The following is a 72,089-nucleotide window of genomic DNA, read 5'->3' as shown; positions in this document are numbered from 1 at the left end:
TTGTCTTTAAAATTGAGTTTTGAGTCCTGAGTAGGAAATATAGAATGCACTTGAATAAAGTGCAAACAGAAGTGAGTTGTCTTAAAGAGGGGAAAAGCTCTTTTCAAATGAAGTGGCAGAGGACTTTGTTATATTAAACTGGATGGGAACAGAACCTTCACTACAGTAATGTCGTTTATCCTTTCCAGGAATAGAATGGGCTTCAGAAACAACTGAGCAATAAAAGAAAGTAATCTAAAACCCCTTCTCCTTTTCCATGTAAATCCACCAGCTATCAGTTCAGTTCAGTTCAGTCATTCAGTCATGTCTGACTCCTTGTGACCCTGTGAACCACAGCACACCAGGCCTCCCTGTCCATCACCAACTCCCAGAGTCCACTCAAACCTGTGTCCATTGAGTCGGTGATGTCATCCAACCATCTCATCCTCTGTTGTCCCCTTCTCCTCCTGCCCTCAATCTTTCCCAGCATCTGGGCCTTTTCAAATGAGTCAGCTCTTCACATCAGGTGGCCAAAGTATTGTAGTTTCAGCTTCAGCCACCTGCTATAGATAACAACAAATGAATAAATGAAAATCTGGGGGTCCCTTCTGGTATGAAGGCCAAACACATGATGTGAAAAAAGGTCAAACACATGATGGAAAAGAAGATCAAATTCACTCAATAGCTGTTATGGTTGAGAATGCTTTTATGAATAAAAAATTAAAATGTATTCAACACTCAACACCAATGCACCAAAGAACATAACCTAGATGATCTAATCTGCAAAACTGGAGTAAAAATGAACTAATTCTGTTAGGGGATTATAGGCAAACTATGGCAGAGGATCCAGTACAACTGAGAGAAGGAGGGAAAAAGCCGTCCAGCTGCTAAAAATAAGGTAAGGTAAGGTGAAGTGGCTCAGTCGTGTCCGACTCTTCGCAACCTTCGTAACCTACTAGGCTCCTCAGTCCATGGGATTCTCTGGGCAAGAATACTGGAGTGGGTTGCCATTTCCTTCTCCAGGGGATCTTCCCAACCCAGAGATCGAACCCAGGTCTCCCGCATTCCAGGCAGACGCTTTAACCTCTGAGCCACCAGGGAAGCCAAGAAGCAACAAATTTGCAAAATGCATTACCTGTTTCAGCAACTAGGAGGATAGTGCAGGAATACTGGCTAGATTGACAATACAACTGTACTTTCTGGGGTATGTCTTTCTTCCTTTTTTCCTTTCTTTCCTTGGGGGGTCAATGAGTGTAGATAGAGGCATGGAGGATGGAGGATTTTTCTCATTCTCCATGCAGTTGACTTACAAATGCTATCTCCATCATGATAAAGAGGCGTTTGTAATGTTATTAAGGCTGGCAGTCAAACTGACAACACATTTTATATATTACCTAAAATGTTGAAGAAGAAAATTTCTTAATATTCATTCAATAACCTAATATTCATTTGTAAAAAAAAAACATGAAGTTGGCCTCATGAGCTAAGAAATTGAATTTGCGAGCTGTTAAATGTCAGAGAGGACCCCTGGGAGTTTTTGAGGTGGGATGATGTGGTGAAGAGCAGGCTTCAGGTCATGTTTTATACAAGAAGTTTAATTGTTCTGGCTAGGAATTAGAAGTGACTCATTGAGTTGAAGTGGTCTCTATCTCCCAACATAGATTTCAAATGGAGGAGGATAGTGTAGCAATAATATCTTAAAAAGAACTGGACTTTAGTCTTTTAACTACTTCCATACAGATTCATTTGTTTTGGACACAAAAGTTGATAGCAAGCCAATGATAGCAAAAAACAGTGTCTTTGTCACCCCTTCTGAACCCATACAAACCTTTTCACTGTGTTTAAAGCAGGCTTTTTATTTTGCCAAAGAAAACTGCATGCTATTCAGCCTTTTCAGAACTTTTATTGAAGAACCTTAAATGGTGTATATTTATAAAGAATTATAAAGGCATTATGACACCAAGTTTGTGGTATGGTATTTTCTAGTCTTATTTTGATTATTCTTTCAGAAATTTTCATCCCACTCAGGTATGAGTATTTTTGATTTGATGTCAGAAGATCATTCATGGTAATTTCATTGCCATATGATTTAGATGCTGAGTTTCTCACATGGCTTTGAAAGGCTATGACCAGCTGGGGCTTTATAGTCACACCATTCACTAATTACCTGCCTACTCTTCAATCACTGTTTTTTAAACCCTGATACTTATAAATCTGAAGTGTAAGATATCTCCTGATTGTTCATTGAAACTTATTTCTCTAAAGAAAGATATACTGCTAGAAGAATGTTATCATAACTTAACAGTAACCAAAGTCTCTTCAGTCCTCACCCTTGACAGAGTAATTAGAGTATTAAAAAGATACAGAGAGATAGGCATTCTCAAGGTAGGGAAATATCCATCTCTAGGAGAAGCCATCTTTGGAGAAGGAAATGGCAACCCACTCCAGTGTTCTTGCCTGGAGAATCCCAGGGACGGGGGAGCCTGGTGGGCTGCCATCTACGGGGTTGCACAGAGTCGGACACGACTGAAGCGACTTAGCAGCAGCAGCAGCAGGAGAACCTGTGTCAACAAAAAACCAAACAAAGCATAGCACAGGAACACACAAACAAAAACATCGGACTAAGACAATTGAGGTACACTCTGAAGGAAAACTGGAAGTCAACTAGGGAAACAGAGATTAAGTGTTATACCCAATACAGTGGAGACAGACATTCTGTTAAGAGAAGTATCACAAAACATAAGACGAGAAAATTATACTAGGGTGAAATCCTAAAGGATCTCAATTTGTCAAGTTAAGTTTGAATTTTATTCTACTCATAATGGCAAAGTAATCAAAACATGATAGATATTTTTAGAATAGTCTGGAACTTTAGGAGGCCATTTTGATTGCCCAGATCTAAGGCAGAATGATAGAAATGGAAAGAAAGAAGTCAAAGTTTCCAGAAATCATGAAGGCAAAATTAATAGGGATTGGTAATGGATTAAAGTAGGGAGTAATGTGGGAGTTGAAAAAGTCAAATGTCTGTTAATCTTTTGCAGTGGAAAAGTAAAATAATAGGTTCTATTTTGGTCAAGATGAATTTGAAGCTCCCCTGGTTCACTTATGTGGAACCCTGCCGAGGGAAGTTGAAATATCAAATTAGAAATTCTGGAGAGGTCAAGGCCAACGGACTGGAATCTGGAGCTAATATTGTGAATGTAATCAAGGAAGTCTGGGAAAAGTGTGGGTTCAAAACCCAGAAACAGTAGAAGGTTTTTTTGTTTGTTTTGTTTTTTAATATTGAAATATAATACAGATTAAAAAAAAAACCCCTCAAGTCATGAGTTTGCAGTTACAACAAAGGAAAAACTAATCCAACCATCACTCAGGTTAAAAAATAATAAAGCATTAACAGCATCTGAGAAGCTCCTGCATTTTCTCTTCCAACTACGATAGTCACACTCTTTCCAGAGTTGCCATGATCTTCACAATTGGTGCATTACTGCAAGTTCCAATTGTTTTTTTAGCACCCAATTCTTAAATGTAAATGGATGGCCAAAGATTATTAAACATTTGAGAAAACATTTAACCCAAAAAACTATATGTACCTATTATTTTTATATTATTTAGGTTATTATTTTTTTTTAATTTTAAAATCTTTAATTCTTTCATGCGTTCCCAAACATGAACCCCCCTCCCTGCGTCCTGTGTCTTCTGCACTGCAGGTGGATTCTTTACCCACTGAGCCATCGTATATGCATTTGTGTATGTATAAAATATTTAGGTTATATACAAATGCATATACGATGGCTCAGCGGGTAAAGACTCCACCTGCAGTGCAGAAGACACAGGACGCAGGTTTACTCCCTGGATCTGGAAGATCCCCTGGAGAAGGATCTCCGGTATTCTTGCCTGAAAAATCCCCTGGATAGCAGAGCCTAACAGGCTACAGTCCAAAGGGTCGTAACAAGTTCAACACAACTGAGTGACTACACACACACACACACACACACACACACAAGCATATAGTTTTTGTGCAACTGTGAAGCAAGAACAGGTTGCAATAGAAAGGAACATTTGGAGAATTAAAAAGGAGCCCTTGGAAAATAAAAATACAGTAGGATAAATAAAAATTGTTAAAAAAGAAGATATATAAATTAAACTAAAAGAAATCTAAGAAGGGAAAATGACAGATGACAAATATGAAAGACAAAAGAAGAAAGCCAGGGTATGACTAACTCAAATTTAAGAAATATTCAAAAACTAAGCAAAAATAAGTCAAGAAAATTTTCTAAAACTGAAGAACATGAATAGATTTATCTGTTTATGTATATATGTATTTTGGCCATACTTTGCAGTAGGCAGGATCTTAGTTCCCAGACCAGGAATTGAACCCATGCTGCCTGCAAAGCAAGCATGGATTCTCAACCGCTGGACAGCCAGAGAAGCCCCTGAAGTTCTAGATTTAAAAATATCTGACCAAATGCTCAAAATACCAAAGAAAAAAATTCACAGTAAGGCACACGCCATTGCAAAATTTATCAGCACTGTACACAAAGAAACTTTAATGTATCTAGAGAAAAAAAATTTTGAAGTCTTCATTAAGAATTTTAGGATCAGGATGGGTTTAGTTTTCTCAAAAACAACAAACATTAGAAACCATGGAGAAACACTTTCCAAAACCTGAGGGAAAATGTTTTCCAACTTGAAATTCCCTACCCCACTAAAACATCATATCGAGTGGGATGGGAGAATGAAGTTTTCAGTATGATGGTTTTAAAAAGTCCCTCCAGCATACAAAGTAGTTACAAGAAACTACTAGAGAATATGCTCCATCAATAATAATAATAAGCAATAACCAATCTTGTGCAGGTCAATTTTTCCATATAGTTTTCTCTATGCTTTATATATACTTTATTTATTTATCATAACATGTCTATTATGATAGAAAATATAATTATCCCCATTTTATAGAGGAGGGAATTTGAGACTAGAGAAACTGAGAAATATCCCCAAGATCAAACACCTATCAAGTGAAAATAGTAGGACTCAAGCCCAAGAAATCTATTTCTGCAATGAGAGACTAAGCAGACTAAGCAGCAAGAAGAATCAGGAAGCTGGAATTCAGGATAGCAGAAAGATGAGGAGAATTCCCATTTACAGAATTAACAGGGTAATGGCTATACAGCAGTGTGGATCAAAGAGACCCTGAATGGCTGATCAAACTCAGAGGAAAGGCAACGCTACCTAGCAACAAGCATTAGTAAGGATTGGCAAGGAACACCAAGAAGGGACTCACAGGGTTTATCATATCACTATCTGGGAGCCCCAAATTTTTGAGACTCAAATTCCTGTACTCCCTTTCCATTTTGGTTTTAGAGTAACAAGGACCCTGTGAACACAGGCAAGCTGCCAAGTCTTAGGGTCTCTCAGTTTATAAACCTTGTTTATCACAAAGTCATATTTTGATTACATGATTACATTAATTTTCATTCCTCCACGCAGCTGTATCCCATTAATCAATGAATTGCAGGTTTATTTACAGTAAGAATGCTAGGTGTATCCTGTGAAAGCATTCCTAGATTGATAATATGGTGGTTCTTGAAGAACACTCATATATCTTTTAGCTACATTTATAGTTCAGGCATTATTTCAAGGTCTTTCTAACAAAAGTCAGGCTTGCCTCAGGTGGCCCTGAGGGGAGAAATGAAAGTTATAGACTGGCTGTTAACACTTGCCTTCCCAGGCAGCCTAGAAAACAAACCAGAAGATTTAAATTTCTGGCAGGCAGGAAGTTTGGTATTAAATTAGTAAGTAGAACATGGCAGAGTAAGCAAGCCAAAAAGAGTCAATTATTAATTTTTTTAAAAAAGATACATTGCTAAGTGTATATAATTAGAATAAATCTCTTGAATCAGTTGTAAGTAATATTTAGGTACTCGATGTAAACACAAGTATTTATATAATAAATTTTGTCATTGTTTTGTAAATTGTCAATAAAATCTGTAATTGTTAGGAAGATAAGTGAAGGAATATGAGTGTGCATGGATAAGAGAATAATGTCTCATTTTTCACCATGGATATCCAACAGATGATAGCAAAGAGTTTAAATAAATTAAATGGCCATATAAACAAATATTGCATACTTTGGAAAGTGAAGTGAAAGTCGCTCTGTTGTGCCTGAATCTTTGAGACCCCATGGGCTATACAGTCCAGCGAATTCTCCAGGCTTGGAGAGTACTGGAGTGGGTGGCCTTTCTGTTCTGCAGCGGATCTTCCCAACCCAGAGATCGAACCCAGGTCTCCTGCATTGCAGGTGGATTATTTACCAGCTGAGGCACAAAGGAAGCCCAGGAATACTGGAGTGGGTAGACTAGCCTTTCTCCAGGGGATCTTCCGCTAACCCCCTAGGACTCAAACCGGGGTCTCCTGTATTGCAGGTGGATTCTTTACCAATTGAGCTATCAGGGAAGCCCCACAGGGAAGCCCTTCAGGGAAACCCATCAGGGAAGCCCGTTGAAATAGTGAAATGGGTAGCTCTTCCCTTCTCCAGGGGATCTTCCCAACCCAGGGATGGAACCCAGGTCTCCTGCATTGCAGATTCTTTACCAGTTGAGCCACCGGGGAAGACCTACTTTGCAAATACTTTCGAAAGATAAAGAAAAATGCCAAACAAAACATCTAAACTTAATATAAGTGATTGCTTCTGATGAGCAGTAAATTTCCAGGATCTGGAGGGACAGAGAAAAACACTGTTTTATAATATTAGACTTATGAAACTATTTTTATTTTCTTAACCTATGTATAAATATAACTGATAAAATATTACAAATTTTTGATTTTTTTAAGAGTTAATGCCATGAATTTTCATTTAATAAATTACAAAAAAGCTGAAGGAGAAAGAATTGAAGAAAGAACATTAATCAACATGAAAGAGGGAGAAGAAATTTTTTGCAAAACTGAGACTTGAACCAAGGAATGGTTCAAGGAATGGAATCTACATCAGCAGAGTTTGAGAAGTCGATAGGAGATGTGAACATTTGGGAATAAAGAGCTGGGCACCTATGTATTCAATTACTGTTTATTTTTATAAAAAAAAAATAAGACACATGGGAGGAGAGAATGTCTCAATGGCAGAATGTAAGATTTAAGAGAATTTTTTTAATGATCTGGAAGATTATATTATTTGTGGAAAAAAATTAAAAATACACAAAAAAGGAAATTGTGTATCTATCAAGGTAACAACTAGTGGTTTCATAGCATGCAGATAAAACCTAGCCTTTCATTCATTCAGCAATATGATACCATTGCTGTGTGTGAAGAGGAGACGGAAGGGGACTGTAAAACACAGATAAGGATAAAAAGCCATCTCTGATGTTTACTTGCTCACAAAATATACCTATAGCTTTCTTGAGGGAGAAAGCAAAGTGTAAATTTTCCATCTTTGCATTTAGGAGGCAATTACTAGACTGGAATATTGGATCATTGGTACTTGAGAAGGCAATGGCACTCCACTCCAGTACTCTTGCCTGGAAAATCCCATGGGCGGAGGAGCCTGGAAGGCTGCAGTCCATGGGGTTGCTGAGGGTCAGACACGACTGAGCGACTTCACTTTCATTTTTCACTTTAATGCATTGGAGAAGGAAATGGCAACCCACTCCAGTGTTCTTGCCTGGAGAATCCCAGGGACCGTGGAGCCTGGTGGGCTGCTGTCTATGGGGTTGCACAGAGTTGGACACGACTGAAGAGACTTGGCAGCAGCAGTAGCAGTACTTGAGAATACTGCATTATCAGGCCACTGCTTTCCTGGCCTTTATTTCAATGCTAGCAATGATGGAAAGACAGCATCAAAGATCAAAAATGGATGCAGAATAGACTTAAACTTTCCTTTTTCTGTCTCTCCTTCACTTCTTCTATCCAGATTCCACGTATATGTGTTAATGTACTATACATTTGATTTTCCCCTTGTGGCTTACTTTATTCTGTATGGAGTCTCCAGACACAGATGTAAAGAACAGACATATGAACACCAAGAAGGAAAGAGGGGAGGTGTGGGAGGAATTGGGAGATGAAGATTAACATATATACACTCAGTTCAGCTCATTTCAGTCGCTCAGTCATGTCCGACTCTTTGCGACCCCATGAATCGCAGCGCACCAGGCCTCTCTGTCCATCACCAACTCCCAGAGTTCACTCAGACTAACGTCCATCGAGTCAGTGATGCCATCCAGCCATCTCATCCTCTGTCGTCCCCTTCTCCTCCTGCCCCCAATCCCTCCCAGCATCAGAGTCTTTTCCGATGAGTCAACTGTTCGCATGAGGTGGCCAAAGTATTGGAGTTTCAGCTTTAGCATCAGTCCTTCCAATGAACACCCAGGGCTGATCTCCTTTAGGATGGACTGGTTGGATATCCTTGCAGTCCAAGGGACCCTCAAGAGTCTTCTCCAACACCACAGTTCAAAAGCATCAATTCTTCGGCACTCAGCTTTCTTTATAGTCCAACTCTCACATCCATACATGACTACTGGAAAAGCCATAGCCTTGACTAGACAGACCTTTGTTGCCAACGTAATATCTCTGCTTTTTAGTATGCTATCTAGGTTGGTCATAACTTTCCTTCCAAGGAGTAAGCGTCTTTTAATTTCATGGCTGCAGTCACCATTTGTAGTGATTTTGGAGCCCCCCAAAATAAAGTCTGACACTGTTTCCACTGTTTCCCCATCTATTTCCCATGAAGTGATGGGACCAGATGCCATGATCTTCGTTTTCTGAATGTTGAACTTTAAGCCAACTTTTTCACTCTCCTCTTTTCACTTTCATCAAGAGGCTTTTTAGTTCCTCTTCACTTTCTTCCATAAGGGTGGTGTCGTCTGCATATCTGAGGTGATTGATATTTCTCCCGGCAATTTTGATTCCAGCTTGTGCTTCTTCCAGTCCAGCGTTTCTCATGATGTACTCTGCCTATAATTTAAATAAGCAGGGTGACAATATACAGCCTTGACGTACTCCTGTATAAGATAGATAAGTAATGAGAAGCAACTGTATAGCACAGGGAACTCTACTCAGTGTTTTGTAGTGAGTTAAATGGAAAGGAAATCCAAAAGACAGGGGTTATATGCATATGTGCACATCATAGTTTTGCTGTACAGCAGAAACTAACATAACATTGTAAAGCAACTATACTCCAAGAAAAAATTAATTTTAAAAAAAGATATGATAAAGGATACAGATGAACAACCAGATGAATCAGATTCACAGGGCAAGGTACATAGGAAGGGTCAGGGGTTCCACACCCCCTCAAAGTACACCACCCTCCCAGCACCTCCACACGTTCACCAACCTGGAATGTTCCCTGCTTGTGAGCATTTGCTGGAGGCTTCCTCATGCAGGCATGAGTGATCATGAATTCCATTTCCAGGCCCTCTTCTCAGCCCTGGGGTTCAGGGTTGAAAGTTCCAAGCTTCTAATAATGGCTTGGTCTTTCTGGTGGCTAATCCCCATCCAGGTTCATACTGTGGATCACCTCATTAGAACAAAAGACACTCCCATCATCCAGAAAATCCCAAAGGATTTAAGGACTCTGTGTCAGACACCCAAGGTCAAAGACCAGATATTACAACCAAAGTTGCTCCTAGTGTTCTCATCACTTAACAGATTACACACATTTTAGGAGTTCTGTGCCAGAAACCAGGGGCTCTGAGTGTACACTCAGTTGTATCTGATGCTTTGTGACCACATGGGCTGTAGCCCACTAGGCTCCTCTGTCCATGGGATTTCCCAGGCAAGCATACTGGAGTGGGTTGCCATTTCCTCCTGCAAGGGATCTTCTGGTCCAGGGATTGAACTCACATCTCCTGCATCACCTGCATCGACAGGCAGATTCTTTACCACTGAGCCAATATATCTTCTATTATTTCATAGGATCATTTATATTCTGTTACTGTGCATTTTCCCCTAATCATTCCCTACATATTTTAAATTAACTTTTTAATTTTAAAATTGTTTTAGGTTTACAGAAAACAATGAAAATATCAAGAGTTCTCATAAAGCCCACACACCCAGGTTCACTTATTACTAGAATCTAAGATTAGCATTTTCCAAGCTAGGCTTCATCAGTACATGAGCCAACAACTTTCAGATGTTCAACCTAGATTTAGAAAAGGCAGAGGAACCAGAGATCAAATTGCCAACATCCATTGGATCATAGAAAAAGCAAAAGAATCCCAGAAAAAACATCTACTTCTGCTTCATTGACTATGCTAAAGCCTTTGTGTGTATCAGAACAGTGGAAAATTCTTAAAAGGATGGGAATACCAAACCACCTTACCTGCCTCCTGAGAAACCTGTATACAGATCAAGAAGCAACAGTTAGAACTGTACATGGAACAACAGACTGGTTTCAAATTGGGAAAGGAGTACATCAAGTCTGTATATTGTCACCCTGCTTATTTAACTTATATGAAGAGTACATTATACAAAATGCTGGGCTGGATGAAGCACAAGTTGAAATCAAGATTGCCAGAAGAAATAGCAATAACCTCAGATATGCACATGACACCATCCTTATGGGACAAAGTGAAGAGGAACTAAAGAGCCTCTTGATGAAAGTGACAGAGGAGAGTGAAAAAGTTGCCCTAAAACTCAATATTCAAAAAACTAAGATCATGGGATCCAGTACCATCACTTCATGGCAAATAGATGGGGAGACAATGGAAACAGTGACAGACTTTATTTTCTTGGGCTCCAAAATCACTGCAGCCATGAAATTAAAAGACACTTGCTCCTTGAAAGAAAAGCTATGAAAAAGTTGCTGCTGCTGCTGCTGCTGCTGCTGCTGCTGCTGCTGCTGCTGCTGCTGCTGCTAAGTTGCTTCAGTCGTGTCCGACTCTGTGCGACCCCGTAGATGGCAGCCCACCAGGCTCCCCTGTCCCTGGGATTCTCCAGGCAAGAACACTGGAGTGGGTTGCCATTTCCTTCTCCAATGCATGAAAGTGAAAAGTGAAAGTGAGGTCGCTCAGTCATGTCCAACTCTTAGCAACCCCATTGACCGCAGCCCACCAGGCTCCTCCATCCATGGGATTTTCCAGGCAAGAGTACTGGAGTGGGGTGCCATGACAAACCTAGATGGTGTATTAAAAAGCAGAGACATTACTTTGCAGACAAGGGCATGTCTAGTCAAAGCTATGGTTTTTCCAATGGTCATGTATGGATGTGAGAGTTGGACCATAAAGAAAGCTGAGCACCAAAGAATTGATGCTTTTGAACTGTGGTGTTGGAGAAGACTCTTGAGAGAGTCCCTTGTACTGCAAGGAGATCCAACCAGTCCATCCTAAAGGAAATCAGTTCTGAATATTCATTGGAAGGACTGATGCTGAAGCTGAAACTCCAATACTTTGGCCATCTGATGCAAAGAGCTGACTCATTAGAAAAGGCCCTGATGCTGGGCCTTTTGAAGGTTGAAGGCAAGAAGAGAAGGGGACGACAGAGGATGAGATGATTGGATGCATCACTGTCTCAATGGACATGAGTTTGAGCAAGCTTCGGGAGATGGTGAAGGACAGGGATGCCTGGCGTGCTGCAGTCCATGGGATCACAGAGAATCGGACGTGACTGGATGACTGAACAACAGCAACAGCAACATTTCCATGGTCCATCTGTCACAACTAATGAATTGTGAGTGCCCCATTATTCTTAACCAAAGTCCGTATTTGATTCGGAATTCCTTAGTTTTTACCCAGTGTCCTCTTGCTGTTTCAGCGTCCCATCCAGGGCACCACATTACTTTCAGTCATCACGTCTCCTTAGGCTCCTCTTAGCTGTGATGGTTTGTCTGACTTGTTTTTGATGAACTTGACAGTTTGGAGAAGTGCTGGCCAGGGGTTTTATAGAACGTCCCCAGCTGGGATTTGTCTGTTATTTTTCTCATGATTAGACTGGGGTTAAGACTGGAAAGGAAAAGTTCCAGTTTCATCACATCATATCAAGAACACATCCTATCGACATGACTTCACACTGTTGATATCGCTTGAGCACCTGGCTGAGGTAGTGTTTGTCAGATTTCTTCTAGTGAAATTATTTTCCCCTTTTTCTCATACTGTCTTCTTTGGGAGGAAGTCACTATGTGCAGCCCACTATTAAACAGTAGAGATTTATGATCCAAGTCCTTGATAGCCAAGTATCTGTATAAATTATTTGTAATTATTTTGCATGAGATTTTTCTATGTGTGCTATTTATTTTTTTCAAGAATTTATACCAGTATAGACTCATGAATCTTTTTTAGGTTATGACTATGCTTTTTATAAAATTTAATTTTTATTTGTGTATAGTCGATTTACAATGTTGTGTTTGTTTTTGCTGCACAGGAAAGTAGATCAGTTATACACATACATATATCCACTCTTTTTACATATAGGTCATCACAGCATATCGAGTAGAGTTCCCTGTGATATACAGAAGGTCATTGTTAATTGTCTCATATATATATAGCAGTGTTATTTATGTCAATCCCAATTTCCTAATTTCTCTGCCCCCTCTTTCCCCCTTGGTGACCATATGTTTGTTTTCTGCATTTTTTACTCTATTTCTGTTTTGTAAGTAAGTTCATTTGTATCAATTTTTTTAGATTCCACATATAAGTGATATTATATGGTATTTGTCTTTCTCTTTCTGACTTATTTTGCTTTGTATGATAATCTCTAGGTCTCTCTATGTCACTGCAAACAGCATTATTTCACTCTTTTTTATGTCTGGGTAGTATTCCATTGGATACATGTACCACGTCTTCTTTATCCACTCATCCATCAGAGAACATTTGGGTTGCCATGCATTCTGAATCAAGCTAGCTGTTCTGTCCTTAAGTCTTAAACATCATTCAGGTTGAAGACAGATTTTCTTTATAGAAAATCACAACTTACATATGACTCTAGGAGGAAAACTTGAGCAGTTCATAAAGCAGCATGTTAACCTAAAGGCAAGTGCAGTTGTGGAGGGCAGCTGAAGTATAAGGACTTGTCATTTATGTGGATTCCTGACCCATAAAATTGTTATTTACACCTTGGATTTTGTTGCCTCCACTATAAAAGCAATTACTGTGTATTCTAATTTTGCCATTTCTTTTAAGTGATTGGATTTTTAGAAAGTTCACTATTTTCTTTAATGATTTGTATGCCTATATTTTCCCAAGAGAGTATATTCCCCCACTCTATAAAGAAAATTCATTTCTTAGAAGAGTGAGATATATCAGCATTAAAAAGCACATTCATAGATATGATAAAAGTAATAATCATACCCACATACCCACAAATATTTTGAATTTTTGTGCATGTATAAGAAATAAGCTAGGAAGAGACTTATTTAGACTTCCAGTGGTGTATGTTTAGAGTCATATTATCCTTAAAATAAAAGATACTCTTTGGTGTTTATTCTCAAGTATATCACATTGTGTTAATGTATGTGGCTATCTATCAGGCTGTTAAAAAAAAGTGCAGAGTTAAGTTAATACCATTGTAACTGTTGAATTTATAACTGTGAATTTATTTATTTAATGCTTGTAGGGTATCTAGGTTAATTAGGACCAACTGGTAGCTCAGATGGTAGAGAATCTGCCTGCATTGCAGGAAACTTGGGTTCCATCCCTGAGTTGGTTACATCCTCTGGAGAAGGGAATGGCTACCCATTCCAGTATTTTTTGCCTGGAGAATTCCATGGACAGAGGAGCCTGACAGGCTACAGTGCATAGCATCACAAAGTACTGGACATGACTGAGCAACTAACACTTTCACCTTTCAAACCTTAATTCTGGTAGAAGAGCTACCTGGAACTATACCAGGGAAGTGGGCATATCATTAGAAGACAGTAGGGTAACGGAGGGAGCCATGCCTGCTGCTCCTGTCTTTTTCTCTTGACCCTCTGGATGCTCAAGTGTATCATTTTGTCTTTTCTCTCCATTCATTATATGTTCTCATCTCTGAAACTGAGCCCTTGGCTACTATGTTGGCAATTCCTCCATTTCTTTACAAAGTAACATCTTTAAGAACTACTATGAGAGTGGAGACTGGGGATCCTATACTGGCCTGGCTCTCAGGATCAACCAGGCAGCATCTTCCTTCACGGCCCCCACATCCCAACCTGTCTAAGCCTTCTTGGTTTAATCAACTCTCAAGTTCCTTCTGAACCTAAGTATTACTGTCCATACTAATGAACCAGATGTTGGCCCTTCATATCTTTTCTTCATCATGATGGTACCTGCAAAAAAAAAAAAAAAGATTTCTGGGAACAACTCCTGCCACAAGCTTTATGAGATGATCCAACTTCAGATTTTTCTCTGTTTCTCTATTTCATTTACTCTTGTTTTGTAGACTAGCCTCCAATCACACACACACACACACACACACACACACACACACACACACACACATTCTTTCTTGGTTCACTAGGATGTGATTTTCAATAACGACATTGCCATAAGTGGAAAAAATGGAAAGAAATAGAGGGAGCATGCACATGTGCTCATTCTTCTCATCACTCAGCCTGGAGACTGGTTTCTCAGGTAACCTCTGATCTTGGGCCCATTTCTCCCAATGCATTTCTTTGAAACTTAAGCTCAATCTTCCTTTACTCTTCACACACTAAAAGCCTCCCCCTAAAACAAAATACAAACATTTATCTTTCCCTACCAGATTTCAAAAAATGAAAGTAGAGAGGGAAGAGGAACAGAGGATACACACTTTTTAAAAACTCTATCAAGGAAACAACAAAAACTTTCAAAGAGTTGAATATAATAGACCTTTATAAAGCATCTATGTGTAGCAGAGAGAGCTCAGCTTGGTGCTCTGTGATGATCTAGATGGGTGGAATGGGGGGTGGTGGAAGGGAGGTTCAAGAGAGAGAGGAGATATATATATATACCTATAGTACACTTTTGACCACTCAGAAGTGCACTGGCCGTAATGGACTGCGCAGAAGTGCTGCCGAGAGGAGCTACCCCCGGCTCAAGGTCAGGGGCAGCGACCAAGAGTGCCAGGCTGCATTGGCACAGGAGCGGCTGTGAGGAGCTACCTCACATGTGAGGGCAGGGGAGGCGGCAGAGAGGAGCTACCCAACGTCCGAGGTCAGGGGGGTGGCCGAAAGGAGCAACCCCACGTCCAAGGAGTGGTGGCTGCATGGGCACAGGAGAGGCTAGAGGAGCTATCCCACGCTGAAGGTCAGAAAGGGTGGTGATGAGGAGATACCCCTCATCCAAGGTAAGAGAAACCCAAGTAAGACAGTAAGTGTTGTGAGAGAGCATCAGAGGGCAGACACACTGAAACCATAATCACAGAAAACTAGCCAATCTGATCACACAGACCACAGCCTTGTCTAACTCAATGAAACTAAGCCATGCCATGAGGGGCCACCCAAGATGGGAGGGTCATGGTGGAGAGGTCTGACAGAATGTAGTCCACTAAAGAAGGGAATGGCAAACCACTTCCGTATTCTTGCCTTGAGAAACCCATGAACAGTATGAAAAGGCAAAATGATAGGATATTGAAAGGGGAACTCCCTGGGTTGGTAGGTACCCAATATGCTATTGGAGATCAGTGGAGAAATAACTCCAGAGAGAATGAAGGGATGGAGCCAAAGCAAAAATGATACCCAGCTGTGGATGTGACTGGTGATAGAAGCAATGTCCGATGCTGTAAAGAGCAATATTGCATAGGAACCTGGAATGTCAGGTCCATGAATCAAGGCAAATTGGAAGCAGTCAAACAGGTGATGGCAAGCATGAACGTCGACATTCTAGGAATCAGTGAACTAAAGTGGACTGGAATGGGTGAATTTAACCAGATGACCATTATATCTACTACTGCGGGCAGGAATCCCTTAGAAGAAATGGAGTAGCCATCATGGTCAACAGAAGAGTCCAAAATGCAGTACTTGGATGCAGTCTCATAAATGACAGAATGATCTCTGTTTGTTTCCAAGGCAAACCATTCAATATCATAGTAATCCAAGCCTATGCCCCAACCAGTAACACTGAAGAAGCTGAAGTTAAATGGTTCTATGAAGACCTACAAGACCTTTTAGAACTAACACCCAAAAAAGATGTCCTTTTCATTACAGGGGACTGGAATGCAAAAGTAGGAAGTAACGCCTGGAGTAACAGGCAAATTTGGCCTTGAAGTACAGAATGAAGCAGGACAAATGCTAATAGAGTTTTGCCAAGAGAACATACTAGTCATAGCAAACACCCTCTTCCAACAACACAAGAGAATACTCTACACATGGACATCACCAGATGGTCAACACTGAAATCAGACTGATTATATTCTTTGCAGCCAAAGATGGAGAAGCTCTATACAGTCAGCAAAAACTAGACCGGGGACTGACTGTGGCTCAGACCATGAACTCCTTATTGCCAAATTCAGACTTAAATTGAAGAAAGTGGGGGAAACCACTAGACCATTCCACTATGACCTAAATCAAATCCCTTATGATTATACAGTGGAAGTGAAAAATAGATTTAAGGGCCTAGATCTGATACAGTGCCTGATGAACTATGCACAGAGGTTCATGACATTGTACAGGAGGCAGGGATCAAGACCATCCCCATGGAAAAGAAATGCAAAAAAGCAAAATGGCTGTCTGAGGAGGCCTTACAAATAACTGTGAAAAGAAGAGAGGCAAAAAGCAAAGGAGAAAAGGAAAGATATAAGCATCTGAATGCAGAGTTCCAAAGAATAGCAAGGAGAGATAAGACAGCCTTCTTCAGCGATCAATGCAAAGAAATAGAGGGAAACAATAGAATGGGAAAGACTACAGATCTCTTCAAGAAAATTAGAGATACCAAGGGAATATTTCATGTAAAGATGGGCTCAATAAAGGACAGAAATGGTATGGACCTAACAGGAGCAGAAGATATTAAGAAGAGGTGGCAAGAATACACAGAAGAACTGTACAAAAAAGGGCTTCATGACCCAGATAATCATGATGGTGTGATCACTCATCTAGAGCCAGACATCCTGGAATGTGAAGTCAACTGGGCCTTAGAAAGCATCACTAAGAACAAAGCTAGTGGAGGTGACAGAATTCCAGTTGAGCTATTTCAAATCCTGAAAGATGATGCTGTGAAAGTGCTGCACTCAATACGCCAGCAAATTTGGAACACTCAGCAATGGCCATAGGACTGGAAAAGGTCGGTTTTCAGTCCAATCCCAAAGAAACGCAATGCCAAAGAAGGCTCAAACTACCACACAATTGCACTCATCTCACATGCTAGTAAAGTAACGCTCAAAATTCTCCAAGCCAGGCTTCAGCAATACGTGAACCGTGAACTTCCAGATGTTCAAGCTGGTTTTAGAAAAGGCAGAGGAACCAGAGATCAAATTGCCAACATCTGCTGGATCATCGAAAAAGCAAGAGAGTTCCAGAAAAACATCTATTTCTGCTTTATTGACTATGCCAAAGCCTTTGACTCTGTGGATCACAATAAACTGTGGAAAATTCTGAAAGAAATGGGAATACCAGACCACCTGACCTGTCTCTTGGGAAACGTGTATGCAGGTCAGGAAGCAACAGTTAGAACTGGACATGGAACAACAGACTGGTTCCAAATAGGAAAAGGAGTACATTAAGGCTGTATATCATCACTCTGCTTATTTAACCTCTATGCAGAGTACATTATGAGAAATGCTGGGCTGGAAGAAGCACAAGCTGGAATCAAGATTGCCAGGAGAAATATCAATAACCTCAGATATGCAGATGACACCAGCCTTATGGAAGAAAGTGAAGAGGAACTAAAAAGCCTCTTGATGAAAGTGAAAGAGGAGAGTGAAAAAGTTGGCTGAAAGCTCAACATTCAGAAAACGAAGATCATGGCATCTGGTCCCATCACTTCATGGGAAATAGATGGGGAAACAGTGGAAACAGTGTCAGACTTTGTTTTTTTGGGCTCCAAAATCACTGCAGATGGTGACTGCAGCCATGAAATTAAAAGACGCTTACTCCTTGGAGGGAAAGTTATGACCAACCTAGATAGCATATTCAAAAGCAGAGACATTACTTTGCCAACAAAGGTCCATCTAGTCAAGGCTATGATTTCTCCAGTGGTCATGTATGGATGTGAGAGTTGGACTGTGAAGAAAGCTGAGTGCCGAAGAATGGATGCTTTTGAACTGTGGTGTTGGGGGAGACTCTTGAGGGTCCCTTGGACTGCAAGGAGATCTAACCTATCCATCCTAAAAGAGATCAGTCCTGGTTGTTCATTGGAAGGACTGATGTTGAAGCTGAAACTCCAATAATTTGGCCACCTGATATGAAGACTTGACTCACTGGAAAAGACCCTGATGCTGGGAGGGTTTGGGGGCAGGAGGAGAAGGGGACGACAGAGGATGAGATGGCTGAATGGCATCACTGAGTCAATGGATATGAGTTTAAGTGAACCCCGGGAGTTGGCGATAGACAGGGAGGCTTGGCATGCTGCAATTCATGGGGTCGCAAAGAGTCTTACACAACTGAATGACTAAACTGATAGTACACTTCATTGTACAGCAGAAACTAGCACAATATGGTAAATCAATAGTACCTCCAATAAAAATATCAAAACAGAAAAACACCTATATGTGACTGGCAATGTTTGTCATGGAGTTCGTGAAGATAACCAAAACATAGAATTTACTTTGAAGGTGCTCTACTGGGAGAGATGGGCTCATAAAACATAATTAATCATAGTAAGGGGTGCAGCTTGAAGAATATATGTGATTCTATATGAATTCATGGATCTGAAGCAAAAAGAAGTTCTTTGTCCAACTGCCAGGGCTGTGTGTATGTGTTTTTTTTTCAGGAAAAAGAAACCACAAAGTATCATGGAAAAAAATTGGGGTTTTGGTTTGAATCTTGGCTTTGCTATAATCTGAGTAACTGTGGGAAAGTTATTTAAATTTTCTGAACTTCCATTTTCTCATATGTAAAATAAGGGTAACAATATCCCGCTTACATCTTACACAGTTATTATGAAGATTAAATTAGAACATATAAACAAATCATTTAAAACCATTTCTGAAACAAAGTTGGAACTTCATACACATTTGTTCAATGTAAAGGGACCACTTAAGTTAGTGCTCAAAATGAATTTTCTCATAGAAATATTGACATATTTTGTGGTTGTTTAAAAAGGACAATTGTTATGGCAAATGTATGCCCATTGCCTATATCTTATATAGACCTGTTGAATGGATTAAGCTATCTTTAATATTTCAGATGGTTGGTATGTGTCCAATTTCTAAACACACAACTTAGAAATAAGCTTTTTAAAAATAAAATATCTCTGACTTGCATATATTTTTTAAGATTTTTTAAGATTGCCTTAACGTGTGATGGAGAGGGAAATGGCATCCTACTCCAGTATTCTTACCTAGCAAATCCCATGGACAGAGGAACTTGGTAGGCTACAGTCCGTGCATGGGCTTGCAAAGAGTTGGACACGACTGAGTGACTTCACTTTAAAATGTGATGTCTTCCTTTATGGCAATATTATCTCATTCAAAAATTTGAAATTGGCAAGACTTCCCTGGTGGTCCAGTGGTTAAGAATCCACCTTCCAATGGAGGGAATATGGGTTTGATCTCTGGTTGAAGGTGAAGTCGCTCAGTCGTGTCCAACTCTTTGCAACCCCATGGACTGTAACCAACCAGGCTTCTCCATCCATGGGATTCTCCAGGCAAGAATACTGGAGTGGATTGCCATTTCCTTCTCCAGGGGATCTTCCCAACCCAGGGATCAAACCCGGGTCTCCCGCATTGGAGGCAGATACTTTAACCTCTGAGCAAGATCCCACAAGCCATCAGGCAACTAAGCCTGCATGCTACAACTAGAGAGAAGTCCATGCACTGCAATGAGGGAAAGATCCTATGTGCCACAGCTAAGACCCACATAGCCAACTAAATAAGTAAAGCAAAATAAAGAAATTGACTCTACATTTTATAAGATGTACAGTCCATAGAAAAATAGAAAAAAAAATCTATAAAATTACAGAGGATTTTGTAATTAGTGATTAAATCCTCACTATTCAGTTCAGTTCAGTTCAGTTCAGTCGCTCAGTCATGTCCGACTCTTTGCAACCCCATGACTCTCAGCACACCAGGCCTCCCTGTCCATCACCAACTCCTGGAGTTCACTCAAACTCATGTGCATCGAGTTGGTGATGCCATCCAGCCATCTCATCATCCGTTGTCCCCTGCTCCTCCTGCCCCTAATCCCTCCCAGCATCAGAGTCTTTTCCAATGAGTCAACTCTTCTCATGAGATGGCTGGAGTATCAGAGTTTCAGCTTCAGCATCAGTCCTTCCAATGAACACCTAGACTGATCTCCTTTAGAATAGACTGATTGGATCTCCTTGCAGTCAGTCTTCAAATTAGAAACATATACCATTTAATTTTTATAATTAATTTTTCCTTCTATAATCCTTTTGCCTGAATAATTTCTCAATTTAGATGTGAAAGTGGTTCTGTTATCATTCCAATTTTATAGATGAGAAAACTGAGACACATAGAGTTTAACTTGCCCTAAGCATCAATTCTGTTTAGTAAAAGACTTGAGATGCTAAACTCAAGCATACTATCAGAGTTTATGTTGTTCATCACTACAGAGAGTAGCCCAGAAGATGGAAAGTTTGAATTATAGCTGCTGCTTTCATTATTTTCTGGAACCTTGTACATACAACAAAAAAACAAGGTGGGACAAAACATATTGTTTCTCCGTGTTTATAATTTTGTTAGCTTTATCAAACAAATAATTGGATAGATGCTTCCACCAAGAACTGTGTTTAGAAAATTGTCTGTCAATATGAGCAAAATATGTAGTTTATATTTAGCTTTTCAGCCTGCAAGTTCATCCCCTTGTTGGTATGCTACACGCAGTGGTTAGACTGGTTGATCATTTTCTGTGCAAGGAGCATTTCTTTCCACCAGAGAACCTCCCTGGATCCTAAATGAAAGACAAGAATATATTCCCTACTCACACAGCTTAACATTTTGATAAGAAAACAGAATACCTACATAACCTTCTGAACAACTCTAACAAGAAACCCATTTACAGAATAATTTAAAGATGTAGAAATTAGATTATCTTGGTGAGTTCTCAGAAATTCCTGCCAGGAATGAAAGGCAAGTAAAGGAAGAAGTAAAGCTGTCTTTATTTGCACACTGCTCCATTGTCTATGTCTGATGTAATCTACAAAAAACTACTTTACCTGATAAGTAAAATATTAAACGTATTTCTATTGCCAAAAAGAAAGAAGTAAACTTATGTTTATTCACAAACAATATGCTCTTGTATATAGACAACCTGATGTAAACTACAGAAAAAGCAATTAGAACTAATGAATTAGTATACTAAGTTTTCTAAATGCAAGATCAATGTGTTTGTATACACTAGAAACAAACAATTGGAAATCGAAGATCGGGGAAAAAAATTAAACAGTTTTGTACCTTGATCATGAGTCAGAAGACTTACTACTAAGATAACAGTTCTCCCCACAGTAGTCTTTGAGTGAGTGAGTGAAAGTCTTTAGATTCAATAAAAGTCCCATCAAATGGTCAGCAGGAGTTTTTCTTTGGTAGAAATTAATTAGATCATTATAAAATTCACGTGAAAATGCAAAGACCTAGAAGAGCCAAAATAGAGTTGGGGCAAAGAATAGATAGAGGAGGAACACTGCCTGATTTCAAGATTTTTATAAGGCTGTTGTAATAAAGAGAGTGTGGCCTAGGTGTTGAAATAGAGCAAAGAGGATGAGTTCAAAGGCACAGAACAGACTCTTGCAATAAATATAGAGAGACAAGAGATATTTGACAAAGGCAATTCAGAGGAGAACAAGTGGTCTTCTAAAAAAAACCAAGCTTGATAATAAGTCTTGGATATACATACATGGGCAAAAAAATAATAATAACTTCCATTCACACCATACACCATACATAAAATCTAACTCAAAATGGCTAAAATAGATCTAAATGTAAAGCCTAAATTTGTTAAACTTCTAGATAAAAACATTAAAAAAAAAAAACTCTTCATGATCTTGGGATACAGCATATTTTTAGACATGACAGCTAAAGTAAAATCCATAAAATTAAAAAAAATGATAATTGGTCTTGATCAAAATTTAAAGCTTCTGCTCTTTGAAAGACACTTTCCTAAAAATGAAGAGACAATTGGCAGAGAAGACATTTGCAAAGCATACATCTGATAAAGGACTTGTATCTAGAAGATACAATGAACTCTGAAAACTCAATAAGAAAATCAAAAGCTTAATTTTTCAAGTGGACAAACAACTTGAACAGACCCTCCCCAAAGAGGATATACAGATGGCAAATAGGCCCATGAAAATATGCTCAACAGCATTAGTCATTATGGGGATGCAAATTAAAACCATAATGAGTAATCATTAATACTACTATCTAGAAAGGCTAAAATTGGAAAAACTGCCCTCACACACCACATGTTGGTGACAGTGTGAAGAAACCAGATTTTTCACACATTGCTGGTGAGAATTTAAACTGGTATGAGTGTGTTAGTCGCTCAGTTGTGTGCGACTCTTTGTGACCTCATGGATTGGGGCCTGCCAGGCTCCTCTGTCCATGGGATTTCCCAGGCAAGAATACTGGAGTGGTAGCCATTCCCTTCTCCAAGGGATCTTCCTGACCTAGGGATCGAACCCAGGTCTCCCACATTGCAGGCAGACTCTTTACCATCTGAGCCACTAGGGAAGACTAAATGAAATTGTATATTCATACAAAGACTTATACACAAATGCTTATTTTTAACAGTCAAACCAGAAAACAACCCAAATGTCCTTCAAAAGGTGAGTTTATAAACAGCTTATGGTGTATCCAGAAAGCTGAATATGGCTCAACAATAAAAATAAGTTAATTATTGATGCATACAGCTACATGATGACTCTACAAATAAGTATTCTGAGTAAAAGAATCTGAGGGGGTAAGGTACACATTGTATGATTCCATATATACAAATATCTAGAAAATGTGAACATTTTAAATATATGTGGTTTTACTGTATGTCCATGATATTTCATTAAACTGCTTTTTTTTTTCTATAAGAGTAAAGACTATCTCTTCATACTACTACAGAGTGAGCTCCAGAGAGTACTTTGTTAAATTTTTAGTAATGAAGGTTGGAGAACATATGCTAACATTTTAAAAGAGAGATAAGAAGAGGGGCATAAATATTACATATATGTATATAGTTTAGAAAAAGGTATGGAGGGATTAACCATTAAAAAGTTGATGGTTAACTATGGAGGGAGTGTTATCTGAGAAAAATAAATATTGCTTAACATTTCTGCACCTGTAATTTTTTTTAATTTATTTTTTAACAGGGGTATAAGTGCTTTACAATGTTGTGTTAGTTTCTGCTATAGTACAACTATGTGAATCAGCTGTCAATACAAGAATGCCCTCTCTCATGAGTCTGCCTATCATTCCCCCCATCTCACCCCTCCAGGTCATCACAGAGCACCGAGGTGAGCTCCCTGTGCCACACAGCAGCTTCCCACTAGCCATCTGTTTGGCACATGGTGTATATACGTCAGTGCCACTCTCTCAGTTTGACCCACCCTCTCCTCCCCACTCACACATCCACAAGTCCATTGTCTGCCTCTGCATCTCTCTTCCTTCCCAGCAAATAGGTTCATCAATATCATTGTTTAGGTTCCATTTATATGCGTTAATATATGATAGCTGCATTTCTCTTTCTAACTTCACTCTGTATAACAGACTGTAATTCATCCACATCTGTAAAACTGACCCAATTCCACTCCTTTTTATGGCTAAGTAATATTCCACTGTGTTTACATACCACATCTTCTTTATCCATTCATCTGTAGATGTACCTTTAGGTTGCTTTGGGTATTGTAAATAGCACTGCAGTGAAAGTTGAGGTACATGTATCTTTTTGAATTACAGTTTTCTCAGGGTATATGCCCAGAAGAAGGATTCCTGGCTCATATGGCAATTTTATTCCTAGTTTCTTAAGGAGCCTCTGTACTATTCCCCATAGTGATTGTGGCAATTTACATTCCCACCATCAGTGTAGAAAGGGTCCCTCTTTCTACGTCCTCTCCAGAATTTACTGTTTGTAGAGTTTTTGATGATAGCCACTCTGACTGGTGTGAGGTGATAGCTCATTGCAATTTTGATTTGCATTTCTCTCATGATGACTGATGCTGAGAATCTTTTCATGCATTTGTTGGCCATCTATATATCTTCTTTGGAGAAATGTCGTTTAAGTCTTCCACTCATTTTTTGATTGGGTTGTTTGCTTTTTTATATTGAGCTGCTTGTATCTTTTGGAGATTAATCCTTTGTCAGCTGCTTCATTTGCAAATATTTTCTTGCATTCTGAGGATTGTCTTTTCATCTTGTTTATGGTTTCCTTTGCTGTGCAAAAGCTTTTAAATTTAATTAGGTCTCATTTGTTTATTTTTATTTATATTTTCATTATTCTAGGAAGTGGGTCAGAAAGATCTTGCTGTGGTTTATGTCAGAGAATGTCTTTCCTATTTTCCGCTGAAGAATTTTACATTTTAAGAGTAAACATAGAAATAAATATGTGACTAATAAGGTAGAGAAAACTGATTATGTAGAAGAAAAGAAAGTAATCTTCACCAGTCTTTATGCCAACAGATATGGGAGCAATACTTGCAAATTTATAAAGGAAAGAAAATGTGCCCCAGAAATTTTACATCAAGTCAAATTTTCTTCAAAAGAGAGATTCTCAGACATGCAGGAACTCAGTGAATGCTGAGCATGCCTTGATAAACATACTTGAAGATAAATTCCTGCTCTCAAAGGTTAATCAACATAAGGAATTCAGGTTTGGAGAAGCCCTAACAAAAATATTGCTAGTGAGCTTTTTAAATTGGACCTAAGTTAATGTGGGAAGTATAGATTCAGAATTGGATATCAATTCGTTTTAAGTTTTACTGTGGAAAATATCATGGTCTAGTTAAATGAACATGGGTGTTGGAAATCTGAGAGCATGAATTTTCTCTTTTTCATTCATAAGAGATTAACAAATATCATGTAAGGTTGAAATACGTAAACATAATGGCCATAGCCTTTTAAACTTTTTCAAGCAGTTTAAAAAATCTGAGTAATCTTTTAGAAACTCTTATTCCTGATGTGAAGAAACAACATTCCAAATTTCATTGAATTACATATTTTTATGTTTCTTTTTAAAATTAAGTTTGAGTTATAGCAAATTTAGAATTTTCAATGAAAATACATGCGTGTGCTTTCTTATAGATCTGCTTATCTATTTTTTAAAATCTATCCATCCAATGATCTACCTACTTACCCACAGTTCAGTTCAGTTCAGTTCAGTCACTCAGTCGTGTCTGACTCTTTGCGACCCCATGAATCGCAGCACACCAGGCCTCCCTGTCCATCACCAACTCCCGGAGTTCACTCAGACTCAGGTCCATCAAGTCAGTGATGCCATCCAGCCATCTCATCCTCTGTCGTCCCCTTCTCCTCCTGCCCCCAATCCCTCCCAGCATCAGAGTCTTTTCCAATGAGTCAACTCTTCACATGAGGTGACCAAAGTTCTGGAGTTTCAGCTTTAGCATCATTCCTTCCAAAGAAATCCCAGGGCTGATCTCCTTCAGAATGGACTGTTTGGATCTTCTTGCAGTCCAAGGGACTCTCAAGAGTCTTCTCCAACACCACAGTTCAAAAGCATCAATTCTTTGGCACTCAGCCTTCTTCACAGTCCAACTCTCACATCCATACATGACCACTGGTAAAACCATAGCCTTGACTAGATGGAACTTAGTTGGCAAAGTAATGTCTCTGCTTTTGAATATGCTATCTAGGTAGCTCATAACTTTTCTCCCAAGGAGTAAGCGTCTTTTAATTTCATGGCTGCAGTCACCATCTGCAGTGATTTTGGAGCCCCAAAAACCAAAGTCTGACACTATTTCCACTGTTTCCCCATCTATTTCCCATGGATTGATGGGACCAGATGCCATGATCTTCGTTTTCTGAATGTTGAGCTTTAAGCCAACTTTTTCACTCTCCTCCTTCACTTTCATCAAGAGGCTTTTTAGTTCCTCCTCACTTTCTGCCATAAGGGTGGTGTCATCTTCATATCTGAGGTGATTGATATTTCTCCCGGCAATCTTGATTCCAGCTTGTGTTTCTTCCAGTCCAGCGTTTCTCATGATGTACTCTGCATAGAAGTTAAATAAGCAGGGTGACAATATACAACCTTGATGTACTCCTTTTCCTTTTTGGAACCACACACCTGTCCTTCTGTCTATTTGCATATATCTGTCTATGATGACATTTACCAGAGATTACCAGTGATTATTTGGGCACAGAAGTATTTGGTTTATCGTATGTCCCTTCTATTTATTGTATTTTTGTGTTATATATTTGTATGATAAATGGGAACCATTTTTATAAAAAGTAAGATTTTGAAAATGGTAGTCAAATTGATCAAAAAACAAACAAGATGTTCCAACCAGTAGAGAAAGTGGTGAGTATTATGAACTGAATTGTGTTCTCCAAGATTCATAGGTTGAAGCCCTAACTCCCAATGTGACTGTATTTTGATGCAGGGAGTTCAAGAAGATAATTACAGTCAAATAAGGTCATAAGTGTGGGGTCCTAATCCAACAGGATTATTGTCCTTATATGATGAGGAAGAGATACTGAGAATGTGAGTGCACAGATGAAAGGCTAGGTGAGGATATGATGAGGGGTCTTATTAGACACCAACCCTGCCAGGCCCTTGATCTTGGACTGAGAATGAAGCAACTGACAAAGAATTGGTATCAGACACAACTGGAGCAACTGAGCATGATATGTAAGTAGAAAAAGTAAATAAATATTATACAATGTACATAAACACAAATACCTAGAAAATGTCTGTGATACATTAATAAGAGAAAAAAGTAAATTTCAGGGTAATACATGCATCAGTTCAGTTCAGTTCAGCTGCTCAGTCGTGTCCGACTCTTTGCGACCCCATGGAGCGCAGCACACCAGGCCTCCCTGTCCATCACCAACTCCCGGAGTTCACTCAGACTCACGTCCATCAAGTCAGTGATGCCATCCAGCCGTCTCATCCTCTGTCATCCCCTTCTCCTCCTGACCCCAATCCCTCCCAGAATCAGAGTCTTTTCCGGTGAGTCAACTCTTCGCATGAGGTGGCCAAAGTACTGGAGTTTCAGCTTTAGCATCATTCCTTCCAAAGAAATCCCAGGGCTGATCTCCTTCAGAATGGACTGGTTGGATCTCCTTGCAGTATGATTCAATTTCTGTTTTAAAGAAAAAGCAAAACAAATTCTGTCTGTACATGTTTTTATATGTTGGAATAAAGTAATACATACTAGACTATTGACATTGATTTCCTTGAGTATGGAACTACTAGGGAAAAGAGCCATCAATTTTTAAAATTTATACATTTCTATATTGCTTGAACTGTTACAATAATTATGCATACTTTGGTAATCAAGAAAAAATAGGATGAATAAAAGCTCATATGTTGAAAAATAATGCAAGACATGTTTAATTAGTGTTTGTGCGGTGTATGCATATTGATTTCTATCTGTCATGCAACCACAAGCACATTGTCAGGGATCCTGAATCTTTCTGTGGTACTCTTTTTTTTTTTTCTCTCACTAATGCAAATAACATAACAATGTCTCTTCTTGTATTTCCAGCAGTCATTCTCAATGTATAAATCACTTTGTTTTCAAACCATGACTTTTCTCTATATTCTTGTAAGATTTGTGCATGCATACACATGGTGGTACAGTGGTAAATAATCTGTCTGCCAATTCAGGAGATGCAAGAGATGAAGGTTTGATCCATCCCTGGGTCTGGAAGGTCCCCTGGAGAAAGGAATGGCAACCCACTCCAGGATTCTTGTTTGGGATAATCCCATGGACAGAGGAGCTTGGTGGCATATAGTCCATGGGGTCACAAAGAGTTGGACATGACTGAGCTCGCTCTCTCTCTCTCTCTCTCTCACTCACACACACACACACACACACACACACACACACACACGTATTTAAGTGGTTAGAGCCTTTGTTGTGTGTTATATTCTCCATACTGCCTAATTACGGGTAGCAGTCAGTATTAGAGGATGAGATGGTTAGATCGCATCACTGACTAAATGGACATGAATTTGAACAAGCTCCAGAAGAAAGTGGAGGACAGAGAAGCCTGGCATGACGCAGTCCATGGGGTTACAAAGAGTCAGTGCAGGACCAAGTGACAACAACAACAACAAATTAATATTAGACAGCAAAGAATATAATTTAAACTTGGAAATCCACGTGGTGAAGTATTACTGGGAGATACTTTTCTTTTTTCAAATGCAAAGTTCCCAGTCTGAAGAACTGGTAACTTACCTAAAACCATTTTGATGAATAGTTACAAAAAGCTCAGCATTAAATAGTTGCCTGTGGAAGGAGAGATGGAATTTATCAAGTCAAACAGGAGCAGGGGTCAGGGGGCCAAGAATTAAAAACAAATGCAAATCTAGGAGCTGTTATTTTAAAAGCAAAGAAAAGTAGGTTACACAAGCCATTTCCATTTTTAAATGTTACCCTTCTGGTGGTGTGGGGGAAACCTTTGCCCACTTGTCCTTTTTTTTGCTAAAGATGCTGTTTTTCCACGGAGGCAAAGAGTAATATTTGAGGAAGAGGTTTTACAGATGCAATTACAGCAAGACACTAAAGCTCAGGTTTGCACGTGGGTAAACACGTGCTTTCTCACCCAGAGAAAAGTTTAACTTGGCAGCCTTTGCTACAAAGCATGACTCTGATTCTCAAGGAAGCCAAGACTACAGAAACCCAAGTCATCTCCAAAAATAACACCAAAATTAGAACCTTGAAACTCCTCTCACTGACCGGCCATGCTGGGAATGATGAGACTCTAGTCCTGAAGACCTGCAAAGCTACTAAACCCTCCACATTCTCCTTGTGCATCAAGACTTCCCTTGGCCTCTCAGCCTGTAGAAGAGGTTGCATTCTGGGCTTGAGTATGGGGGATTAGTTATTTAAATATCTCTACAAGCTTCTAGAAAAAAATATAGAAGAGTATCTTGGAAAACTTGACTAGACAAAGATTTCTAGGATAAATAATTAGTAAATTGAACTTCATCAACATCTATAAAATTGTTTATCAGAAAATACCCAGGATGTAGATTTCTCAAAAAAACGAAAAATAGAACTACCATATGATCCTGCGATTTCACTTCTTGATATTGATCCAAATGAAATGAAGGCTCAAACCTAAAAGATATAGGCACCTCCATGTTCCCTGCAGCATTATTTACCATAGCCAAGAAATGGAAGCAACTTAAGTGTCCATTGATAGGTGAATGGATAGATAAAATGTGTGTGTATATATACACACACATTGAAATATACAATGAAATATCACACAGCCATAAAACAAGAAGGAAATCTTGCCACATGTGACAACATGGATGGACACTTAGGTTGTTTTCATGTCTACTAAAACTTGAGGGCATCTTGCTAAGTGAAATGTCAGAGAAAAATACTGTATTATCTCACTTTCATACGGAATCAGGAAGAAGGAGAGGAAGGGAGGAAGGAAGAAAGAAAAAAGAACAAGAAACCTGAACTCATAGGCACAGAGAACACGCATTGGTGGTTGCCAGAGATAGGGGGTGAGGTGGGGTAAAATGGGTGAATGTGGTCAAAAGTACAAACTCTCAGTTATGAAATAAACCATGGGAATGTAATGTGAAGCAGCTTGGTTACTGTGATTAGTAATACAATATTTCATATTCGAAAGCTGCTCAGAGAGTAGATCTTAAAAGTCATAGATCAATGGAACAAAATAGAAAGCCCAGAGATAAATCCACACACCTATGGACACCTTATCTTCGACAAAGGAGGCAAGAATATACAATGGATTAAAGAATCTCTTTAACAAGTGGTGCTGGGAAAACTGGTCAACCACTTGTAAAAGAATGAAACTAGAACACTTTCTAACACCATACACAAAAATAAACTCAGAATGGATTAAAGATCTAAACATAAGACCAGAAACTATAAAACTCCTAGAGGAGAGCATAGGCAAAACACTCTCCGACATACATCACAGCAGGATCCTCTATGATCTACCTCTCAGATTACTGGAAATAAAAGCAAAAATAAACAAATGGGATCTAATTACAATTAAAAGCTTCTGCACAACAAAGGAAACTATAAGCAAGGTGAAAAGACAGCCTTCGGAATGGGAGAAAATAATAGCAAATGAAGCAACTGACAAACAACTAATCTCAAAAATATACAAGCAACTTATGCAGCTCAATTCCAGAAAAATAAATGACCCATTCAAAAAATGGGCCAAAGAACTAAATAGACATTTCTCCAAAGAAGACATACGGATGGCTAACAAACACATGAAAAGATGCTCAACATCACTCATTATCAGAGAAATGCAAATCAAGACCACAATGAGGTACCATTACACACCAGTCAGAATGGCTGCAATCCAAAAGTCTACAAGCAATAAGTGCTGGAGAGGGTGTAGAGAAAAGAGAACCCTCTTACACTGTTGGTGGGAATGCAAACTAGTACAGCCACTAAGGAGAACAATGTGGAGATTCCTTAAAAAACTGCAAATAGAACTGCCTTATGACCCAGCAATCCTACTGCTGGGCATACACACCGAGGAAACCAGAACTGAAAGAGACACATGTACCCCAATGTTCATCGCAGCACTGTTCATAATAGCCAGGACATGGAAGCAACCTAGATGTCCATCAGCAGATGAATGGATCAGAAAGCTGTGGTACATATACACAATGGAGTATTACTCAGCCATTAAAAAGAATACATTTGAATCAGTTCTAATGAGGTGGATGAAACTGGAGCCTATTATACAGAGTGAAGTAAGCCAGAAATAAAAACACCAATACAGTATACTAACACATATATATGGAATTTAGAAAGATAGTAATGATAATCCTGTATGCGAGACAGCAAAAGAGACACAGATGTATAGAACAGTCTTTTGGACTCTATGGGAGAGGGAGAGGGTGGGATAATTTGGGAGAATGGCATTGAAACATGTATACTATCATGTAAGAAATGAATTGCCAGTCTAGGTTTGATACAGGATACAGGATGGTTGGGGCTGGTGCACTGGGATGACCCAGAGAGATGATATGAGGAGGGTGGTGGGAGGGGGGCTCAGGATTGGGAACTCATGTACACCCGTGGCAGACTCATGTCAATGTATGGCAAAACCAATACAGTATTGTAAAGTAAAAAATAAAAATAAAAAAAGAGAAAAAAAAAGTCATTAATAAAAGTTAATATGGATACTATTTCCCTTGTATACTATTATTTATTTTTCATGAAATTTTGGATTTTTCTAATATTTTAAAGAAACAGAAGCAAAAGCATCCTACATATTGATGAGAACAAGTTTTATTTTTTCCTGGTCTTATACAAGAGAGTGACACAGGAATTCATCAGACCTCTGGATAATTGTTTATAATTTAGTCCAACAGTGTGCATGTGTGTGTTAGTTGCTCAGTGAGGTCTGACTCTTTGCAACCCCATGGACTGTAGCCTGCTAGGCTCCTCTGTCCATGGAATTCTCCAGGCAAGAATACTGGAGTGGGTTGCCATTAGTTTATGACAATGTAAGTTGAGGGGTCTAGTAATCAGACTAGTCATCAGACTGTACAAGGCCCTGGGGACACAGGCAGCCCTCTTGTATAATTTTTTTGGCATCTTGCTCAACAGTGAGCATTAGAGTGACAGATGAGGAATCAGGTACTGAACTCAGAGATCTTTAGGCAGCAGCGATGCCCAGCCACTGAGATTACTCCCCCAGGCCACCAGCCTAGACAGTGAAGAGAGAATAAAGCCTCTTGTGGGGTCCTTTGTGAGCCAGCTTTGTTGTCATTGCCTTATATTAACTTCTGTAAGTACCCTGGGATTGGCAGAATGAGGCCACCCTCGGGGTGAGTCTCCTTTTCCTCTGGAGCATTTTATTGCAAGTTATGTGAACCACTGAGAGTCGACAAGGAATTTACTTAACTGTGGCTGAAATATATTTTTTACTCCAAAGAGCAAGGAATCTGGCTCCACAGGAGCTGGATCCTTCATATCTGTGACTGAGCTGAGACTCAGTGTGGAAACCCACATGCATTCTATGGCTGGAGCTTGCCCAGTTTGTGGTGGAGCTAGGGGGCCCTTTTCCACGTAGAGTCACTGTTGTACTTGACTTGGTCCTGCCATTTTAACCTGGTGGAATCCTATCCCCATCCCGGTACTTCACCAATCACAGTTGTGCGTGTTAATTCTCTTTAGTCTTGTCCAACTCTGAGCGATCCTATGGACTGTAGCCCACCAGGCTCCTCTTCCATGGGATTCTCCAGGCAAGAATATTGAAGTGGATTGCCATACCCTCCTCTAGGGGATCTTCCCAACCCAGGGACTGAACCCACGTTTTCTTATGTCTCATGCATTGGCAGGCATATTCTTTCTAGTTCTCCTGGGAAGCCCATCAATCACACTTTTAGACTTCTGCAAATAAAATACTACTCACTTAAAGAGAAAGTGTAGAATGGATATTTGTGAACTTCCCAGGAAATTTTGTCACTAACTCCTCAGTTTACAGAAGCCTCTCATCTTCCCTAAATAGAAATTCCTGGCAGGCTGCAAAGAGCTAGGATTTAGCTCTGCAAACACATTTGTGTTGGAATTGAAAACAAAATTGAGAATGATGTGCAGAAAGCAGACTTATGACACCACCATGATGTGGCCATTCGGGGAAGTGCTGCCTGGGGAATCTTAGCACTAAGGATGCAATGAGCTGGATGGAACCACAGCAAAAGATCCGACAGGCATATGAAAGGAAGCTTCAAATGCATGCCCCGTGATACATGAAGTGCTCTTTATTCTGGCCCAATAGACGGTCTCCCTGCAAAACCAGACTTTGGTAAAGTCAATTTCACATGTGAGTTAGCCTCTGCAATCTTTTCCATATGTGAGTTAGGCTGGGCAGTCTTTCCCAGAGTTAAGGTTCTATTTTCAGGGTAAAAGCTTATAATTTTGAAATAATGACAATAACTTGAATCACCCTGCTTCTACCTTTCTGAGTACCTGAGGTCCTGGGACCCAAGGGTAAAAACCATCTGTTTAACCACAAAAACCGTCAGCAGCATGAGTAGAAGGAGAGGCAGGTCACAGACTCTCCTAGGGACGGGAGGTGCTTTTCAGGTCAGAGAAGTCCCAGCACTGAGCATGGGTCCTGTTACAAATGTGGTTAATTCACAGGTACTGAACTGAGCTGAGCCAGAGCTTGAGCCAAGGTCCTTTAACTAGAAATTCTTGCCTCTTTGCATGAAACCAGGGAAAATAACATAACTCAGCATGCAAGTTTGTTGTAAATATTTCATAAGAAAGCACTTCATAAACTACAAAAGACTATTCTGGAAATATCAGGGATGATGATGGGCAATGAATGGGCTAGTGAAAAGTGTGATGACATTGAGCAAAACAATGATGATAGTATTAAAAATATTCTCATGTCTGACTATGAGGGCCGAGACTGTGCTGATGTTACTATTATTTCTACAGTTGGGGCCCTACCAATAAGACACCATACCAGGATACCACATGTGGCAAGGACGCTAAAAAAGGGTACTTGTCTGCTGGTACTGGTTTTCTTTTTGTTAATGAAGAGAAAGCTGTAGCTTCCAGAACTGCCAATCAATGACATTTTGATTACCTCCCAATTTGTTTCTTCCATCCCAATTAGAAATCTTCTATATTTGTATGTTTTCTTTGAAAGAGGTAGACCCCGCTTCTGGAAAAAAAAAATCTAGGGTTGGACAAGTTGCTTTAATCCAACTGGTGCCAATGAGAAATGTCAAATGATTATGTTTACTGTCTTTGTACCAATTTGGCATGAATAAGGTTACATGCTAAGCCTGAGCTCTAGCAATTCATTAAACTAAGAAAAACTAAGATTTTTTCTTTTTCTTTTCTGTCATGTCTCTACTTCCCAACTCACACACATCACATAAACAACCATAAGGCATTTATCTCTTTATATGCCAATGTAAAAATTGAAAGAAAAAAAGAATTTCCAGTAAAATATAATCTCTTATATTAACTCCTTGTGGGACTTTCAGACAGCCTTAAAACAATGCTGAGGTAGATAAGACCAACATATTATTCACTTTATTCAAAGGAGAGAAACAAATGTCTTCAGATTTAATGTTAACAATTTAAAATCAAGATGGTGTTAATTGGGAAAACAAAGGCTGAAGCCCTTGTATTCTGAGTACTGTCAGCTCTTTTCTCAAGCATTTGGTTTCTTGCAAAACAGGAATCAAAGTTAAATAAAATCTGGTAGAAAAGGCCACATTATACCAGGCATCCATCAATGGACTGCAACTTTGCACTCTTTAGAGGAATTATAATAAAACTTTTTAAAATTTAGATTAGAATGTAAAGCCTATCTACTAAATGAAAGATAAAGGACCAAAGAGGGCTGGATGCTTTTCCAGACAAGTCCATGAAGTCAGTGTCAAGGTCATTGCTTTATGTCCAAATTGTAAGGACCCCATAGTGGGCAGTGAGTTATGTTCAGAAGCAGGAAGGGGCGGTTCCAAGATGGCAGAAGAATAGGATGGGGAGACCATTTTCTCACCCACGAATTCACCAAAGGATCATTTGAATGTTGAGCAACTTCCACAAAACAACATCTGAATGCTGGTGGAGGGCACCAAGCACCCAGAAAGGCAGCCCATTCTCTTCAAAAGGAGGTAGGACAAAATATAAAAGACAAAAAGAGAGACAAGAGTTAGGGATGGAGACCTGTCCTGGGCAGGGTGTCATGAAGGAGGAGAAGTTTCCAAACAGTAGGAAACCCTCTCACAGGTGGGTCTGTGGGGCGTTTTGGAATCTCAGAGGGCAACATAACTGGGAGGAAAAAAAACAAAACCCACAGAATAGGTGTCTAACTGCAACTGCCAGTGGAGAAGTAGCCCAGATGCTCACATCCGCCACCAGCGAGCGGGGGCTGGACAGGGAGGTGTGGGTGGCATCATCAGTCCTTAGGGTGAGGACTGGGCCTGAATGCCCTGAGGACAATCTGAGGGAGCTAACCCAATCTGAGATAGCAGCCCAAACTGTGGAATAAGCAGAGAGAAAAAAAATGAGAACTTTCCTGCTAAAGGCTCTAACTCGCAGCCTGGCCCGTTCACAGAACAAAGGATTGAGCGAATACCAAAGGAGAGCTAGCTGCTGCATACAGGCCCCTCCCACCAACCTCCCTGACCAGAGGCAGAGAGGCAGGCCTGTGCCAGAAGGCAAGAGGCTGCACCAGTCTCGGCCCAAGAGACTGGCATCCTCCACCAAACTGTGAGCAGACTCTCCATTGCTCATCACGTCTTCTTGGGACCCTGGATGGTTGACATCTGTCAGGAGGGTTGCAGCCAGAGATCAGCTCCCCAGAGGAGACACACAGCACACCTGAGACAGTGCTCTCCTGGCACACCTGGAAAACTGAGCGGCCAAACCGGGGAGGTGATTAAGACACGGTCCACCTGGGACAGTCCGCTTGCCATGCACCTGGTTGCCTGAGGTGCTTGGACCTGGAAAGGGCACAAAATGCGTGCTCAAGTCTGTGCCCTTGCGGAGTACCTGAGAACCTGAACCTGAGTGACTTAGACCTGGAAAGTGCATGAAACTCAGGGCCTGCTTTGGATCATGCCCTGCAGAGCACCCTGGAGCCTGAGCAGTGTAGACCCAGAAAGCACACGCCAGTGTGAGCTGGGGCAAACCCAGTGTGGTTCATACACTGCAAGTACTCCCCACACATGCCAGTGATATTTGTTTGCAGTGTTCCTCCCTCCCCACAAAATAACTGAAAAAGTGAGGCTAATAAGTGACCACCTCTGCCCCCTTGTGTCAGGGCAATAATTAGACACCAAAGAGACTTGCAGAGGAAGCCAAAATAAACTAAGAAGAGGGAACCACTCTGGAAGTGACAGGTGCGACAGGTTAAAACCCTGTAGTTAACATTGACTAAGCACTGGAGGAGGCCTATAGACCTTGAGAACAAGTAAAAGCTGAAACAGGGAACTATCTGAAACTGAACTGACCCCACACTGCCCACAACAGCTCCACAGAAATTCCTAGATATATTTTTACTATTACCACTTTTTATTTTTTTAATTTAAGTTCATTACTCCTTTAATTTTCACTTTTATAACCTACTATTACCTTGCAAAAAAAAAAGACCCTATTTTTAAAGCAAATTTCATAAATATTTTTTATAATTTTTGTGATTGATTTTGTTTTGTCTTTTTAATATTGTATTTTGGAGAGTCTAACCTCTACTCTAGATTTTTAATCTTTGCTTTTTGGTATTATCAATTTTATACCTTTAAGAATCTAAATACCTTTCTGTATCCATTTTCACTAAGAGGTGTTATTAGTGGTTTGATTGCTCTCTCCTCTTTTGACTCTCCCTTTTCTCCCCCAGGTCACCTCTATCTCCTCCCTCCCCCTTCTCTTCTCTGCTTAACTCTGTGAATCTCTCTGGGTGTTCTGGGCTGTGGAGAACACTTAAGGAACTGACTACTGGCTAGATTGGTCTTTCCCCTTTTGACTCCTCTCTCTTCTCCTCCTGGTCACCTCTATCGCCCTCTTTCCTCTTCTCTTCTCTGTGTAACTCTATGAATCTCTCTGGGTGTTCCACAGTGTGTAGAGCACTCAGGGAACTGATTACTGGCTAGATTTCTCTCCCCCCTTTTGACTCCCCCTCTTCTCCTCCTGGTCACCTCTATCTCCCTCCTCCCTCTTCTATTCTTAATGTAACTCTGTGAACTTCTCTGAGTGTCCTTCACTGCGGAGAACTGTTTCACCATTAACCTAGATATTTTATCATCTGCTGTATGAGCGGAGAAGTCTTGAGGCTATTGCAAGAATAAGACAGAAAGCCAGAGGCAGGAGGCTTAAATCCAAAACTTAAGAACATCAGAGAACTCCTGATTCCAGGGAACATTAATAGACAAGAGTTCATCCAAAAGCCTCCATATGTACACTGAAACCAAGCTCCACCCAAGAGCCAACAAATTCCAGAGCAAGAAATACCATGCTAATTCTCCTGCAAAGCAGGAACACAGCCCTGAGCATTAAAAGACAGGATGCCCAAAGCCATACCAAACCCATCGATACCCCAAAACTCACTACTGGACACTTCATTGCACTTCAGAGAGAAGAGATCCAGCTTCACCCACCAGAAGACAGGAACAAATGCCCCTAACAGGAAGCCTTTACAAGCCACTAGTCCAACACCACTCACAGGGAGCAGGCTCCACAATAAAGAGGAACCACAAACTTGCAGCCTACAGAAAGGGCACCCCAATCACAGCAATCTAAACAAAATGAAAAGGCAGAGAAATATTCAGTAGGTAAAGGAACATGATAAATGCCCACCAAACCAAGCAAAAGAGGAGGAGATAGGGAGTCTACCTGGAAAAGAATTCAAAATAATGATAGTAAAGATGATCCAAAATCTTGAAAACAAAATGGAGTTACAGATAAATAGATTAGAGGCAAGGATTGATAAGATGCAAGAAAAGTTAAACAAGGACCTAGAAGAAATAAAGAAGAGTAAATCAATAATGAATAATGCAATAACGGAGATCAAAAGCCCTCTGGAGGGAACCAACAGTAGAGTAACTGAGGCAGAAGATAGTATAAGTGAGGCAGAAGATAGAATGGTGGAAATAAATGAAGCAGAGAGGAAAAAAAGAAAAAGAATTAAAAGAAAAGAGGAAAACTTCAGAGACCTCTGGGGCAATGTTAAACTCCCCAACATTTGAATCATAGGAGTCCCAGAAGAAGAAGCAAAAAGAAAGAAATGAAAAAATACTTGAGGAGATAATAATAGTTGAAAACTTCCCTAAAATGGGGAAGGAAATAGCCAACCAAGCCCAAGAAACCCAGAGAGTTCCAAACAGGATAAACCCAAGGCAAAACATGCCAAGACACATATTAATCAAACTAATGAAGATCAAATACAAAGAGGAAATATTAAAAGCAGCAAGGGAAAAGCAATGAATAACACACAAGAGGATCCCCATAAGGATAATAGCTGATATTTCAACAGAAATTCTTCAGGCTAGAAGGTATGGCAGGGAATACTTAAAATGATGAATGAGAAAAACCTACAACCCAGATTATTATACCCAGCAAGGATCTCATTCATGTATGAAGGAGAAATCAAAAGCTTTACAGACAAGCAAAAGTTGAGAGAATTCAGCGCCACCAAACCAGCTCTTCAACAAATGCTAAAGGATCTTCTCTAGACAGGAAACACAGAAAAGGTTTATAAATTTGAACCTAAAACAACAAAGTAAATGGTAATGTGATTGAACTTATTAATAATTACCTTAAATGTAAATGGGTTTAATTCCCCAACCAAATGCCAAAGACTGGCTGAATGGATACAAAAACAAGACCCTTATGTATGCTGTCTACAAGAGACCCACCTCAAACCAAAGGACACATATAGACTGAAAGTGAAGGAATGAAAAAAGATATTTCATGCAAATGGAGACCAAAAGAAAGCAGGAGTAGCAATACTCATATCACATAAAATAGACTTTGAAATAAAGGCTGTGAAATGAGATAAAGAAGGATCAAGCCAAGAAGATGATATAACAATTATGAATATTTGTGCACCCAACATAGGAGCATCTCAATACGTAAGGCTAACAAGTATGAATGGGGAAATTAACAGTAACACAATAATAGTGGGAGACTTTAATACCCCACTCACACCTATGGATAGATCAACCAAGCAGTAATTTAGCAAGGAAACACAAACTTTAAATGATACAATGGACCAGTTAGACCTAATTGATATCTATAGGACATTTCACCCCAAAATAATGAATTTCACCTTTTCCTCAAGTGCACACAGAACATTCTCCAGGATAGATCACATCCTGGGCTATAAATCTAGCCTTGGTAAATTAAAAAAATTGAAATCATTTCAAGCATCTTTTCTGATCACAATGCAGTAAGATTAGATGTCAACTACATGAAAACAGCTATTAAAAATACAAACATATGAAGGCTAAATAACATGCTTCTGAATAACCAACAAATCATGGAAGAAATAAAAAAGGAAACCAAAATATGCATAGAAACAAATGAAAACACGACAACCCAAAGCCTATGGGATTCAGTAAAAGCAGTGCTAAGGGGAAGATGCCTAGCATTACAAGCTTACCACAAGAAACAAGAGAAAAATCAAATAAATAACCTAACTTTACACCTAAAGCAACTAGAAAAAGAAGAAATGAAGAACCTCAGGGTTAGTAGAAGGAAAGAAATCATAAAAATTAGGGCAAAAATAAATGAAAAAGAAATAAAAGAGACCATAGCAAAAATCAACAAGCCAAAAGCTGGTTCTTTGAGAAGATAAATAAAATAGATAAACCATTAGCCAGACTCATCAATAAAAAAAGGGAGAAGAATCAAATCAACAAAATTAGAAATTAAGATGGAGAAATCACAAAAGACAACACAGAAATACAAAGGATCATAAGAGACTACTATAAGCAACTATATGCCAATAAAATGGACAACTTGGAAAAAATGGATGAATTCTTAGGAAAGTGTAACCTTCCAAAACTGAACCAGGAAGAAATAGAAAATCATAACAGACCCATCACAAGCATGGAAATAGAAACTGTAATCGAAAAATCTTCTAAAAGACAAAAGTCCAGGACCAGATGGCTTCACAGGTGAATTCTACCAAAAATTTAGAGAAGAGCTAACACTTATCCTACTCAAACTCTTCAAGGAAATTGCAGAGGAAGGTAAACTCCCAAACTCATTCTATGAGGCCACCATCACCCTAATACCAAAACCAGAGATGCCACATAAAAAGAAAACTACAGGCAATATCACTGATGAATATAGATGCAAAAATCCTTAACAAAATTCTAGCAAACAGAATCCAACAACATATTAACAAGATCATACAGCATGACCAAGTGGGCTTTATCCCGGGGATGCAAGGATTCTTTAACATTCACAAATCAATCAGTGTGATATACCACATTAACAAATTGAAGAATAAAAAGCCATATGATTATCTCAATAGATGCAGAGAAAGCCATTGACAAAATTCAACACACATTTATGATAAAAACTCTCCAGAAAGCAGGCATAAAGGAACATACTTTACATAAAAGAGCCATATTTGATAAACCCACAGCAAACATTATCCTCCAAGGTGAAAAATTGAAAGCATTTCCCCTAAAGTCAGGAACAAGACAAGGGTACCCACTCTCACCACTACTATTCAACATAATTTTGGAAGTTTTAGCCACAGCAATCAGAGAAGAAAAAGAAATAAAAGAAATCCAGATTAGAAAAGAAGTAAAATTCTCACTGTTTGCAGATGACATGATCCTCTACATAAAAAACCCTAAACACACCACCTGAAAATTACTAGAGCTAGTCAATGAATGTAGTAAAGTTGCAGGATATAAAATTAATATACAGAAATCCCTTGCATTCCTATATGCTAACAATGAGAAAACAGAAATTAAGGAAACAATTCCATTCACCATTGCAACAAAATAGTAAAATACTTAGGAATAAATTTACCTAAAGAAACAAAAAAATCTATGTATATAAAACTATAAAGCACTGACGTAAGAAATCAAAGATGGCACAATTAGATGGAGAAATATACCATGTTCATGGATTGGAAGAATCAATATAGTGAAAACGAGTATACTACCCAAAGCAATCTATAGATTCAATGCAATCCCTATTACGCTACCAATGGCATTTTTCACAGAACTAGAACAAATAATTTCACAATTTTTATGGAAATACAAAAAACGTTGAATAGCCAAAGCAATCTTGAGAAAGAAGAATGGAACTGGAGGAATCAGCTTGCCTGACTTCAGACTATACTACAAAGTTGCAGTTATCAAGACAGTATGGTAATGGCACAAAGACAGAAATATAGATCAATGGAACAAAATAGGAAGCACAGAGAAAAATCCATGCACCAATGGAAACCATATCTTTGACAAAGGAGGCAAAAATATACAATGCAGAAAAATTAAGAAGTGGTGCTGAGAAAATTGGTCAGCCACCGGTAAAAAAATGAAACTAGAACACTTTCTAACACCACACACAAAAGTAAACTCAAATGGATTAAAGATCTAAATGTAAGACCAGAAGCTATAAAACTTCTAGAGAAAAACATAGGCATAACACTCTGACATAAATCACATAAAATCCTCTATAACCAACCTCCCAGAGTAATAGAAATTAAAGCAAAAATAAACAAATGGAACCTAATTAAACTTAAAAGCTTTTGCACAACGAAGGAAACTATGAAGGTGAAAAGACAGCCTTCAGAGTGGGAGAAAATAATAACAGACGAAGCAACTGACAAAGAATTAATCTCAAAAATATACAAACAGCTCGTGCAGCTCAATACCAGAAAAGTAAATGAACCAATTAAAAAAAAAATGGGCCAAAGAAGTAAATAGACATTTCTCCAAAGAAGACATACAGATAGCTAACAAACACATGAAAAGATTCTCAACATCATTCATTATCAGAGAAATGCAAATCAAAACCACAATGAGATAACATCTCATGCTGGTCAGAATGGTTGCTATCAAAAAGTCTACAAACAACAAATGCTGGAGAGGGTGTTGAGAAAAGAAAACCGTCTTACACTGTTGGTGGAAATGCAAACTAGTACAGCCACTATGGAGTACAATGTGGAGATTCTTTAAAACACTGAAAAAGATCTGTCATATAACTCAGCAATCCCACTGCTGGGCATACCGACTGAGGAAACCAGAATTGAAAGAGACACGTGTACCCCAATGTTCATTGCAGTGCTGTTTACAATAGGTAGGACATGGAAGCAACCTAGATGTCCATCGGCAGGTGAATGGTAAGAAAGTTGTGGTACATATACACAATGGAATATTGCTCAGCTATTAAAAAGAATGCATTTGAATCAGTTCTAATGAGGTGGATGAAACTGGAGCTTATTATACAGAGCAAAGTAAGTCAGAAAGAAAAACACCAATACAGTATATTAACACATATATATGGAATTTGCTGCTGCTGTTGCTGCTAAGTCACTTCAGTCGTGTTCGACTGTTTGCGACCCCATGGACTGCAGCCTATTAGGCTCCTCCGCCCATGGGATTTTCCAGGCAAGAGTACTGGAGTGGGTTGCCATTGCCTTCTCCATATATGGAATTTAGAAAGATGGTAATTATGACCATATATGCGAAATAGCAAAAGAGACACAGATATAAAGAAAAAACTTTTGGATTCTGTGGGAGAAGGTGAGGGTGGGATGATTTGAGAGAATAGCATTGAAACATGTATATTGCCATATGTGAAATAGATCACCAGTCCAAGTTCAATGCATGAAACAGGGCACTCAAAACTGGTACACTGGGACAACCCAGAGGGATGGGATAGGGAGGGATGTGGGAGGTGGGTTCTGGATGGGAGACACATGTACACTGGTGGCTGATTCATGTCAATGTATGGCAAACCCACCACAATATTTACAGTAATTAGCCTCCAATTAAATAAATTAATTTTTTTTAAAAAAAGAAGAAGAAGCAGGAGAGCCCTGGGGAAGCTCTTAGAGTCTCCAGTCACAGAGATGGGTCTGATTCGACCACAGGCAAATTTTGTATCCTTGTTCATCTCAATAGTTAATAATGCATCTATGTATGTGGCCCAAAGGAAGTTATCATTGTTAAATATTAGTTATCACTTTTAAAGGGAAAAGACATTTGACTAGAAGGCTGGAACTTGTGTTCCCATCTGACAAATTAGCTGTGTTATTTGGAGCAACTGAATTAAACTTTGTGGGCCTCACTTTTCCTAGTTGTAAGGCTTAGGTTAGTACTTTCTGTGTCATTTAGGACTTTTGCAGTTGTAAGTGGCATGAGGAGTGACCAGAATCTCTCCAAATGAGAGAGTATTTATTTCCACATGTCTTGGAAAAGTCTAAGTGCTCACTGAGGCATGAGAAATTTAGAGCTCAAGTAATGGCATCAGGACCTGGTTTGTCTCCATTCATCCTTTCACTGTACAAGTTCAGAAAGTCAATTCAGCACAAGAGCTGCAGCAGCATGAAAATACTTGATAGAGCAGCATGAAGATTAAATGAGTTGAGATTCATAAAGTGCTTAAAACTCTGCCTGAATACGTATTCTGTGCTCACTGAGGGAGAACCAGTAGTATTATCTGGCCTAAGGCATCCCAGAGACAAGCTGATGAAAGTAGCTCTAGAACTTAGCTCTTTACAGATTCTTGTCTAACGGGGTAGAATGGCCACTTCCGGTACCAGAAATCTGAGCACATTTTTATGACATCTCCAGCCTCTGAAGGAATTTATTCCTTTTTTATTATGTTTAAAATTGTACCACAATTTAACCACAAAATTGTACCACAAAAAAATTAAAAAATAAAATTATTCTTAAAATTGTAATACATGTACCATGGCTTCTTTATCCATTCATCATGACAGTTGTTTTAAAATTTATTTTATTTATTTATCTGATGGCACCAGGTCTCATCTGTGGTGTGTGGGATCTTTAGTTGTGGTGTGTGGGATCTAGTTCCCTGACCAAGGATCGAACCCAAGCCCCCTGCATTGGGAACTTGTAGTTTTAGCCACAGGCCACCAGGGAAGTCCCTGAAGAAATTTATACATATCCCTCAATATTAAATTTTGATTGGTCAGACCTGAGTCAGAAGAAATCTGTAACAGACACTGTTGATCACTTACATAGCACACATCTGGCCCCTTCCTCCCTGTTGAAAGAACTTTGATCAAATGTCCACCTCCCCTGTAATAACACCTCAATCTAAGCCAATCATGGTGATCTCATTCTTCCTATCAGACATTGGTTAAGATGTGAGTAAATGACACAAGTTCAATCAGTGGTATAGGAAGTCAGTTCTGCTGAAGGAGTTCTGAAAAGCTTTCAGAATAGTATAGTTTCACTGGCTGTGTAGTCTCAGATTTGTTAACCATGTTGAGTGATAGGAAAAAGACTAACTAGAAAATGTGGACTGACTCTAACTCAGGAAAAATGGAACTGAATAGAGAATCATCTTCCCAAGCTTTTTGTATCGTTCTAGGCTAAGAGGTACAAAAGTGAGCTGTGAGCTGTGAGAGAATTTACAGAAAATCACAGCTGGCCAGGAATATCATAAAACATCAGCCAGAGATGTATTGGACTGTTTCAGGTAATGTCATAATTTAAAAGGTTTTAGTTTAGTATTGAGAACCAGATTTTATAAGAAGCATACTCCATAATCTACTTAAGATGGGATATGCAGTATTGTAAGAAGTAGAAGATTACAAATGTAAAAAGGAATTGAATATGTTAACTACTTTGCCAAGTTATCCTTTGAAAGCAATAAAACTAATTAAGATTATGGTAAACTCTTAGTCACACAGTAATGGTTTATCCCTAGGATATTTGTGAAATAGATGTGTAAAAGAACTAGAAGTGGCCTACCCCTGTGATATTTAAAAAGCACTCAGTAAATAATTGGCTTATTCTAGATTTTCTTCTTTCCATAGAACACTTAAGGGCAGTTTATTACAGTTTCTTCTGAATGAGCTTTAGGTGGCTGATAGTGGTAAAGAATCTGCCTGAGAATGCAGGAGACAGAAGAAATGTGGATTCAGTCCCTGGGTTGGGAAGATCCCCCAGAGGAGGGCATGGCAACCCACTCCAGTATTCTTACCTGGAGAATCCCAGGGACAGAGGAGCCTGCCGGGTTACAGTCCATAGTGTCTCAAAGAGTTGGTCACCAATGAAGCAACTGAGCATGCATGCACATGAAGGATCTCTAAACGTATGTAATACTGGGGGACAGTGGTCTGGGGGCTTGAGTTTGTAGGCACTACAGGCAGACATTAGATCCTCAAAAACAAAACTCATCAGTGTCATGGATAGAAACTTCAGCTCAACCACCCCCTCCATCACAAAGGAATTACTTACCTGGCATTTGTGAGAAAGAAATGCATCTTGTGAGAAGTGACCCAAGTTGTAAGATTGTAAGGACCTAACATTTTAATATCACACACATGCACATATGCCCGCTCAAATGTCCATATAAAGGACATCATTAAAAAAAAAAAAAGAAGTCCTGCATAAGATTGAATTATTATTCATAGAAATATCTATAGCAGGTATAGAATTTCTCATCCTCTACCATCAGGCATTAATTTGGTTGTTTTTCTTCCTTGATTTTCAGACTCCAGTTTCAAATCACTACTGGAGCTGCCACTTCACTGCATCAAAACCCTGATGCATAAAGCCTGGGTTGTTTGGAAAATGTCTAGCATGAATCATGTCAAGCCACTGTCTTTTACGCATTTAGCTTTTTAATTGACTTTGCATGCATCAGCTCTGCCTTCCAGTAAGCAGACACAGTTCCCAGGGATTGTCAAAAGACGCCTGTCTCCAGAGCAGATCTAATCCAGTTGGTGCCATTGAAAAACCTTAAATGGCAGCTTTCAGCTTATTTGCAAAAACCCTCTTGGTTCAGGTTACATTTTAATCCCAGTTGCTATATCAGCTTTATGGAAGCAGAGGTGGGGGTGGACTTGGGGGCGGTGGTGTAGCGGGGCGGGGGGGGGGGGGGTGTTTTTGGCTAAGCTTTAGTTTTTCTCTTCTGTTATGTAAATTATTAACTCAAGCAGAATCCTATAATAGGGGGAGGAGAGTAGAATCTACGTCTGGTGGGCTTGCCAGATTTGGCCCCAAACTCCTCACTGCTTATCCCTGAAAAATGACTGGAGTATACATATAGATCTAAAGCTCACCACTCTTGCTTTAATGAACAGAGACGGCTGCAGCCTGCATTAGAGAAACAAGTTATTTGTAAGTCTTCTTCCAACATTGCCAGGGAAAATTCCATCCTTAAGGTACATGTATGGTTTTCTCCGATGGCTCAGCGGGTAAAGAACCCGTCCACTAATGCAGGGGACACAGGAGACGCAGATTCAATCCCTTGGTCGGGAAGAATGCCCTGGAGGAAGAAATGGCAACCCATTCCAGTAATCTTGCCTGGAGAATCCCATGGACAGAGGAGCCTGGCAGGCTATGGTCCAGAGTAGGACACGACTGAGTGACAAAACTTGCACAGGTGTGTGTACAGATCTCCACGGCCCAAGGCAAAATTATCATATAGTGGTGACACTGAAGCCCTAAGTGACTTTCCCAAGTAAACCACTTAGCTTTGTCACATTTTTTGTATCCACACTCACACTGAGCTTGTTATCCTTGGATAAAATCTCATTCAGATTCTCAGTTCCCTATCCTGTCATATGCTCTGTGATTGTGTATTTGTCTGTTTGCACATTTAAAAAAATAATACCAATTGTCTCGAGTTTGGTTCCAATTCATTTTCTACATAGCGTGTGATTTTTGCCTCTGAATGTGAATAAAGGGTAGATGAAGCCATGCAGGCTATGCACCATGCTCTGTAAATAGTAACTTGTTTAATACTCACAATAACTCAGGGAGTGGTGGCTATTATTAGCCTCATTTTACAGATGAGTAAACCTGAGACTCAGATTGTATAAGTGATGCTGTCAATATCTTCCATCTAAAGAATGACTTGGCCAGGACTGGGACACAGCTTGCCTCCTCCCTCAGACCACATTGCTTGAGAGTCAGACATTTCATTGATCCGTAGCAAGAATAGAGCATAGCCAATCCTTGTCTGTTTTTCCTGCCTGACTGCCCTCTGTGTCTGTATTCAAGCTAGGCCTGACTCACATAGGACATTTGTTGGGAAATTTAAAGTTCAGTTACAAAAATCTGTTACTCTCATGTCTCAGTTAGATTCCACTCTTACAGGGACTTCCCTGGTGGTCCAGGGATTAAGACTTCACCTTCCAAGGCAAGGGGTATAGGTTTGATCTCTGGTTGGGAAGATAAGATCCCACAAGCCCTGTGGCCAACAAAACCAAAACTTAAGACAGGGCAATATTGTAACAAGTTCAATTAAAACTTTAAAACTGGGCCATATAAAAAAAGCTTCTACTCAACAGATTCTACTCTTACACAAAGCCATCATTTGATAACTTGTAGTGTGATGTAAAGTTATCCTGGAAGCACCTTATCGCTCTGCATCTCCCAGTCACTCCCACTGGGTGTCATTAGACATATAATCTCTGTGCATTAATCTCTACCCTTCTCAAGGGTATCTATTGCAAAAGATACTATTTGTAATACTCTGGGTAACAAGGTGATGAGGATCAGGCTATGAGGGATTATGCATTGCCCTAACAATGGGCTGCAATGTCATCCATCAGAACTTTACTCCAATGACAAGCTGCCATCTTCACAGCTTGAGGACAAGGACGTGTCCAGGATTCAATGGGTCCCAAGATGAACATTCAGATGAGCCTGGTGTTTGGAGACAAGAGCAACAGGGCCCAAACCTCTGTCATCTATCCTTAGATGAGTGACATGTCTCTCAAAGCTTAGGTTTCTTACCTATGTGGTGAAGACAATAGCATCTTCCGCTGTTGGGCGTGACATGAGAATAAATGAAGCAACAGATCTCAGTTCTTCCCTGGTGGCTCAAATGAAAAAGAATCCACCTGCAGTGCAGGAGACCCAGGCTTGATCCCTAGGTCAGGAAGATCCCCTGGAGCAGGGAATGGCTACCCACTCTAGTGTTCTTGCCTGGAGAATCCCATGGACACAGGAGCCTGGCAAGCTACAGTCCATGGGATTGCAAGAGTCGGACATGCCTTAGTGACTAACTCTTTCTTTCTGATTCTGGGTGGTGTTCCAAGAATGGCAGCTCTGATCAATATTAGTATTCAGCCCGGTGCTCTCTGGGGAGAGGATGGTGAGCTGATTCTAGGCTGGACAGAATCTGTGATGCCCTGGTCCCTTTGGGATGCTGTAATGAAATACCACAGACTGAGTAGTTTATCTCTGAAACTAAGATCTCAGAAAACTAAGATCAGGGCATCTGGTCCCATCACTTCATGGGGAAAAGATGGGGAAACAATGGAAACAGTGACAGATTTTATTTTGGGGGGCTCAAAAATCACTGCAGATGGTGATTGCAGCCATGAAGTTAAAAGATGCTTGCTCCTTGGAAGAAAAGTTATGACCAACCTAGATAGCATATTAAAAAGCAGAGACATTATTTTGCCGACAAAGGTCCACCTAGTCAAAGCTATGGTTTTTCCAGTAGTCATGTATGGATGTGAGAGTTGGGCCACAAAGAAAGCTGAGCACCGAAGAATTGATGCTTTTGAACTGTGGTGTTGGTGTTGAAGACGCTTGACAGTCCCTTGGACTGGGAGAAGACCCAACCAGTCCATCCTAAAGGAGATCAGTCCTGAATACTCATTAGAAGGACTGATGCTGAGCTGAAGCTCCAATACTTTGGCCACCTGATGTGAAGAACTGACTCATTTGAAAAGACCCTGATGCTGGGAAAGATTGAAGGCGGGAGGAGAAGGGGATGACAGAGGATGAGATGGGTGGATGGCATTACCGACTCAAAGGCCATGAGCTTGAGTAAACTCTGGGAGTTGGTGATGGACAAGGAAGCCTGACGTGCTGCAGTCCATGGCGTCACAAAGAGTTGGACATGCCTGAGCAACTGAACTGACTGACTGAGTGGTTTATAAACAACAGAAATTTATTTCTCACAGTTCTGGAGACTGGAAGTTCAAGATCAGGGTGCCAGTAAAGTTGAGTTCTAGTGAAGGTTGAGTCATGGTAGCCTGCTAACTTTTCCCTGTATCCTCACATGGTGGAAGGGGCAAGTGATCTCTCTGGAGCCTCTTTAAGGCATTAGTTGCCTTCATACGGGCTCCACCCTCTTGACCTAGGCATCTCCTAGGACCCTAACTCCTAACACTATCATGTTGGTGCTTAGTGTTTCAACATATGGATTTAGGAGGGACACAAACATTCAGACTAGTGCACGTTGGTCACCTTCTCAATCACCAACACCAATGACCAAGGGCAACCAGAGTTCTATAGAAGCCTCATGCTCCCAGCCCTAGGTAATTCCCAACATAAAGGCAATAGATCTCAAACACATGAAAGATTGAAGAAGCACTAAAAATATATCTTATCAAGTAGAACAGCTAACTAACTGTGATGCTAAACATGTAGGTGCCAAGAAGGTGGGAATGATGGAGTGATCTGACCCACATGGGATGGATTAAAAAATGGACAAGACTGTGATACAGGAACCAGTTATTCTTGGGGCAGTTATGTTTTCTATTGTCACTTCTTCTGTGTGATGTAGAAGGACCAGGATGTTGCAAGGCCCAATCTCTGATGATTCTTCTATTTTAAACAGAAAACAAAAGCCAAAACCCAACCTTGTTAAAACAATCCTACAAGCTATATATTATCCTCTTGTGTGCATCATGAGACAGAGACTCAGACAAGTTTTGTAATTTGACAGAAGTCTTGGAACTAGTGATGGAGAGAACCAGGATTCCAACCAAAGTCTGCCTCATTCCACGCCGTTGCACTTTCCACTCAAGAGAATAACTTCAGGCAGTCATTCTGACATTTGAACCAGGCACCTGACTTCATGCACCCTCATGTGAATTGCTGGCCTAATACTGGGCCACCTGGTTAAACTTCATCATGGAATTTTCTTTGAAACCTGCCTTATCCACCTACTAGGCCTTCCTAACTGCTAATAAAATACAAGGACTCAGACATCTGTAACCATTTCAGAGTGATGGAAAGGGCACAGGTTTAAAACATCTTGTGGACATGCCCTGCTCCCCTTAAATTCTGTTTTTAACTCAATAAGTACACACCTATTTATTGTCATGGGAGTGTCCTCTTGGGCCATTTGGAAGGCACTCTATGGTCCTCTGTGTAGCCCAGCTCCAGGCTTTTCCCTTTGTTTAGATGAAGTAATTTTCAATGCTGCTTCTCCAATCCCTGCCCATATCCACCAAAGACCTTGAAAGGCCTTGCCATTCTCCAGTGACAATATTTTAAATAGTTGAGACCTGTGCTGGGTAATGACTGAGCAGTGGGAGAATGCAGGGTGCTCAGGGAAGACACTTGGATGCCCCATCAGAGACAGTGTTGATCAGCTACAGGAGAATTTCAATGCTTTTTGGGGGATTTGGTTTGGTTTTGTTATTGAAGATTAGCTGCTTTACAATGTTTTGTTAGTTTCTGCTGTACATCAAAGTGAATCATCTAGGCACTATAGAAATCTGGGGATAACAAGCACTGTTAGTGTTGCTTTGATCACAGTCATGCCTAGATTTTGCCTGTGCGTGAAGAATTTCATAGCTTTCCTCAAAGTAATGAGTGGAACTTGGGGGCTTGGGTCTCCCACCCTCTTTCTGCTCTCCTTGACAGATTTTGAGGAGCCTTGTACCCTCAGACATGATTTGCTAAGGCTCATTCCAACCACAGCAATAGCAACTAAAGCTAATAATTCTTTAAAAAACACACAATCAGTATAACTTTCTTAGAAAACTCATGTCTTGATGACGTCTCCAAAAATGTTTCCTGCTCAGCATCTGTACCTGCAGAAATAAACTGGACTCTGTCAGCCTCACTTTTTATCACAGTCCCCATGTAAACAGAAAGACAAAAGTAAGATGGTATCCTGACAAAGCAGCCAAAGATGGTGCATCAAGCCAGGACAGACTGTGCCCACACAGGCTTTCTTTGAGAAATGGGTGTCTTTTCTAATAGATGGACAAAAATAAGCAGCTTGCGTAAGCACCAAAACAAAACCAATGGAAACCAGCAAGCTTAAGAGCAAAGACAACTCCTTTGAAAGTAAGTTGGATAGGGCTGGGACCCTTCCCCCATTTAGTGCAGCTCTCTCTAATCTTAGCTTAAAAGGAGCTGCTGGAGTGAAACTGTTTGTATAACCCACAAGAAGACCTCCCACTCCCACATCTTTTGACTGCATTAGGTCTGGAAAAGTTGAAATGGTTTCTAAGTGTTCCATCAAAACCAGGATGCTTATCACTCTGGTTTGGCGACTTGCCTGCATTTAGCTCCCAGTTAATCTCCGGAGTATGGTAGGATCACTGAGTCTCCCTCCTGGCGGGTGGAGGGGCTTACTAGGGGAGAGGGCAGAGGCTCACTGCCCTACAGGAAGGTGTGCAGGCAAAGAAGTGGATTAACCCCTGGTGTTCCAAAGGTGTCCAGGAATAGAACTCAACTGGAAGTAGTATCTTAACATTTATGGAGGCTAAGAACCCAGGATCTTAGAAAATGCCTCAGAGACCCAAGTCTAAGGAACTAATGCATAGGTGGTGGTAAAGAACCTGCCTGTGATGCAGGAGACACAGGAGACATGGGTTCAATCCCTGGGTTGGGTAGATCCCCTGGAGAAGAAAATGGCAACCTATTCCAGTATTCTTGTCTGGAGAATCCCAAGGACAGAGGAGCCTGGTTGGCTATAGTCCACAGGGTTGCAAAGAGTTGGTGATCCACAACTGAAACGACTTAGCACCCATACACACACAGGTCATATTCTGGACAAAACGTCAGTTATGACCATAATTTACTGTAGAGTTCACTCTTTTTTTTTTTTAATTTTGAGATGAAGGGAGGTTATTCTTTTGCTCCTCTACCATCTTTGTTTTTCTTGGTTGTACTGGGTTTTATTGATGCACAGGTTTTCTCTTATTGTAGCAAGTGGGGGCTAGATTCTGTTGTGCTCTGCAAGCTTCTTATTGCAGTGGCTTCTTGTGAAGCATAGGCCCTAGGAGTGCAGGCTTCAGTAGTTGTGGTTCTCAGGCTCTAAAGTACAGGGTCAGTAGTTGTGGTGAATGGGCTTGGTTGCTCTGCAGCATGTGGGATCTTCCCAAATCAAGGATCAAACCTGTGTCCCCTGTATTGGCAGGCAGATTCTTAACCACTGGACCACCAGGGAAGTCCCAGTGTTTACTCTTGGTGTTGTAAATTTCATGCATTTGGGCAAGTCTATAATGACATATATCTATCTTTCACTATATGCCCATACTGAGTATTTTCACTGCCCTAAAACGGCTTGGTGCTCCCTATTTTTCCCTCCCACTTCACAACTCTTGACATCCACAGATTATTTTACTACTTATAGTTTTGCCTTTTCCGAAATGTCATATAGGTGGAATTATACAGATATAATCTTTTCAGATTGGCTTTTTTCACTAAGTAATATGCATTTGTGGTTCCTACAGGTATTTTCATGGCTTGAGAGCTCACTTCTTTTAGTATGGAATAACATTCCATGGCCTGGATTTGTGCATTTACCTGCTGAGAAAGATCTTGGCTGCTTCCAAATTCAAAAAAAGTCAGTTATGCATGAGGCAGGGACTTTCATGAATGCTTTCTTTATCTAAAGCTTTCAGTTTTCTTGAACATCACTGATATGAAAGGATGCCAGGCAATCTTATACCATTGACATTTCTGGGGTCAAATTATACCACTTCTATTTGATATGTATGTGACTTTGAAAAAGACATTGATCATCTCTGAATTTTGATTTCTTCATGAAGAAATTACAATTACCTTTCTCATAGCCTCATCGGAAGAATTTTTAAACTAAACAAAGTTCCATAATGTATGCTAGCAATGCATGTATAATGGCGTCATTACTTCTGTTCTCTAATGGGGTTTCTCACAGGCCACACCCATGGGAAGCCCATAGTGAAGACAGATAGAAAAGCCTGAGGTCCTGCAGGACAGGAGCAGGTAAAGGGAGTTACCTAAGTACAAACAATAAGAAGGGCAAGACGTGGACACTGAACATGAGTCTGGTGGAGAGAGGGACACCATGGGGGAAGATAAAGGCCACGGAGTTCATGTTGGAGCCCAGTTACTAGAAGGAGTGAGCCTGACAAATAGAAGACAGTGGTAGGATACCAAAATGTATGAAGGGAATACATTTCCATCACTATTCCCATTGCCTGCCATCGTTTCTAAGGTTCAGTAAAAGTCAGTTTGATATTGCCTAAAATAAAAGGCCAAGTAGGGCTTTCCTGGTGGCACAGTGGATAAGAATCTGCCTGCCAATGCAGGAGACACAGGTTGAATCCCTGATCCGGGAAGAGCCCACATGCCACAGAGCCAATTAGACCCGAGCACCACCACTGCTGAGCCTGAGCTCTAGAGTCTGGGAGCTGCAAGTACTGAGGCCACGTGCTGCAGATGTTCAGGCCCACGCACCCTGGAGACTATGCCCCACAACAGAGAAGCCACCTCAATGAGAAGCCTGCACACCGAAACCGGAGAGAAGCTCCTGCTCCCACCTAGAGCAGAGGCCCAGGAAGCAACAAAGACCCAGCACAGCCGAAAATAGATAAATAAACTTATGGGGGAAAAGAGGGAAAAAAAGCCAAGTTGCTCCTAGTTCCAGACTCCTCTTTGGAACAAGCCAATGCCAGATCCTCAGGACTGCTGATCATTGTCTCCACCCTGGGCGCATCCATGGGAGGACACGGGGCAGTTTCACTCAGTTGTATCCTTCACCTCAGCCATGCCCATAACTTGACGCTTGATAAGAATGAAGGGAGAATTGACCAGTGTTCCTGTTTCCTTCCCATAATCTTCAAAGCCCATCCAAAATCTCTCAGATCTCAGCTTCAGACACATGTACCACCATCTTCCAGTCTCAAATGTGGTGCCTACAAATGACTTCCCTTGAATCAAAAAATACCCCTCCACACACAAAGAATAAATGTTATTTACTAAGGTTTCACACACCTGATTCAAATGCCTCCTAACACCTCAGAAAATAAGTCTATTACGTTTTAACACAGTATTTTAAGAAGGGGTATTATTAAGGGAAAGCATTATGAAAACTATTTTGATTTCAAAAAGTCACAAGTGAGCTTCTGTGTCTTAAAATGTCATCATAAGAATTTCCCTAGGAACCTTAGAGTCACCAAGTTACCTATATGGTATTTTTTCTTGGCAGCTAAAGTAGCAGAAGAAAATCTTCTCAGGTTCTTCTATCCTGGTGCCAAAACTACTCAGAAAGAGAAAACATCTCCCAATGTATTAGCCAGAATGACACTGCCTTCCAAATGTCTACACCCTAAAACCTAGAATCTGGGAACATGGTATCTTCCATAGCCAAAGGGACTTTGTTAGAGTATTTAAGAGTATGGACTTAAAATAGGGAGATAATCCTATATTATCCAGGTGGAAGTAAGCAATCGCACTGAAAGGTTGTGGCTGCAAGCCATGTGCTACGCCGGACTTGTGACCTCCGGAAGAGAGGATTTTGACCGGGACCAGAGACCAGGTTTGGCCACTCAGAGTTTTTGTGTAACAGAGTTTTATTAAAGTAAAGAGATAGGGAAAGCTTCTGACATAGACATCAGAAGGGGGAAGCAGAAAGAATGCCACCTTGCTAGTTTTTAGCAAGGGGTTTTATGTCTGTTACCAAACTGTTAATCAAATAAGGAAAACACCTCGAGGCTGAGGGGGTTTCACCAGGCCCCTCTCCCACAATATGCTGTTTTGAGATAGAATGGCACACCAAGGTGTGTCATCCCAGTCATAAAACAATTGACATGAATATTGGTTTGTTGAGCCATTATCAGCCCCAGGTTTGAGATTAAAAAAAAAAAAAAGTTAGTCTTAGGCAGAACCATTTTGAAGAAAGGCAGATTTCAAAGCTGATACACAGTTTCATTAACATAGCTTAAGGAAAACATTTCCATAAGAAAAATGACATTGGTTAGCCCAAGATTTGAGAAACGTTCAGGTAGAACCAGGTGTCCCCAGCACAGAATTAAAAGAAGCCTCTTAATTTTGTGTCGAGAGGGGAAAAAAAATGTCTGCCGCTTGCAGTTTATTCCCTCCTGTTGCTTGGGGACCTCTGGCTATCCTACCTGTTAACCCTCTTCAACATGAGTCTTGCAGACACAGAGCTTTCTCCTGCTGGGGTCAGAGAGATACAGCCTCAGGAAAGGCAGGAGAGACGGGGCTCTGGGGAGGTCACAGAGACTGGATGTAAAGAGGTCTCCATCTGCTGTTACTGACCTTGAGGACAGAAGGAGGCCATAAACCAAGGAGCATGGCTGTTTTCTAGAATGACCTCTGCCTGACAGTCCAATAGGAAATAGGCACCTCAGTCCTACAACCGCCTGGAACTGAATTCTGCAAGCAGTGTGCATGATCTTGGAAGTGGATTCTTCCCAGAACCTCCTAGTAAGGGACTGGCCAGATGGTATCTTGATTTTGGCTTTGGGAGAACTTGAGCAGAGAAATCAGTCAGGCCACTCAGACTTCTGACCTACAGCATGAGACCCTAAGTTTGTATCAAGCTGCTAAGGTTGTGATTTTTCTTTTTTTTAACAACAGCAATAAAATAAAATTTCTCCTAAGCCCTTTTTCTTTTCTTTCCATAAAATGGCACAAGTGAAGACATCAGCTTCCACGCTTGGGAAAATTTCAGTTCTGATTGGAATAGAAAGCTGGCATGTCTTCATCTGGGAGTGCAAAGTAGAGAAAAAAAGAACTACATGCCCACCTCTCCCAGAACCTCTCTCAGAAATGGTTCATTAAATAGATTCAGTTCAGTTCAGTTGCTCAGTCGTGTCCGACTCTTTGCGACCCCATGAGTTACAGCACACCAGGCCTCCCTGTCCATCACCAACTCCCAGAGTTCACTCAAACTCACGTCCATAGAGTCGGTGATGCCACCCAGCCATCTCATCCTCGGTCATCCCCTTCTCCTGCCCCCAATCCCTCCCAGCAACAGAGTCTTTTCCAATGAGTCAGCTCTTTGCAAGAGGTGGCCAAAGTACTGGAGTTTCAGCTTTAACATCAGTCCTTCCAAAGAACACCTCGGACTGATCTCCTTTAGAATGGACTGGTTGGATCTCCTTGCAGTCCAAGGGACTCTCAAGAGTCTTCTCCAACACCACAGTTCAAAAACATCAATTCTTAGATTAAGGATCAATATATTTTAAAAAAATTTTTTTAAATCCACTTAAATTGTTAAATCTTCCCAGGAAAGATTAAATGAACAATGTTTTTACTGTGATTCCACATTTTGAAGGTTGACTACTGTTAAAAACTCAGTAACTTGAGATATAAGGTATGGAAACTATATTTCAACTGGATTGAATCGAAGACTCTATTGATCTGACATCACAAAAGATTATAGTAGAATACATTTCCAGTGTTTTCTCTGAACATATCATTTAATAGTTTTGGAGAGATAAGAACTTACTCTGAAAAAAAAAAAAGAAAACAAGCTTTTATAACACAGGTATTGAAAGGAAATACGTGTTCTTTCTGGATGTAAAATTTGTTTTACTGACCAGTTTGTTTGGGTTTTTCTGTAACATCATACAAAAAAAAACTCGAAAAAATTTTTGGCCAACCCAATACAACTAGCATAATGAAGATGACTACAGTTACACAGAGTACATGCACAGTTAGCCCTATGTGTGCAGAGAGTAGGTTACTTAGGTAATGATTACATCCAACTGGATATATAAAGCTGAGAAAGTTAAATAACCCAGTAGACTCACATTGCAATAATATGGTTTTGATTACAACTTTTTAATGATTCGCCCAGTTGGAGGCTATGAGTCATCCCTTATGAGGTGCAGAAATGGGGGAACCAAAAAGTCACTTGTTAGGGAAAAGGAGATATGAGTTACAGTAAACAATCTGCTCTATACTATCTGCAAAGCAGCAAAACAATTACTTGAAATGCAGTGAAAATCTTGGTTAGAGGTTGAGAAAGTAATGTTGACTGAGAACAGACCAGGAGTTCTTCCTTCCTCAATCCTCATGAAAACAAGAGAGGACTACATAACCAAATCCAATAGAGTAGAAATTACAACACTAATGACATCTGGCCTGAATGTGGTTTCTTCTCAGCCCTTTACAGGCAGATATGCAGGCATAAGCCCTCACAAGTAGATATGTCTGAGGTTTACCTGAGTTCACTGTGGGCATATTTCTTGGTGCAACTCAAACATATGCTCTACATTTTTAGACCTTGTATAACCACAAGAAACAGATGCTTCTTGGAATTACAGGCATGGAGATTTATTTTGTTCAAGTCAACAAGGTGAAATAAAAGAATAGAACATTTTGGGTGAAGTCTTTAAAATTTTCCATCACACCATCTGCATTCCCATTCAGTCCCCAGATTGCTTGGGAAAGCAGCAAGATTTCACTTTCAGGCCAAAGTTACTCAAAATCAATTACTTAAACACTCCCCCAGTGGGATTATCTGAACTTGCAAGAACATGTGTGTCTTTTAGACTTACCATTTCTTTTCTTCTTTATATTTAAAAACATCTGAAAAAGCTCAAACTTTTAGAAAAGCTCAGAGAATAATTTATTGAACAGCATTGTAACTACTATGCAGCTTTATTAAAATTTACTTTTTTGTCAAATTTGTAATCAGGTCCTCTGACATAAGGATTACTGAAGGCATCAGATTGGTCCCAGACATTGGATAGATATGTTAACTTTATATTTTAAAAAACAGTGTAGAGTTTATAGGTTGGGTTCAGCAATACCTTTGCCATTTCTTATGATTCTCTTTTTCTAGAGCCATCTCTGTGAGTTCATTCTGTTTTCTAAAAAGAAAGGAAGAGACGTTTTACTGGGGATTTCTTTTTTTTTTAATTGGAGTATAATTGCTTTATAATGCTGTGTTAGTTTCTGCTGTGCAGTGAAGTGAATCAGCTATATGTATACATATATCCTCTCCCTCTTGACCTCCCCCTCCTCCATCCCACCCCTCTAGGTCACCACAGAGCACAGAGCTGAGCTACTTGTGCTAAATAGCAGGCTCCCACTAGCCATCTATTTTACACATGGCAGTGTGTATATGTCGATCCCAGTCTCTCAATTCACTCTGCCTTTCCCTTCCCCCTCTGCGTCCACGTGTCTGCTTTCTACATCCGCATCTCTATTCCTGCCCTGCAAATAGTTTCATCTGAACCATTTTTTCTAAATTCCACATATATATGCCTTCATATACAATATTTGTTTTTCTCTTTCTGACTTGTTTCACTCTGTATGACAGACTCTAGAGATTTCTGTAATAAGGTCTCTCTGATTTAGATACTCAGTATTACGTCTTTGTCTCCCTGGTCCTCCCTACATCAAACACTATCTTCTTTTACTTTAAATGAATCACTCATCTTCTCCCACACCCTCCTCCCCTCATAATGAGATAGTTTCTGCTCAGACTACTAAAGCTATAATACATCGCTACCTCTCCTGATGCCTACAAAGAATCACCCCTAACCTCCTGACTTTCCTTTTCTGTCTCCCCTTTGTGGGCACTCAATCATCCTTTCCTCTCTCTAATTGTAACCCACAAACAGATTCTCATTGTCAGTGAGTCCATCACTTCCTGAAGAGTGTCTGCCTTCTACTCCTTGGCTCCATTTTTCTTCTTATCTCCACCATTTCTGAACACGCTTTGAATTTTTTATTGCCAAAGGATATGTAAGATAGACCTTTAAAAACAACTCAGGGAAGTAAGGTCTTTCTTGAATGAAGCACAGACATTCTCTTTAAAACACCCACTACTGTTTGGGAGTGGTGGCTTGCTACTGTCACTAGCTGGCTGACTTAGCCCACCAGGATCTAATAGAGCCAACAAACTCTATAACTGAGTGCTTATTACATGTAGGCATTTTCTGGAAGAATGAAGTTGATACCTGACATATCTATGAATTAAAATAAAATTGGTTCAAAAATTAAGCAGCTTGTGCAGATTCCTATGCATATCTTTGGAAATTGACTCCCAGTCTCACTGCCTCCAAATGTGCTTGCTCCTGCATAATAATTGCTCCTAAGTAGCTGGCAGGTCTGTGGTCTTTGCCTCAGTGGAAGGGTTGAATGTGTAACTTCACCCCTAAGAGCCAGTAACTTTTTCTCCCTTCCACAACCACCAACAATAGCACAAATCTCTTGTCTTATAATTCAGGTTCTTGCTCACAGACCAGAATGCAATGATGATACTCCTTGAAAAACTTTAGAAGCATAATCTATGAAGGTTTTCATTTCTTTATTTTGATAGCAATACTTTTTTCTATGATCATATGTGATCGATTCCAATGGCTTGAAGATTTGCTTTATAGATTAAAAGAAATTTTAAGATGACTTGGTGTTAAGATAGCTGGAGTCAGAACATTGGCTCTATTGAGATAAAGGCTTCAACATATCTGATGATTCATATTTAACTGAATTAATGCTCATGAACAGTTTGGTTCAACACTTCAGAGGTCATGACTTCAGTGATGGCTCCTGGTTGGTCTTCCAAGGCAGTTGACCAGTATGAGAAAGAGGCAAAGAATTCAACCATTCTTTCAATTTCAATTCAGGTCTTCTACTTCAAGCCACCAATGGAATAGAATAATGTGTAAGGTAAAATCAAGATGTCTTTGTAAGAAAGTTTCTATTGCTCAGTATTGTGAACTTTGTGAAAAGTTCACCATGGAGTCATTTTTGTCTAGGTGAAGGGTTGGGTCATGTCTCATTTCCCCTAAACTAGCTCCTCCATCTCAGCCTCTGAAGCTGAAGGAATTGAATCCCGAAACACATTTTATTGCTGTTTCTTTAGGATAGTGAGGGAGTCTTGGAATTTAACATCTCCCTGAAGCTGCAGAAGTTAAAGGCCCACTGTGTACTCCAAAATCAAAATCATCTGTTCAGAGAGGATTGAGATTTCCTGTGGAAAGTACAAACTTTAAAGGTTTCCATTTTCACTGCTCATCTGAAATAATGTAGGATTTATGATTTCATACGACATGTAAGTAGGAAAGCCTCCTATTAGCTGGTAGGTTATTCCCATAGCTTTTGCGTGTGTCAGTCTGAGGGTGGAGGGGTAGGTAGGAGAGGTCCAGATGTGTGTGAAAACAGATGTGGTCGACTCTCCTGTAGAACCAGAGACTTGCAGCCATGGGTGTAGTGTTTGTTTTCGCACCCTGGTTCCCTTCAATTATTTTAAAAGCTCTTATGAATGGCAGTTATCCTTTTAAGAGTCTTTGCCCATTTCAATTTATGGATGGTGCTTTTCTGTTATTTTGGATTATGCCTCGTTATAATACAAGTGGAGATTTTCCTTTGGGCATCATATAAAATCTATTTCTGTACTATTGTTTGTTGATACTTTTCCCTTTAAACTTTTTTCCTTTGTGTTTGTGGGGAACAAAAGCCTTGATTATCTCTGTCCCAAAGAATGCCAAATATTTTATATATCACTTGTCAACAGGCATACACTGAAGCTTCAACAGCTAAGTTGCTTCTCTGGCTTCCTTTCATAACAATGCATCTACAGAGCAAAATGAAATGGCTGATAAAAGTAGTATTTCCGTCCATTTCACACAAAAACTTATATTGGCTAGCTACCTCAATCTGGTCCCTTAGGTAATAGCCTCAGTTCTTGTATTTCTTAGTAAATAAACAAAACAGTAAATAAAGCAATTTTCAGAGACATTAGAAAAATAAAAATGTACTTTGGGATGAAACCTTTGTCTTCTCAATCACTTTTTCCATTTTGTAAGGAGGAATGGATATCTAGAAGAGTGCATAGTGGATAAACATAGTGATTAAGAAAAGATAGACCCGAGGGTGCAGAAGGAGAGTTCGGGATGAATTGAGAGAGTAACACTGCCATACACACATGACCATGTGTAGAATAGATGGCCAGTGGGAAGCTGCTGTATAACACAGGCAACTCAGCGTGGTACTCTGTGATGAGCTAGAGGGGTGGAACAGGAGGGGGGAGAAGGTTCTAGATTGAGGGCATATACGTATACTTATAACTGATTCACATTGTTGCACAGCAGAAACTAATGCAACATTGCAATTATATTCCAATAAGAAAAGAAGAGATAGATCTAAAATGTTATAATAACAATTTTAAGAACTTACAGAAGCCCAAGAAACCTCCCACAGAATATGTTAACTGGCATTTACACTTATCCTATTTATATGTAATTACTTTAAAAAAATCACACAAAATAACATTAAAAATAACTTGGACTAAAAGAACTAAGCATCAAATCCATTATTCTAATGTATCAATCTTTTTTTTTTCTCCTTCCTAGACTCATACAGTTTAGGTCTACCATTTTTAAATGTCACAACTTATGAGTGTATAGTATCATAGTTGAATTTTTCACTAAACTTATAAGAATTTCTTGTTTCTTTAGTCTTTATAATGGTCATTAAAAACAGTTCCATTGAGTTGATGTAACATACTGTGCTTAACCATTGTTGAACCTTTCCCAGCTGCATGACCCTGGGCATGTTGCATTAACTTTATGTGCCCCAGTTACCTCATCTGCAAAGTGGTACTAATAATACTGACGTCATGGGGTTATTGGGGAAGACTAAATGAGCTAATGCTTATAAAGCATTGAAAACAGTGCTTGGCACTTAAGAAGAACTCAGGACATACTAGCTTTTAAAAACTATATTTTTTGAAAATATTTAACTTCCTTAGTGAATATCTTTATTCAAGAAATTTCTCTCTCTCCTCCTCTCCCTCCTCCCATCCATTCTCCCTCCTCCTCTCTCTTCCTGCCTCCCCCCCAACTATGTCCTTAAACTAAGTTCCCAAGTGTGAGATTCCAAGGTTAATTTTTTTTCCCTATGAAACTGAAAGTTCTTTATGCAAATTGGATTATACATTATAAAAATTGTCAAAAGGCATCTATGAGTATCTATTTCAGCCTGGTTTTGTATAGAATCCTGCGCTAAGTCAAAACGACAGGCTTCCCTGGTGGTTCAGACCATAAAGAATCTGCCTGCAATGCAGGAGACTGGGGTTCAATCCCTGGGTCAGGAAGAACCCCTGGAGAAGGGAATGACAGCCCATTCTAGCATCTTGCCTGGAGAATCCCATGAAGAGAGGAGCTTGGCATGTTATAGTCCATGGGGTTGCAGAGTCGGACATGACTGAGTGACTAACAATTCCACTTCCACTTTGACTATTATGTTCCTGCTGTTCAGTTGCTAAGTCATGCGCAGCTCTTTGTGACTTCATGGACTGCAGCATGCCAGACTTCCCTGTCCTTCACTGTCTCCTGGAGTTTGCTCAAGTTCATGTCCATTGAGTCAGTGATGCTATCTTGCCATCTCATTTCATCCTATGCTGCCCTCTCCTCCTTTTGCCTTCAGTCTTTCCCAAGCATCAGGGTCTTTTCCAATGAGTTGGCTCATTATTTTGTTCTAAAACAATGCAATAAGCGAAATATGTAACCATCCTATTGGTTCAATTATGGGTTAAAATAAGCTGAGTAAGGACTATATATCAAGCAATATATGATGTATCACTGGGACATTGCTACCTCCAGGGTTGGTTTTTTTTTTTTTTTCAAAGATTCATTCAGTTTTTTTCTTTCACAGATTTATTCAGTGTTAACATGAGGGATGGTATGCAATGCCTGGACATAGAAATAATGGGAGTTTTCTAGGTATATTCTGTTTATAAATTTATTCAACAGACAAATTTGCCATCAGTCTTTCTTTTTCTTTACTAATCCTAGTGGACTTTTTTCAAGTATCTGCTCTCGGTCTCCTGGGATGCTGGGTATCACTTGCAGTAATTATCTCATAAGTACATCTTCTGTCATCCCTAGATCTAGAGACAGAGTAGCAGGGCTACAAAGGACAACCCTATCCACTCATTCATTCACTTAACCAGCATTAATGACATTCCCATTGCCTAGAAAACCTTGTGCAAGATTCTTTTTTAATTTTTACTTTATACTGGAGTAGAGTTGATTAAGTTGCTGACAAAGGTCCATCCAGTCAAAGCTATGGTTTTTTCCAGTAGTCATGTATGGATGTGAGAGTTGGACTATAAAGAAAGCTGAGCAATGAAGAATTGATGATTTTGAACTGTGGTGTTGGAGAAGATTCTTGAGAGTCCCTTGGACTGCAAGGAGATCAAATCAGGCGATCCTAAAGGAAAACAGTCCTGAATATTCATTGGAAGGACTGATAATGGAGCTGAAACGCCAATACTTTGGCCATCAGAAGTGAAGAACTGACTCATTGGAAAAGACCCTGATGCTGGGAAAGATCAAAGGCAGGAGGAGAAGGGGACGGCAGAAGATGAGATTGTTGGATGGCATCACCGACTCAATGGATATGAGCTGGGTAAACTCCGGGAGTTGGTGATGGACAGGGAGGCCTGGCATGCTGCAGTCCATGGGGTCGCAAAGAGTCAGACATGACTGAGCGACTGAACTGAACTGAACTGTACTATAAAAAATTAAACATTTTTAAATATAAATAATAAAAAGTTATGTTGCTGCTGCTGCTGCTAAGTCACTTCAGTCATGTCTGACTCTGTGCGACCCCGTAGACGGCAGCCCACCAGGCTTCTCCATCCCTGGGATTCTCCAGGTAAGAGTACTGGAGTGGGGTGCCATTGCCTTCTCTGAAAATGTGATGTTACCAAGAGTCAATGAACGAGTTTTCTGCAAAACTAGCAGTCCCCTTCACATGCTGGAATTTCTTCCCCTCTGTGCTTCAGTTAACACCATTCCTCTTATCTAAGATCCCCTTTCCTCTGTCCATGTCCTCCCAACTGAAATCAATCCTCCCTAAATACCTCCCCCCTCCAGGAAGCATTCCTTGACTGCCTCAGGACTAACAACATCAATTTGACAATTACCTGTGCATGTGAGAAGGCAAAGAGTGGGTAAAATATAATTCACAGGAGATAAAGGAATTAGGGGACTGAGGAGAGGGCCTTGGGAAATTCTGATATGTTGGGGATGAAGCAAAAAGAGAAAATAAAACAGGCAAAAATGAAGCAGAGCAGGATGGTGCCATGTCTGAAAATCTAAAAGGGAGGAGCATTTTCAAGGAAGGTGTTTGTACATGGAACTGAGATTGCATTCAAACTCAGTCTAGAACCCTCATTCATCTTTCTTCTCTCACTTGAGGATTTTTTCAACCTATGGATATCCATTATTCCTTATAAAGTCAAAGACCACATCACCATTGTAGCCAAACAATATAACAACCCCTTCATATACTACACATACAAATCTCTCTCTCAGGTCTCCTATTTAGCTTTTCTCTCTGTAAGTATCAAGACAAAAAGCACTGATTCTGTGTTTTTTTTTTTTTAATGTTGAGAAAATTAAAAAATTTTTCCAGTGTATTGTAAAGGGTCAGTGACAAGGATACTTTTGTGCCCTGAAAAAATTCCACTGTGAGCATTCCATAATAAAATGGGCTTTTGTGCTTTTCATAGATTACAGTTCTTTATACAATGGACTTGTCTAAGTTTCTTCCTGTTTTCCAATCAGTTAAATTTAGAATGATTGTTTCCATCTCTTTTGAGATATGATGTCTAGGAAAGTGAATGCCTACATGGGATACCAGGGTCCAGCAAGTCTGTGAAACTCAGTCATAGCTGGGGTATCACCCAACTGCTGGGCCTTTCTCCTGGGTTTCCCATGGGCATTTTCCCTCAAGGTCATTAGTCTGCAATTCTGTAATATAAACTCCAAGTTTACTCCCATTTTAACACAAACAACCTCCATTTTTATTACAAACCTACTTATTTTTTGAGACATCCTTTGTATGTTTGCTTTATATAACTTTTGCAGTTAAATAATTTGTGATTATTGTAATAAATGGGGAATACATTCAAACAAACAGAAGAGGTATCCATTCTCCCATCTTCACATAGAACCACTGCTAATGTTTTGGTATATGCCCCTTTATATTTTATTAATATTTATAAATTGATCATATGTTTATGTAGATAGATAGGTAGATAGGTAGATATTAGGTGGCTCACTGGTAAAGAATCTGCCTGCAGGAGCCACAGGAGATGCAGGTTTGGGTCAGAAAGATCCCCTAGAGGAGGAAATGGCAACCCACTCTAGTATGCTTTGGTAAAATGTCCCATTAACAGAGGAGCCTGGTGGGCTATAGTCCATGGGGTCACAAAGGGTCAGACATGACTAACCATACAATTAATAATAAGTAATAATATATATATATTACATAATTTTATATGTCTTTTTAATAAAGATGGATGCACACTGTTCTATGGCTTTGAAACTTCTTTTTATCTCTCCATATTAACTAGAACACTTCTATGTTACTTGATGGCTGGCTATATGGTTTTCAGTTGCATAGATGAGCCACAATTTATGTACCCAGTTACATTAATTACACAAGTAAGCATTGGACTGTAGCATCTCTAATATCCTGGTAACCTACATAAGCAAACCAGAATCTATGCCTATAAACTGCCTCGAGGTACAGAAGTCAAAAAGCTAAGGACAAGACAACCAATCACAAACAGATAGCTAGGCTTTATTACAGCTAGACAGAGCAAGTAATTTCCTTTCTTTGCTTTTGTACCTTCTTTGTAGGTTCCCCCCGCCAACCCCACCCCCAGCTCCTGTAGGCTGAGTACTCCTAATTACCATTAGTTTGGCACTGCTCGCTGGATTTTATTTTTGCTCAAATAAACTCTTAAAATTTTTAATAGGCCTCAGTTTATCATCTAACAACTCTATCTTCTGTTGTTGGAAATCTAAGTTGTAAGAAATCTCTTAAATAATATAATGTTGAATTATTAGCTTTCCTATTAGCCCATTTCTGTCACTTACCCACTGTGTAACCTTAAGCAATTTGCTTAACCTCTGTGATCCCATCTGTTGAATGGGAATAATACAAAGGTTTTCTTCATTGGGTTGATTCTGAGGATTAATGGTGACTAGCACAGAGCAAAACCTAGGAACTTACATGATCTTATCCTTCTTCAACCTCATGCTAAATTTGAATAAGAACAGTTTAATATCTTGGACTGCCCTAAGTTTAAGTTCTGGGCATCCAGGAAAAAAAAAAAAAAGACTTCCAGAAAAACTTCTGATTTCATTTAGTTACATGGATAACAGCTCTTTGGTAGAAGTTACAAGTTCTTTCGAAGACTCCTGGAAGTCTGTGAACTATTTGGTTAGTCTATAGGACTTGAGACAAATTCTGAAGTTTCTGCATGGCCTCTGCTTTTCTCAAAGCATTGGTCTGGGCTTCTTGGCATGGCTGGAGACTAGTCTTTTCCTGCTCCGGTGCCTGGGAGGAGGAATAAGACCTGGGATATGAAATTCTGCTCTCCTGTGTGTTGGCCAGGCGCATGCCACACCCCTTGCAAATACAAAACTCTCTGCCAGTTGTGATCACTTTCCACCAACAACTATCACATGAATAAGTACAAAATAATGATTTTATAAGTAAAGAAACAAAATCGTCCCCTTCACCTCATGGGTTACTATGTGGCAGTTTTACAGAGATTTTTGCTTATTGATTTGAATTTGACTCTTTTAGACATTGTCTGGAAAATCATAGTGAAAAATAATCAAATCTTGAAGAAATTGTGGATTGAAATTGACCTCTCTTTGTTGATGTGTGGCAGAAGCCAACAAAACTCTGTAAAGCAATTATCCTTTGATTAAAAAATAAATTAATTAAAAATAAAAGAAACTGTCCTCTCTTTGATTTGGGGTCTCTTTTCTTCAGCCTCCACCAAACTTACTCAGAGGGACTGAGACTCCTTGAGAGTTCTTAATTCTGTTGATGAAAGAAAAGATAAATGAATATAAGTGGGTTCAAAAACTTTGTCCCCCTTATAGCTTTTTGGCTATAGAAAAATTATTCAGCTTTGCCTAGGAAAAATACAGAAACTTGTTTTGTTATACATTCAATAACTTGTCTTAAAAAATACTCTGGCAGCATTTGCTATTCTAATGAAAAGCTTGTAATTGTTCTCATGCATGAAGCATTCAACTCAGAAAAGGCCTACTTTGTCCAGCACAGTTTTTGACTTACCATTGCTACAGGGGGTAGCACTGTTGATACCCTTGAGTAAGACGCAAGTGACAAAAGAGACGGTGAACAGAACAGCCCTTCCATAGAGGGCTTAAAGCATTGCAACCCACAAAAGATAGATGGAAAAATTCACATGTATATTCTAGATGCAAAGTCTTGTGGTACAAGGTTAAAGTTCTTGAAATGCATCAAAGACAAGCAGAGTTGCAGCAGAGAATACATTTGCTAATGGGGAAGAGGTAACTGCCCCAGGGCCCAAACCTTAAAAAGAGAAGTTATCCCCTTTAAATGGCTGCCTGTCATTGCTGTCAGGTGAGACCTTGGTGCTTTGATTTTGTTCCCAATAGATCTAGAATCTGAGTAGATGTTCTATAATTTCATTCTCATGGGGCATGCATCATTTGTGCTGGTGGCCCAGTTCAGTTCAGTTCAGTTGCTCGGTTGTGTCCGACTCTTTGTGACCCCATGAATCGCAGCACGCCAGGCCTCCCTGTCCATCACCAACTCCCGGAGCTCTTATCAATTTATTTACTCATTTCTAAGCAACAGAAGAGACAAAGCAACGGATGGGCCAAGTTCTGCAGGAGAAATCTCTGAGTGGAGATATTTGTAGCTCCATGCAAAGGCCTAAAAGATCCTGTTGTATTCTGAAATGGTGAGAATTTGAGGAAGGATGATGGTAAAGATAAAGATGGCATTAGATGATGCTAACCACTCTCAGTCAGTTCAAAAGGATTAGACTAATTCTACAGCCAATAGGGGTTTTGTGCAAATGAATGCCAAGAGACATCCTTTTAGGTTGACCAATTAAAGGCAGAAGTTCGAGAGCCTTAGACAGTAGGTGTTGTTGAAGCTCCAAAAATCAGGCCCCACTTTCAGCATGGAATGCAGAAAAGTGATTTTGTTCCATTCCCTTCCTTTCTCATCCCTTTCCTTGGGCCCCTGGGTCCCTCTTTATGTCTCTGAACCCAGGGTTTCAACCATCTGCGCTTCCGTGCCTACTGGATGTGACCAAAATATGCTGGCAAGTTCTTTTTCCCATAGACCTCTGAGTTCTCCTAGCTGATTGGTCAAGCATTCTGTATTTGAAGATATAGTATTCCTACCCTCTTAGCTAATGTATTTTGCATTTCATTTGAGGCTCTCAGTCACAGAACCAGAAGAACTGAGTAAAGGCGAATATTTTAGGTCCTATAGAACCCACAGGAGGAGGCATGTATTAGCGGAAAGGACTGCAAGATGCCTCCAATCCCAAGAGGCTTGAAGTATCTTATTCCAATTATCATCAATACTGAGAAAACAATAATGTGAAGGAGGCACATATGCAGGGAGCATTGGAAAGAAGCATCATCTTGCTCTTAGAGTGACCTGGTTAATTGTCTCTGTCACACGGAGAATATGTATACTAACGTTTACTCTCGGGACCATGGTATGCTCATGTATTCATTGGATCTCATAATACAATAAGATCTTAAATGATCAGATGTACCAGTTCAATTCTCTAAGGATTCTCTCTACAAACTACACTTACTAGTAAACTGAATGCCCATCACCAGAAAGCCAGTTTCTCACACATTTCCACTACTGTCAATTTAGTTGTCAAAGGTCAGATTCATTTTTTCCTAAAGTCATTTATGCCCATTGTGATTTTAAGGTATTTATGTATTTTAATTTGTTTTCTTTTCTTTCCTAATTGGGATATAGTTGCTTGACAGTATTGTGCTATCTTCTGCTGTACAATGAAGTGAATCAGCTATATGTATATCCCCTCCCTCTCAAGCCTCTCTCTCACTCCACCCCCATCCCACCTCTCTAGGTCATCACGTAGCAGCAAGCTGAGCTCCCTGTATTGTACAGCAGCTTCCCACTTGCTGTATACATGTCAATTCTAATCTCCCAGTTCATCCCACTCTTCCCTTCCCCTCCATGTCCACACATCCTTTCTTTCTATTTGCATCTCTATTCTTGCTTTAGAAGTAGATTCACCTATTTTCCTAGATTTTAAATATATACCTTAATATACAATATTTGCTTTTCTCTTTGTGGATTTAGAAAATACACACACACACACACACACACACACACACACACAAAACTCGATTTAAAAAAGACAGAGGAAGCAGAGATCAAATTGCCAACATCCGTTGGATCATAAAAAAAGCAAGTGAGTTCCAGAAAAACATCTACTTCTGCTTTATTGACTACACCAAAGCCTTTGACTGTGTTGATCACAACAAACTGGAAAATTCTTAAAGAAATGGGAATACCAGACCACTTGACCTACCTCCTGATAAATCTGTATGCAAGTCAAGAGGCAACACTTAGAACCGGACATGGAACAACAGACTGGCTCCAAATCAGGAAAGGAATACATCAAGGCTGTATATTGTCACCCTGCTTATTTAACTTTTATGCAGAATACATCATGCAAAATGCCAGGCTGGATGAAGCACAAGGTGGAATCAATGCTGCTGGGAGAAATATCAATAACCTCAGATATGCAGATGACATCACCCTTATGGCAGACAGTGAAGAGGAACTAAAAAGCCTCTTGATGAAAGTGAAAGAGGAGACTGAAAAAGTTGGCTTAAAGCTCAACATTCCGAAAACTAAGATCATGGTATCTGGTCCCATCACCTCATGGCAAATAGATGGGGAAACACTGGGAACAGTGACAGACTTTATTTTGGGGAGCTCCAAAATTGCTGCAGATGGTGACTGCAGTCATGAAATTAAAAGAGGCTTGGTCCTTGGAAGAAAAGCTATGACCAACCTAGACAGCATATTACAAAGCAGAGACATTAGTTTGCCAACAAACGTCCATCTAGTCAAAGCCATAGTTTTTCCAGTAGTCATGTATGGATGTGAGAGTTGGACTATAAAGAAAGCTGAGTGCCGAAGGCTTGATGCTTTTGAACTGTGGTGTTGGAGAAGACTCTTGAGAGTCCCTTGGACTACAAAGGGATCCAACCAGTCCATCCTAAAGGAGATCAGTCCTGAATATTCATTGGAAGGACTGATGCTGAAGCTGAAACTGCAGTACTTTGGCTACCTGATGGAAAGAACTGACTCATTGGAAAAGACCCTGATGCTGGGAAAGATTGAAGGAGGGAGGAGAAGGGGATGACAGAGGATGAGATGGTTGGATGGCATCACCAACATGATGGACATGAGTTTGAGTAAGCTCTGGGAGTTGGTGATGGACGGGGAAGTCTGGCGTGCTGCAGTCCATGGGGTCACAAAGAGTCGGACACGTATGAGTGAGTAAACTGACTGATACAATATTTGTTTTTCTCTTTGTGACAGTCTGCCATCTGTATGACAGACTCTAGGCCCATCAACATCTCTACAAATACTACATAAACCAGTAAAATATGTTAGGATTGTAAACCTTTGAAAAATTTAAATTTATGCTTTGGAAAGATTCCATCAAGGTGAATTAGTAAGGAAAAAGAGTTTAAAAAAAAAAAAAGCACAAAGACTGACAAATTAGAGGGGACAAGATTATTCTAAAGATTGGGGTACAAATTGTAAAACTCTTTCACAATAGATAGAGTTCAGAGACCACTCTGCATTATGCAAATACCTGTGATCCTACCTTCCCCAGTGTTTATAAGGTGATTTGAAACATTAAAGAGAATTTTGTCACTTCCATGTTTTATTTAAAATGTGATCTGAGACTGATTAAACATTTTTCCAACTCGACTTTTATTAGACTTTTTTAAAATAAATTCAGTATATGCAAAACCATCTGGCAATCTTTTGAAAAATGCAGATTATTGAGCCTTGAGCCCCCTAGAGATTCTGATTAGAGGTCTGAATCAAGGTCCAGGGGCTGAGTTTTTAAAAAGCTCCCCAGGGAATTCCGATCTTCTACAGAAGTTAGACACACAAGATTTGACACTCAGTCAGTAACAAATTCCAACCAATTTGAACTTTCTCATTTATAGCAACATGTCTACAGAAAAGAAAAAAAAAGGCAACACAAATTGTTGTTGGACAAGCATTTCACTCTCCCAAGTCAGCTTGCTTTTGGATATTATGTTTTGAAATTTTTACTAGATCATATGTTTCTACAATCAAATAGCAAGGTAGTTTTAGAGTTAAGATTAAAATAGGTTCTATGAAGATAGAGAGTAAAAACATTAACATCTCCATTATTTTAAACTTCCTAACATCCATTTAGTGAAAAGATCAACCAAAAGTTTCACTGAAGGAAAAACAGCAAATATGGCAAATACTTTCAAAATATTTTGTATTATCTTATCAATCACAGATTTGATGACAGGAAGATTTCACAGGTTCACCAGGTCATTGGCTTCTGCCCCTATAAGGCTGTTCTAACACATCAAAGACTACATCCTAGTTCTGGGAAATTTGGGAGTCTGAGAGACTTGAGGTATTATTTGTTCAATTCTCTTCCAGGAATAATGATTTTTCAATCACCCCAGAAGGTTGTGTATCTAGTGTTTATCCAATTTTAGTATTTATGTCACCATCTCAGTGATTTATTAATACCTTTTTAAATAAGTCACATGGCCTTGCTTGTAAATGCCTTCTGGGGTTTTACAAACCACTCTAAAATCTATTCTAAAATTATCCTATCATCTAATCTCATTTTCTGTTCCTGGTTTATAATGCAACTAGAAAAATAATATTTTGTTACTCACACTATACCACCTTATACCCTCAGAGAATTGAATAATATACATTATTGTTGTTGCTTAGTTGCTAAGACATGTCTGTCTGACTCTTTTGTGACTCCATGGACTCCTCTTTCCTGGGACTTCTCAGGCAAGAATACTGGGGTGGGGAGCCATTTCTTTTTCCAGGGGATCTTCCCAATCCAGGGGTCAAACCTTCAGTTCCTGCATTGACAGGCACTTTCTTTACCACTGAGACACCAGGAGAGCCCAGGGAAGCTCATACAGAATTATTATATACTATTAAAATCAAGTGATGAGTCAGGTAGTCTGATATACAAGATGATTTTTTTAAAAAACAAAAACTTTTCTATTTTTCCTTAGAATTCATAGTTCTCTCCCTCTCCTTTGGCAGTAGGTTTACATTTAAAACTATATGTTTCTGAGATTAACATTAAATAAGTTTCCCCGTGTGGTCACACACTAATAGTGGAGAAAGCCAGTTCCATGTTTTACAGATTGACAAGGGAAAATAATCTGAT

Source organism: Ovis canadensis, chromosome 12 (assembly GCF_042477335.2).
Source record: "Ovis canadensis isolate MfBH-ARS-UI-01 breed Bighorn chromosome 12, ARS-UI_OviCan_v2, whole genome shotgun sequence".
In the NCBI taxonomy this organism is placed as follows: domain Eukaryota; kingdom Metazoa; phylum Chordata; class Mammalia; order Artiodactyla; family Bovidae; genus Ovis; species Ovis canadensis.
Note: the sequence above shows the minus strand (reverse complement) of the source record.